Source organism: Malania oleifera, chromosome 8 (genome assembly GCF_029873635.1).
Source record: "Malania oleifera isolate guangnan ecotype guangnan chromosome 8, ASM2987363v1, whole genome shotgun sequence".
NCBI classification, from domain to species: Eukaryota; Viridiplantae; Streptophyta; class Magnoliopsida; order Santalales; family Ximeniaceae; genus Malania; species Malania oleifera.
The window spans coordinates 57,789,311-57,861,399 of record NC_080424.1 but is presented as its reverse complement, the minus strand read 5'-3'; the positions used below and the strand labels follow the sequence as shown (position 1 = coordinate 57,861,399).

The 72,089-nt window shown below is 37.0% G+C and overlaps 1 protein-coding gene across 2 annotated transcripts; it reads left to right on the top strand.

Annotated features, from left to right (window-relative positions):
• Window positions 1-29,625: 29,625 nt before the first annotated feature.
• LOC131162415 (purine permease 3-like) lies at window positions 29,626-61,175 on the top strand. 2 transcript variants are annotated; one of them, XM_058118864.1, is made up of 2 exons: window positions 29,626-30,561; window positions 60,715-61,175. In XM_058118864.1, the coding sequence occupies exons 1-2, from the start codon at window positions 29,839-29,841 to the stop codon at window positions 61,054-61,056; spliced, it is 1,065 nt and encodes a 354-aa protein (XP_057974847.1). In that variant the 5' UTR covers window positions 29,626-29,838; the 3' UTR covers window positions 61,057-61,175. The 2 variants fall into 2 exon arrangements, with proteins under 2 accessions (XP_057974847.1, XP_057974846.1); XM_058118863.1 differs by having other exon boundaries at window positions 29,656-30,606.
• Window positions 61,176-72,089: the final 10,914 nt, after the last annotated feature.

The following is a 72,089-nucleotide window of genomic DNA, read 5'->3' as shown; positions in this document are numbered from 1 at the left end:
TTCTCATCAATCAGTGCTTGACTTGCTAGTAGGTGAAGGTTGAGCATTAGAGACCAACTGGACCGTTGCAAGCACTTCACATCCCCGAATGGAAGTGGGAGCACATTTCTATGGATTTTGTCACAGGGTTACCACCGGCACTTCATAGACAGGACGCCATTTGGGTAGTCATTGACCGATTGAAAAAAACTACATATTTTCTTCCCATAAGAGTTAAGTACTTCATGAGTAGATTGACAGAGTTGTATATACAAGAGATAGTCGAGCTGCATGGCATGTTAGTGTCCATCGTTTCGAATCGGGAACCACAGTTCATTTCTCAATTTTGGAAGATTTTACGAGGAGCTTTGGGTTCTTAACGGAAATTTAGTACAACATTTCATCCTCAGACCGATGGACAGACAGAGAGGACCACATAGATACTAGAAGACATGTTGTGGGCCTATGTGTTAGACTTTGGTGGTAGTTGGATCCAGTATTTGCCACTGGTCGAATTTGCTTATAACAACAGCTATCAGGTTAGCATCGGAATGACACCATATGAAACATTGTATGGAAGGAGGTGCCCATCTCCGTTATACTGAGACGATATTGGTGAATTGCGGATTTTGGAGCCAAAGATTGTGCAGCAAACTTCTGAGAAAATCAAACTCATCAAAGAAAGGATCAAAATAGCCCAGAATCAACAAAAAAATTATGCTGACACTCACTGTCGGGAGTTGGAGTTTGGTGTGGGGGATTATGTATTCTTGAGAATTGTACCAATGAAAGGAGTAATGAGATTTGGGAAGAAAGGTAAGTTAAGCCCTAGGTATACTGGGTCATTTGAGATACTGGAAAGAATTAGTCTAGCTGCCTACAAGTTACCATTACCTCCGCCACTGTTTAGGATCCATTACGTGTTTCACGAGTCTATGTTAAGAAAGTACGTCCCAATTCCTTTGCATGTGTTTAGTCATGAGTCACTGAAGCTTAGAGATACCTTATCATATAAAGAAGTGTCGGTTCAGATACTAGACTAGAAGGAATAGAAACTACGCACAAAAAAGATCCCATTGGTAAAAGTACTCTAGCGTAACCATGCAGTTGAGGAAGTTTCATGGGAACTAGAGGAGAAGATACATCAGAGTTACCCGTACTTATTTAGTGGGGCTCAGTATTAGCCAGATAAAGGTGATAGTTCTAGTAAATAACTGTTTTAGTTATTGATTTGTATAGCGTATGATAGTTGGTTATAACTTAGTTGTTTCTAGTTTTAAATTATGATTGGTTTATGAGGGAGTTTTGTTTGGTTAATTTTAATCTCCCAGAAGCTGTTTATGTAACCATGGTATTCCTCCACCACAAGTGAGGGTTATTAATAAATTTGGGACGGGGCCGCTATATGGGTGGCCGCTAGCTCTTTTTAGAGTCGGGTAAACAATTTAGTGATTTCCAAAAGAGATTGCAATAAGTAACGGTTAACAAATTTCGAGGACGAAATTTTTATAAGGAGGGGAGAATAAAGTGATTCCAAAAAAAATTAATCAATTAAATAATAATAATAATAAAATTTAAATAATATAATATAATATAATAATATGTTAATATAATATAATATATATATATATATATATATATATAAAGTAAACTTTCCTGAAGATTCAAGAAAGTTAACTGATTCATAGACCCCCTGAATATCTCGCCACTCTCTCTCTCTCTCTTTCTCTCTCTCTCTCTCTCTCTCTCTCTATGCACTCTCCGTCTCTCTCTCCTCTGTCCAACTCTCTCTTTCTCTCCTAATTTTTTCATTGAAATGTGCGTTGATTGAAGAACGCAAAATATCCCTAGGTTCCAATTTCAGTCACCAACGTTTTAACCAGAGTGGATTCGTCATTGGGACATCCTAGGAACCATTCCTGGGATAAGGTAAGGGGAATAAATTATGTGAGACATTTTAGAAATTAATTGATTAATTTAAAGCATGAGAATATGAAAATATTGTATATGATTTTCTGACTTATCAAACATATGAAAATAGTGGTTTTGGATTATCATATATTTTTCTGGGAAATTATTCTATTATGAGATATTACTTAAAATTTGTGTGGCATGAGAAATGATTTTGTTACTGTACAATAAACATGTGGGAATACTTTATGATGAAATGTGATTTATACTTGTTTATGAGAAATATTAAAAATACAACAAATATTGTGAAATGATGGAATATGATTTTATATTAGAATATGTGATGACGGTTTTATACTGAAATACAAACATATGATATTTTTGATACTAAGATATGTGACGATGGTATTATACCGGGAAATGAAATGACAATTTATATACTGAAATGTGAAAATGAGAACTCTGATGGACATATGATGTACATGAGAGCACGGTACCATTGCTAGTGAATGAGTTAGTGCAACCACACTACTCGAGGAGAGTGTTGGTAGTGGAACTCGATTGGGCTTGCAGTAGGCAAATCGTACTACAGATGCGTACAGTTTGACTTAGCTTGGAAGGCCAGCCATGGTTAAGTCCCGCCTTTGGGCTGCATAACCCGATCATGTGAGGTTATTACATGATGGTAATATAAGAATGTCCACTTATATTGGTTCCTCATTACAGACATGATGATTCTACTTTAACAGACATGTTGTGTTTTGTACACAGAGAAACTTATTGAGCTCGAGCATTTTTTTTTAGAAAAATATATGATTTCAAGTGTGTGTATGTGTATATATATATATATATATATATATATATATGGTTATGAGTACATTTTTCATGATTTCTCAGTTAAATTAATTATTAAATGAATGTGTTATGATACATTAAAATTCATGTTGCCACACTTTGACAATAATTTATTCTATCTTGCTGAGAGGTGTTTCATCCCTATAATCTTAACATTTCAGGAAATACCATAAATCAAGCCTAGGGAGCTTCAGCGCGGGATCTAGGAGGTTTTATTTAAAGTAAGTAACGGTGAGATACTGTTATGTATATAGGCAAATATTTTTTGTCTAGGGGATATGTAAAAATATTTTTAGGGAGTTATTTATGTAAATATGATGGTATTAGAACTCTAGTATTGTGTTTGGGATTATATGTATATGTATGTTTTTTCTACTTAATTTATCATGAGAGATGGACAGCTCACCCCGGTACCCCATTTCAGGTCGGGTTGTGGTTAAGGTATGGTATTAGAGATATATAAATATTATAAAAAAAATCGGGGTGTTACAATGAAGGTCGGTCGGCTGAGGCCATTTTGAGTTGAAAGGTTGGTCGGCTGGGGAATGTAGAAAAGGCAAAGTTTTTAGTTCGGTCGATCCTAGAAGCTGAGTTCAATAAGTGGTCGGTTGACTGAGCCAAGTCAAATCTTGACTTTTGGCCTACTATGTGTTCGGTCGACTTAGGCTTTTTAAGCCTGAGAAGATCGGTCGACCGAGCTATTCATAAAACCTAAGTTGCCTCAATTTTTGACCCTAAATGATATTTTAAAAAAAAAATCGTTATTTGATTTTAGCTTTTATGAAAAGGATTTTTTATTGAAGTGTTGGTCCCTAAGGTCTGCCTATGGTCATTCTGAGCATTCAATCATGTCACGTAGATGTATGCATTATTACAGACCAAAATATAAAACTAAAATGCAATACAAATGAAATCAAACGTCTTCTTCTTCCCCTTTGCTCTTTTGTCTTCATGGAATATGTCAGATTTAGCTTTAGGTCCTGTCTTGGTTTCCATGTTCTCTTGCCCTTATGTTTGTGCTGAATAATATACCTGTTCACAAGCTAAGTACACACATAAGATACTTGTGCTTTGTTACATCAAAACAGGGATCAGACTCGAAAAGTCCACACTTTCAATTTGCATTTCCAATGCATTCACTAACCACATTACACGCATCCTCGAGGTAGCTTTGTCGTCCTCTTCATCCTCTAGTGCCCGCTCTACGATGGAAGCTTGTAAGGAATTAAGTGATGACTTGTGGGGGCACTCAACAACTTTGTGAAGGTCTGGACATATGAAGCATGTATTCTTACCTTTATCATTGGGTGTGTTGGATGCTTGACATGACAAAGCATTCTTTGAAGTTGATGCCTTACCGTTGGCTCCCCCAATTTTGGGTTTTCTTTTCTTGAAAGACATTCCATTGTTTCCACCCATGCCACTCTCTTTGGACTAAGTGGATTATCTTCAACATAGTCAGTCAAGTGTTCGGTGGGAGCCTGTGTAGTAGACAAGTCTTGAACTCTTTGTTTATGAAGTTTTGTTCTTGCCCATAGTCAAGAAAAATAGAACAACTTGTCCTTCTCTAGCATATCTCAAATGTCCAGCATCAAAGAAGAATTTTTTTTTTTTTACATATTCCTTGATTGACCCACTATTCTTTTGGTCTCTTAGTTTTCTTCTAGCATTATACTCAATGTTCTCAGGAAAGATTTGGGCCTTGAGTTCTCTCTTCTAGTGTGCCCAAAAATCAATGACACAACATCCATTCTTAATCTCATCATACTTAGTGTGCTACCACAATTTAGCATCACCAACCAAGTACACAGTTTGCAATATTCACTTTTACTTGTTCTAAGTGTGTCCTTATAATATGAAAGTACTGCACCGTATAAAAAAAAAGTTCTCAAACTCCTTACCATAACAAGCACCCCTGTATACATTATGGTTCTTGTACCTTGGTCCTGCTAAACTTCGGAGTGTTAAGAGCTTTCGATAACAAGAACCATCAAGTTCACCTTCACAATGCATGCAAGGACAGTGTGGTAAAGGTTCTCTGACATTTCCACCATGGAACTTTATTGATATTTTTGCGATCCCTCTAATTCATCAACACATTTAGTAAGTTGGACCATCTCTTTATCCATATTATGGGTTGTTTGTCTTAGACTGTGCTTTTAGCACCCTAATTCTCTCGACATTGGTCGGCATAGTCTCTTACCAAAGCTTCCTCAACTCCATAATTAAGGCAATTGAATTCACACAACTAACTGAGCTCTGATATCAAGTGTCACAAGTTGAGTATTTCACACTTTTGTGAAGGGTCATGCGATGCTAGCTAAAGCACTCTTGCTTAACTAACTAGCCAAAAAGTTTACCACAGTTTACCAAGAAAACTTTAATTCTTTAACATTGGAAGTAGTAAGCAATTCATGAAAGAAATGGAAAACAAGTGGTAAGCGTCAAAGTAATGCAATTTATTAAAGTAGCGCCTCAATTAACAATGTGTCTCTAGCAAGAGAGGCAAGTGGGTTAAACACATTTACAATGACTAATGAGTTCTACAAATTGATAAACACTCACCCTACCCTAAAGAGCTTTGTATGCAAATCTCACTCTACCACTATGAAACATCAACTTGTCCAAGGAGTCATTCTCTTATTTTTAGCATAGGCCAAAACTTTATTTTAGAAGTAAACCTACCCTAGTACAAACATGATGGTAACCCACCTCATACACATGAGACAAGCAGTCACAGACAAGCATAATTCCTTGAATAAGCTTGGCTGGTGACGACAACTCAACATTTGTTGAAGGATTTTGGTCCATGTATTTGATTCCCATAACTTTTTTGGATAAAAAATTCCAACATATTTGATTTGAGCCTAAAAATATTATTAATTTCGGGAAAATGTCTTACAACCCAATTGAGTTTATTCTATATAATGATCAACCCAAAAAGATTTGACACACAATATTACAGTCTCAATCTTACATTATTTGTGCGAAAAAGGAAAAAAAAAATTGGTTATATTCATAACTATGGACAAACCCACAATTCACTAATTAGATTTAAATACATTAAATTAATTAATCAAATCAAAAGATTTTATTGAGGTTAATAGCTCAACACACTGAGTCATCAAACTGGTTGAGCCTAAAATCTCATCAATTTCTTTTAAAAAAAATTTATTACCACTCAATTGAGTTTAATCTATTTTGATCATCTTAAAATGATTTAAGATGCATAGTATTACAAATGAACAATATTACAGTCTCAATTTTATATAGTTGTGCAAAAAGAAATATTTGCTTGATTAATGAACATGAAAATTCAATAATTTGATTTAATTATATTAAATTAATCAATAATCTATTCAAATCGTTATTCTTGTTGACCGGTAGGCACCTTCTTTCCCCCGTTTTACACGTGAAAAATAATTGGATCCATCACATAAGCGGCGCCGTTTTTATGGCAAGGAAAAGTAGTAATATGATTAGTGGTGGAAAGCATGTTTCTTAATTTTATATTAAAGGCCAAAGCTAAATGGGCGGTTTGGTTGATGAAAAGCTCGGGGGCTTGCGGCCGGTGCACGTGTTGACAACCCAACAAATCCGTTTCCATAAGCTTTTGTGGCGCTGGAGCCACTAGGCTTTTAGACATTTTTTATTTTGGCTATTAAAAAAAATTAAAGAAAAGCATGAATGAACTCAGATAGGAAATTAAGTATCTAATAATTTAATGAATAAAATTTTGTTTAGTACATTATTAAGGTTTGATTTTTTTATTTTTAATTATATTGGATTTAATTTTCAGTTAAAATCATATTTGATACAAAAAAAATTACAATGTGGAATGAATTTCCTTTTCATTTTTTTTTCTTTTCCTTTCATTCCTTTACCTTTCTTTAAATAAAAACCTTGATCAAAATAAAGGCTTATAGTTTTCTCTCCTATATAAGTTTGATTTGTCAAAAATTTAGGTGTAGGTGAAAATTAATTTTTTTCCAAATAAACTAAAAAAGAATTTAAATACCCAAGTTACCTTTTGCATAAAAAATACATAAATTTATATTATTATTATTATTATTATTATTATTATTATTATTATTATAAAGTAATACGCCATTTTTCTCTCGCCTCAACTAAACAAACTTCTTCCAATTTTGGTCATATTCAAATTTGGCATTTCTCAATTTCATGTTTATTGATTTTGATTCAGTACTACCAATCATGTTAATACTCATTTTGTTTTTAATGATCATGAAAATAAATTCATAATGAACCTCCAAATTAAGCCATAGCAAGATTAAGCGCATTACACGATGTTTTTGCATTTAATTCATCATATCCAAACAAGAAACAACATCAACAATCTAAAATTGATGTTCTAATAAAGGATGAGTCTGATAAATCTATTCCTTCTTTGAGGAGTTTGATTAATTCTTATTTGAAAGAACCAAAGATGCATGTATTTTGAACTATCAAGTCTAATGGAACAAATCATATTGTGCCCTCCAATTTAAAATTTCCAAATTAGCTTGAAGAAATGGAATGACTTCTTGATTGGTAAATTCCTTGAAAGTCATCCCAACTCTCCTAACGCAAAAAAAACAAAAAAAAAAAAAAAAAAAACAAAAAAAAAAAGCGTTTTTGTGGTTTATTCACTTTCCAATGGATTATTGATCTTCAAATATCAAAATCTAGTTAATTGATAAACAATGGCTATGGAGACTAAAACCTAATTCATTGGTAATAATCCAATGCTTTTGTTTAATTTGAATTCATTGATTGAAAGGTTAAAACTTGGGAGAATTCTTACTTGGTGAAGTTTTTAATATTCCACTTATTTTCTAGACCATAGAGGGATTAAGTTGTATAGCCAATTGTTAAGTGCCAAGCTTGTTTAGTGTCATTATGCTTGCACGTGACCATTTGTGTAATGACCTGAAAAATAATGGCATTTAAATAATAAAGAGGGAGGGAAATGGAAACAGAAACAGAAGGAGGCAGCAGGCTTTGTCAACGAACGCTTTACGTTCGTGGACGACGTTGCACTTTGAATATAATAACCCAAAAATTTTTTACACAGGGTCTCGTCGACGAGGCGTGAGGAGGTAGGGTTCGTCGACGAAATTACTTGAGGACTCGTCGACGAGATGACGTGTCGCATCGACGAATCCGAACCTATAAATAGTTGAAACCTAGATTTTTTGATGAAAATTTAGCGTAAACTCTCTCTATCTCTCTTTCTCTCTTTCTAAAACACCTCTTCCTCCTTCTCTCTTCGATCCTGACCCCATTTCTCGCCATATTGAAGATTTGAGGCTACCACGACGCTCCTGGCAAAGTTCTCTGCAAGTCTGCTGGGGCTAATCGTGGGAGAAGTTGATTTGGAACATCCCAAATCCAGGGTGAGGTATTTTATTCTGATTATGTCTTCCTCGTAGTTATAAAAAATATTGTAGGTAAGAAAATACTGATATTTTGTTCTAGAGGATGTTGTTTTCAGGATGTTAGGTGGAGAACCCTACAGGTGTAGGGCTAGAGTTCAGTGAGAAACTTTTCAGATTTAAGGTAAGGGAAATATGTTATGCTAGGAGATTTACTTACATTATCAGAAATTATATATATATACCAGATATTATACATAATATGAATTTTTATAATATGCGTGGTCTGAGTTTATATTACTTGATGAAGAGTTTTATGCAGTTTTTCCAGTATATCAAGTTATACAACATATACAGATATAATATGATATTACATAGACAAATACACGTTTATTTACAGCTTTATTTAGATATATATATATATATATATATATATATAGATGTATATATAAATGTATACAGATGTTTATTCAGATCAGTATGAATAGTATTTATAGAATGTCATGTTTTTTCCTAAATGCCATAACACATAGTTTATACAGACAGATTATATATACAGTTTATAAATACATATTATACAGTTATAGCATCAAGATGCTACAATTACTCAGATATTACAGTATTTATAGTACAGAATTATAGCGTTATGGTTATTTTGGAAACATGATGAAAACAATATATATATATATATATATATATATATATATATATATATGTACTTATATAGTATCAGATTCCTTGTGGAAATATTACAAACAGATACAGTTTACAAAGCACGGTACCATTGCTATATACAGATAGAATGCAACCACATATCTCAGATAGTATGTGGGTACCGTCTAACCATGCTCGGAGAGGATGCAGCTCCCCAGTACACTGGGTGGAGGGGGCTGATTATATGAGGTAGTAGCCATTCCTGAATTTATGAGTGGATGCAGTTTGGCCAAACTGAGGTAGTGTAGAGTATGATGACTTACCTGGAGGGTCGAACAGTTTAAGTCCCTCCTACGGGCCGCACAACCTTGTCATGAGGGGTTAAATCATGACATACAGAGTCTCAGGGAAAGAGTACAGTTATGTATATGTATACAGTTTTACAACTTTTATCGTATATAGTATGATATATCAGTATGAATAATCAGAAAAGTTCAGACGGTACAAATGTTTTAAGCTACTATACATGTGTTTTACAGATTTGTTATATATATTAATGTTATAATTTTACGACTCGGTCGCCACACCCTAGTAATAACATATTTCCACTTACTGAGAGTTGTCTCACCCTATTACTATACCATTTTTCAGGGGCCAGCTAGACGAGCAGATCAGGCTCACAGATAGAGAGTTGACTTGCCTACCGTGGTTGTAGGGTAAGTTTGTGATAGGGTTTTGTATTTTTTTTTTTTGGGTAGACGATACTGGAGGGAGTTATTATATATGGCTATGTTCTGTATGTACAAAATTTTGGTATTGTATAGTATATGTGGTTGTATGACTTATGTTTCTGTTGTTTAGGTATGGTTATATAGATATTAAAAACAAATGGAGAAATTTTTAGGATGTTACATTTTTGGTATCAGAGCTTAGGTTGCTAGGTTCTATAGACCTTAGAATACATCGGAAAACAATATCAAAATATAGGAAAAATAATTTGAGGTTTGTTCTGTAATCTGGATACAGGATTTCGTGGTGGTTTTTGTGTTTTTCCTAGGGTGAGGATTTTAGGAAAGCCATGATAAACTACTGACGAGTCGTGTATTTAAGTTGCAGGATTGGATTTTGGGGTTAGGATCAAGAGGGATGGTTAATAAAGAATTTGAAGTTTTTGTTAAATGGTGTATGAGAAATAGGATTCTGAAACTTGTTCTCTATATTTGCATGATGGACCCAAGAGGCAATAGCGCTCACGCTAGTGGGGACGATGGTGCCAGGCCTTCTGATGTAGGAGGCGCGGATTCAGATGTTGTGCTACACAGTGTGGCTCAGCAAGTTATGGCTGAGATAGCGTGGAGCTCTAGAGAGCAGGGAGGTCCAGCTCTAGTTTAGGGATGTACCATAGAGAAATTTATGAAAATGAATCTGCCAGCATTTTCTGGAGCGACTGACCCTGCAGTTGCTGAGAACTGGGTGTAGGAGGTAGAGAAAATTCTGACAGTACTTCACTGCACCGATAAGCAGAGAGTTCTGTACGCTACGTATAGATTGGCAGGGGAGGCTGAGAGATGGTGGACGACCACTAGACTATTGGAGGAGCAGAGGACGACTCCAGTGCCGATGACCTAGGCCCATTTCAGAGATATATTCTTCGATAGATACTATCCTACCTCAGTCAGAGAGGCTCGAGTACAGGAGTTTCTGAGTCTGTCCTAGGGGTTGATGACAGTCCAGCAGTACGCTATGAGATTTATCGAGCTCTCGCGTTTTTGCCTATATATCGTCCTTGATGAAGTAAAGAAGGCCAGAATGTTTGAGAGAAATTTGAGGCGAGATATTTACAGGCAGGTGGCAGTACTGAGGATCCAGGATTTTGTAGAGTTGGTTGACAGGGCCATTATAGCAGAGGAGAGTCTGCCGAAAGAGACTGAGACACAGAGTCAGAAGAAAAGGACCGCACCCTCGAGCTTTCAGGCGAGTCCCAGCCAAGGCCCTTGGAAAGGAGGTAGATCTGGCGGAGGTCGGAGACAGATGGTAGAGCAGAGTGGATTTCAGGGTGGACAGCCTCCTGCCATTTGTACCAGATGTGGACGGAGACACCCGGGTGAATGTTGGCTGAGGGAGAATGTTTGCTGCCGTTGCGGAAGACCCGATCATATGGCTCGATTTTGTCAGATGACACCAGGTTATGTACTGGCTCCTAGACCATTTCGGGGAGCATACCAGACGCCCCGTGGAGGTCAACAAAGAAATACGGTACCGGTAAGGGTTTATGCGTTGACACCGAGAGACGCCGAGATAGGTGAAGACGTGGTTACATGTATCCTTACTGCTTTACCATATACAATTATTGTTTTGTTTGATATAGGTGCCCCATTCCTTTATATCAATGGGATATGTGAAAATAACTGGAATAGAGATACAACCATTAGATATAGAACTGTCTGTGGGTACGCTGATAGGGTCTGTGGTGAGATGCAGAAGGATAGTTCGGAATTTTCCAATAAGTATTCAGGAGAGGGTATTATCAGCTGATCTAGTGGTTCTAGATATGCAGGGGTTTGATGTAATATTGGGTATGAACTGGCTAGCTACTCATCATGCCAGTATAAATTGTCATAAGAAAGAAGTTATTTTCAAACCCCTGGGTGAGCAGGAATACAAATTCGTGGGTTCACGTGTACGTGCCTCATCACAGCTAGTGTCGGCTATTCAAGTGAGGAGACTGCTACAGGGTGGTTGCCAAGGGTATGTCGCATACATAAAAGAATTTCTAAAAGAAGAATTGAGACAAGCTGACATACCAATAGTGAGGGAATTCCCAGATGTCTTTCCAGAAGAATTGCCTGGTTTGCCGCTTGACCGTGAGATTGAGTTTACCGTAGATCTGATGTGGGGATCTACACCAATATCTAAAGCACCATACCGTATGGCCCCAATAGAGTTAAAAGAATTGAAAAAACAGTTACATGAATTGTTGGATAAAGGTTTCATCAGGCCCAGTGTGTTGCCTTGGGGTGCGCTAGTTTTGTTTGTGAAAAAGAAAGATGGAACCATGAGATTGTGCATCGATTATAAGGAGATAAGCAAATTAATAGTCAAGAATAAATATCCTCTCCTTAGGATCGATGATTTATTTGATCAGCTTTAGGGGACCCAGGTTTACTCTGAAATTGACTTACAGTCGGGTTACCATCAGGTGAAAGTTAGAGTAGAGGATATTTCGAAGACCGCATTTCAAACCAAATATCGGCATTACTAATTCTTAGTGATGCCATTTGGGTTGACTAATGCACCAACAATATTTATGGGCTTAATGAATCGGGTGTTCCATCAATATTTAGATCAATTTGTTGTTGTGTTCATTGATGATATACTGGTCTATTTGAGGAGTTTTAAGGAGCATGAGTATCATTTGAGGCTGGTGTTGCAGATACCGAGGAAAAGGAAATTGTATGCCAAATTAAAGAAATGTGAGTTCTGGTTAAAGCAAGTTACTTTTCTCGGCCAAGTGGTCTCTAAAGCAGGTGTATCCGTTGATCCGAGTAAAATAGAGGCAGTGGTGAGTTTGGAAAAGCCAGGCAACGTTCAGGAGGTCAGGTGTTTTTTGGGATTAGCTAGCTATTACTGGCACTTTGTAGATGGCTTCTACAAACTATCAAGTCCATTAACACGACTTACGAGAAAAAATACAAAGTTTAATTGGACCAACGACTGTGAACAGAGTTTTTAGGAGTTAAAGCGACGGTTAGTTTCAGCTCTGGTATTAGCTATTCCATCAAGGGAGGACGGGTTTGTAATATATAGTGATGCCTCTTTGAAGGGTCTTGGAGACGTTTTGATGTAGCATGGCAGGGTTATTGCATATGCGTCTAGGCAGTTTATAGAATATGAGAAGAATTATCCTGTCCATGATTTAGAGCTTGCTGCGGTGGTGTATGCTCTCAAGATCTGGAGGCATTACCTATATGGTGGAAAGTACGATATTTTCATGGATCACAAGAGCCTGAAATATTTCTTCACCTAGAAATAGTTGAATATGAGGCAAAGAAGGTGGCTAGAGCTTATTAAAGATTATGACTGCACGATTAGTTATCATCCAAGAAAAGTGAATGTGGTGGCAGATGCTCTGAGTAGGAAATCAGGGGGATCAGCACTGGAAGCCATGGAGATTCCGCATTCAATTTTAATGGATTTGGAGAAGCTCAGTTTAGAGTTAATAGAGGAGTGTTCTCTGGCAGTCATTGCCAGTCTAGTGGTTCAGCCTACCCTTTATGAGAGGATTAAAGCAGCTCGGGGTGATGATGCAGAGTTGGCAGCGGTAATGGCTAAAGTACGAGATGGTTGGGGTGTGGAATTCAGTATAACCAATGATGGAGCCCTGCGATTCCATAATAGGCTCTGTGTTCCTGCAGATACCGAGATCAAAAGAACTATACTGGAGGAGACTCACAAATCCCTATACACCGTACATCTAGGTAGCACTAAAATGTATCGGGATCTACGGGAGTACTTTTGGTGGAGTGGAATGAAAAGGGAGATAGCCAAGTTTATACAGCAATGCTTGATGTGCCAACAGGTTAAAGCTGAGCACTAGAGACCGGCAGGACAGTTGCAGCCATTGTTCATTCCAGAACGGAAATGGGATTACGTTTCGATGGATTTCGTTACGGAATTACCATCAGTGCGTCAAGGGTTGAATACAATTTGGGTGGTTGTGGATTGTTTGACGAAGATCATACATTTTATCCCTATTAAAGTTGACTATTCCATGGACAGACTGGTAGAGATATATGTTCAGGAGATAGTTCGTGTTCATGGAGTACCAATATCTATAGTCTCAAACCGAGATCCTCGGTTTACTTCACAATTCTGGAAAAGTTTTCAGGAGGCTATGGGTACCCAATTAGAATTTAGCACTGCTTTCCATCCCCAGATAGATGGACAAACTGAGAGGATGATCCAGACATTAGAAGATATGCTTCGTGCGTGTGTGCTAGATTTTGGGGGTAGCTGGACTCAATTTCTACCACTAGTTGAATTTGCTTATAGTAACAGTTACCAGTCTAGTATCGACATGGCTCCTTACGAGGCATTGTATGGTAGGAGATCTCATTCTCCTCTCTTCTAGGACGAGGTAGGCGAAAAGTGAGTTTTGGGTCTAGAGATAGTACAGCAGGCTTGTGACAAGGTCCGACTAATTAAAGAAAGAATCAGTACAACAAAGAGTTAGCAGAAAAGCTACGCAGACCTTTGCCGCCAAAAGTTAGAGTTTGATATGGGAGATCGAGTATTTTTTAACATAGCTCCTTTGAAAGGAGTTATGAGATTTGGAAAGAAAAGCAAGATGAGCCCTAGGTATAATTGGCCATTTTGAGATACTAGAGAGAATAGGGTCAGTTGCCTATAGGCTAGCTTTGCCGCCAACTTTGGCTCAAATTCATGATGTGTTTCATGTTGCTATGTTAAGGAAATATATCCCAGACTTATCCCACATAATCAGCTATGCAAAGATAGAACTCCAGGAATCACTAGCTTATGAAGAAACATCAGTCCAAATTTTAGACAGAAAGACACAAGAAGTGTGTACTAAAGAAATTCAGCTAGTGAAGATTCTGTGGAGGAACCATGCTATGGAAGAAGCCTCATTAGAAATCGAGGATGAAATTAAAAGGAAAAACCCACATTTGTTCCAAGAGTAATCAGATAATGTAAATAGTGAGGTAATGTTTCTTTTGCAGGTACATGTACTATTTAGATAGTAAGTAGTTTTAATTTTATTTGTGTAATCTCCCAGAACATAGAATGTAACCATGGTATTCTTCTGCCATAAGTGAGGGTAAGTAATAAAATAAGTAGACCCTTTACCTTTAGCGATGATAGAGTGTATAATGGTGTTCAATCTAGATAATAAATTTTGAGGACAAAATTTTATGAGGAGAGAATGTAACGACCCGAAGAATAGAGATATTTAAATAATAAAGCAGAAGGGAAATGGAAATAGAAACAGAAGGAAGCCAGTAGTGTTCATCGATGACGTTGCACTTTGAATATAATAACTCAAAAAATTTTTACACAGGGTCTCGTCAACTAACACAAGGATTTCGTCGACAAGCGCAGAAGTAGGTCTCGTCGATGAAGCCATGCCTCATCGACGAGAAGATATCGAGAGGGGTTTTTGGACAATCTAAATTTCATCGATGAGGAGGTAGGGTTTGTCGACAAAATTACTTAAGGACTCGTTGACGAGAAGATACCGAGAGGGGTTTTTGGACAATCTGAATTTCATTGACAAGGAGGTAGGGTTCGTCGATGAAATTACTTAAGGACTCGTCGATGAGATGACGTGTCTCGTTGACGAATCCGGCCCTAAGTTATAGCATCAGGATGCTACAGTTACTCAAATATTACAATATTTACAGTATAAAATTATAGCGTTATGGTTATTTTGGAAACATGATGAAAACAACAAATATATATATATATATATGTATATATATACAGTGCAACCACATATCTCAGATAGTGTGTGGGTACCATCTAACCGTACTCGGAGAGAATGCAGCTCCCTAATACGCTAGGTGGAGGGGGCGGTTAGACGAGGTAGCAGCCAATCCCGATTTTAGGAGTGGATGATTTACTTGGAGGGCTGATGAGCTTAAGTCCCACCTACGGGCTGCACAACCCTGTCATGAGGGGTTAAATCATGACATACAGAGTCCCAGGAAAATAGCACAGTTATGTATATGTATACAGTGTTAGCTTTGGTGCAATCCCAAGAGGGGGGGTGAATTGGATATTTAAAATTTATTGCCTTAAGTCAAACCCCTAACAACAGTATTACACAAGCTTAAGGTCAATCTAGTGCATGTAAAATAAATCAATGTAAATATAAAATGGAATTTAAACTGCAATAAATGTTTAACCAGGCATGCACAATAAAGCAATAAAAGAGACGACACCCAGAAATGTTATCAAGGTTTGGCCAACAGTGCCTACGTCCCCGCCTCTAACTCGCAAGTCAGAGGATTCCACTAATAGCTCACTTAAGGGTGGAGCGACACCGTTTACAACCAGGTCAAATTAACACAGGGCTGACCTCAACCTTAACCAGGTCAATTAGCGGGGTTGACCTCAACCTACACGCCTTAATAGGACGACGCACCTAGCTTTCCTAACCGGGTCTAAGCTAATCTGGGACTATTCTAGGGCTAGTCTCCCTCTTCAGGCCCGTGCCTGGAAATACAACCAAAGTGTATAAAATTTGTACACGGAAATATGCTTCTAGAAAAGCAGATGTGTGCACCAATACAGCTCAATCAATAAAGCAAGCATGAATGATATGTAAATATGCTCAGTGCTATAATGTGTGCTGAGTATGATAATCAATCAAGATCTAGAGTGTGTATCTAAGCAAGATTTGAAAATCAATATTTGAATATCACAAAATCAGATCAGGGTTTCAAATATGCTAAGCAAGATAGATCAAACAAACTCAATACGATATTTCAATGTCTAAAGCACAATGGAGTTGTTTGAAGGATTAGCTTTTCACAAAAGGATTTTTGCACACAAAATCTAGGTCTAGGTATCTTGCAACAACAATGCAAGAACCACAACCCTCAAAGTCTTCCCACACAAGATTTATCAAGTGGAATCCGTGGAAGAACTTTAGGCTATACTCTCAAATAGAATCAATCAAACTTTATACCAAAAGAGAGTATTAGTTAGAGAGATTACACACTATAACCTTATAGAAATACTCACAATGCTTAGAGAAATAAATATTGGAGAGTATGTGAGTGTTTGCAAGAAGTTTTTGGCTAATATAGGATTTTGAGAGTTGAGAGAGTTTTGCCCTAATCAAGTTTGCTAATCCTTGCTAATAATGATAAATGAATGGGTATATATAGGCAAGGAGGTATTTTTGACCGTTGGGGACCTATTGGGCATTATTAAGAAAGTTTTAAATCATTTTAAAATAATTAACCCTATTTAAAATATGTTTATCCACGGTAAAAATCAGGGCAACCCGAGAGGTCCGATCGACCAAAAATGTTTCGGTCGACCAAGTCTCAAATGGTTCGGTCGACCAGGGGACTTTTGAACTGAGGTCTTGGTTGACCAGGAGAGGGCGATTTCCCAATTTTCTGAGTTTCGGTCGACCAGACCGTTGGGAATTCTCCCGAGAACCCTTTGGTCGACCAGGTAGTTGTAGTACAAAAGATCTCGATCGACCAGATGGTCACCTGTTGACCCAGGAGGGTTTCGATCGACCAGGGCCTTTTGACCTACAAGATTTGGTCGACCAAGTGGTCAATCTTTGACCCAGGGAGGTTTCGGTCGACCAGGGCTTCTTGAACTACATGTTTCGGTCGACCGGGTGGTCAAAAATGTTGACCAAAAGGAGTTTCAGTCGATCGTAGTGAAGGCTCAGTTAACCGGGGCTGAAATCAAAGAGTTTTGGTCAACCGTAGTGAAGGCTCGGTCGACCGAGGCTGAAATCAACGAGTTTCGGTCGACCGTAGTGAAGGCTCGGTCGACCGGCCTCTACTTTTCTGCACAGACACTGTTTAGTGTTTTAGCCATAACTTTTATTATACAACTCCAAATTGGATGTTCTTGATACCAATACAAAGTTAAGAGAAAATGCCACAACTTTTATGTTGCACACATTTTAAGAAAATGAACTTTGCCTTAAGAAAAATGTCCATCAATGAGACGGAAGAAACATGAAGGGAGTTTTTCTCTTACGGACACGTTTCAGTGTTTTGGCCATAACTTTTTCTGTGTAACTCCAATTTGGACGTTCTTGGTATCAAACTCAAGCTATGGTATAATGCCACAATTTTCATTTTGAACATGATTTGATATGACATCCAATTGAGTAAGAAAATTGTTCATTTCTAACATTTGGTCGACTGGCCGGTTGACCGACCCCTTTGAAAATTTTAGTTTTGCCTTCTTTTAACTTTAAAACCATTTAAAAACCTTTGTATAAGTTAGGCATTTTATGAAAAAAGTTTTTCATGTTATTTGGAGGTCCTATGGTCAATCTAAGGTCAATTCGAGCATACCTACCTATCATGCATGATGCAAATTATTACAAGCCATATAAGTGTACAGTGCATAATAAAATTACATCCCAGAATGAAGAAACTGAAAAATAAATACAAATGCAGCACAAGATTCTTCATTCATCGGCACGAATACCGCACGCCATCATAATAAGTCTTTTAGTCCCGAAGCGCTCACAAGGTGATCCTGCATGCAGTTCTTAGTACAACCATTAGTACCAAGAGTATTTGTCATTATCAAAACAGGGCGTGACCAATCAGGTCAACATACAGTTTTACAACTTTTGTCATATATAGTAAGATATAGCAGTATGAATGATGAAAAGTTCAGACGATACAAATGTTTTAAGCTACTATACATGTGTTTTACAGATTTTCCAGATCATGCAGTTATATATATATATATATATATATATATATATATTAATGTTATAGTTTTACAACTCGGTCGCCACACCCTAGTAATAGCATATTTCCACTTACTAAGCGTCATCTCACCCTATTACTTTACCATTTTTTAGGTGAGCCAGTTAGGCGAGCAGATTAGGCTCGCGGATAGAGAGTTAACTTGCCTACCCTGGTTGTAGGGTAAATTTGTGATAAAGTTTTGTATTTTTTTTTTTTGGGGTAGACGATACTGGAGGGAGTTATTGTATATGGCTATGGTTTGTATGTACAAAATTCTGGTATTGTATAGTATATGTGGTTGTATGACTTATGTTTCCACTGTTTTGGTATGGTTATATAGATATTAAAAAAAATGGAGAAATTTTGAGGATGTTACAATTTGTATTATGCATATGGGATAATCGTTATGTAAGTACTGGGGATGATGTGATTTAGACAGGGAGATAGTGAATTGGTGTTGTCAAAAGTGTGAGGATAGGTATAATGAGAGTTATGGAAGTCATGGAAATAGTAGAAAGGGGGAAGAAGTTTCAGGAAGTGAACAAAACTAGGTTATAAGGGATGAGGAAAGGGAGAGAAAAAGGCATAGAGTTAGGGAAATATAGACTATAAGAGAAAAAAATATAGGGATAAAGTGGCCAGTTGACATAGTGACAGCGTTGCTTTTTTACATTGCGTGAATTGCATTAAATGTGAAGGTCCATTATAACTAACACCACAAAAAATAAGCTTATTATTGACATTTTCAAATTTGTCGCTATATCTGCGGTTATTAACACTTATTAGTGATGAATTTTAAAACCATCACTAATAGTGGAGTATTAGTGACAATTTTATTCGGTCACTAAAATCCTAAGACTGTCACTATAATTTCTACATTTTCTCTACTTTAAACCGTTACTAATAACAAAGTATTAGTGACGGTTTTTTTGAAATGTCACTAATAACAGACTATTAGTGACAATTTTTAAACCATCACTAATACTCTATCATTTAAAATCAAACTAAAAATGTTGTACCAATGACCAGTCTTGCAAAAAAATACTACCGCAATGCAACCTTGACAATAACTACATCACGCAAGCCCCACCAGCTTAAGAGCCAAAAAATTAAGCAAAATTCCAAACAAATTAATGTCCAAGGAGCATGCAACAAATGGTAAAACACCATCAAACTTCTAAACAAATATCAACAATATGTCACAAGTAAATTTACCTATACAATATTATTCTACAAGGTTTGTGCCTAGTTGATCTCCTAAATCCTATGATCATATATTAAGAATTCCCTGGGTAAAAAATTGAAGTACAATTGAGGCAAATGGGGAATTTAAAGAACAATACTAAGCAATTGAATTGAGATAAATGTTTTATATTCTTCTTGAATCATACCACCAAGAATGGCACCCCTTTGGGGATCTTGAATCTACTTGTAAAGGTCAAGAGGATAATTTCTTCTCGGTGAGACTACGCAAAAATGAGTCCTCTGTACTTGGTAACCTCTTTACCTTTTTACCTGTCAATAAATGCATGATTAGTGACGGTTCTAAAAACCGTCACCAATATAAAGACTATTAGTGATGGTCTTTCTCTTCAAGCATTCTACTTAAGGACATGCTCTTCTCGTTATATTTTATCTTCAACTCATCTAGATTCTCATTTGTGGTGTCAAGCACATTGACTAGGTTAGCCACAACATTATTTCTATATATCTTGTTTTGCTTCCTGGACAATATCAGCAACTATTCTTATCTGTCCATTGCTACAAAGATAGTCTCCTACTGGCCCTTCTGAATTTGTAATCATCTTCACGAGCAACCCACCCATAGATATTTGAACGAAGCCATTTCTAAATTTCATGCACCACATCCCTTTTTACTGTGATGAACTGCTTCAAAAGATCTCTTAAACTATATTGCATTTCAAAAACCAGTTCAATCATTGCAGAACTTCACCACATCGTCCTTGGTTTGTAAACAGTCATTCCAAAAGGTATGAACTTCAAAAGGTTTAAATTTAGAGAATTTTTTCAATCAATATTCACTATTATATCAATGACAACTCTTCCATATTTTTCGTCCACTATTTTAAGAACAATTCGAGTTCCGAATTGGCCAGACATAGACCATTCTGCTCTAGAGTTTGAGAGGTCTGACTCATTAGCTAGGTCAGTTTCCAAGTATTTTGCCAAGATTCTCTTAATTTAAACATTTTGAAGTTGATGCCTTTGGAATGACCATGTACAGACTAGTGAAGTTGTGGTGAAGTTCTGCAATGATTGGACTGATTTTTTTAAATACAATTGAGTTTGAGAGATCTTTTGAAGTTGTTCATTATCACAGTACTTAAAAGGAATGGGATGCACAAAAGAAACATCTTGATTCAAATATCTATGCATGGGTGAGTTACTCGTGAAGATGATTACAATTCAGATGGGTCAGTAGGAGACTATCTTCGTAGTAGTGAACAGATAGGAATAGTTGCTAATATTGTCTAGGAAGCAAAACATGATAGAAATAATGTTGTGGCTAACCTAGCCAATGTGCGTACACCACAAAAGATAATCTTGATGAGTTGAAGATAAAATATAACAAGAAGAGCATGTCATTAAGTAGAATTCTTAAAGAGAAAGATTGTCACTAGTAGTCTTATATTAGTGATGGTTTTAGAGTACTCCTTGATGTGACTAGGTCATGACAACTGCTTTCACCCTTTTCTGGTGGAACCATTGGAACCACTTTTGATTTCATATTAGTTTCACTTGCATCACTAGGTTGAACCTCTATATCTTGAGGTAAATCTTCTTCCTTATTGCTCCATTCACTTACCGGCTCTACCTTGATCTTTGAATGTCCTTCACTAAGATTGCTAGGATTCCTCAATGCAGAGGCATTGCAATCCTCCCTGTGCATTCTTGCTTGATTAGATGGTGAAGTCTTAGGATTACTCATCTTCATAAACACATACTTCGTTACATTTTCTTGAGTCAACATATGACTCTTCCGCTAGTTGTAGTACCTAATGGAAACCCCATCTTGGAATGATCTTGGTGGGACAGACAAGAATTCAACCTTTTCCCAGCTAAATTCAAGCTAGAAAAATTGCCCGAAAGTTCTTAATCCATTCGAATTTCATAGCCACTCGATGTGGCAGATACTTTGCTTCACAACCTATTCCAACTAGCTCACAAGCATACAATTACCTAACGAAAGACCGTAGCACCTCCTCTAAACTTAACTAATCAAATATAGATTGTTCTTTCATTAATAGTGCATTATTAGTGATAGTTTTAAAAACCATCACTAATAATGCACCCCTTTGGGGGATCTTGAATCGAATTATAAAGGTCAAGCTAGAGGATAATTTCTTCTCAATGAGACTACACAGAGATGATTCCTCTATACTTGGTAACCTCTTGACCTTTTTCCCCGTCAACAAATGCATTATTAGTGACGGTTGTAAAAACTGTTACTAATATAAGACTACTAGTGACAATTTTTCTCTTTAAGCATTATACTTAAAAGGATATGCTCTTCTCGTTGTATTTTATCTTCAACTCATCCATATTCTCATTTTTGGTGTCAAGAACATTGGCTAGGTTAGCCACAACATTGTAGAACTTCACCACATATACAAGATTAATGATGTGTTCCTAAAATGTACTATTTTAGGCCCTCATTTACCTTTGTTTTGTCTTCTTTTATGATGTATATACCCTTTATTATCATCATTTGGAGTTATGCAAGGTTTGTTCGTGTTTCAATAAAATAGCTTAAAACCAAGAAGTTAAGGGATATGAAATGCCAAGGGAGAATTTGGGACAATTGAAGCTCAAATAAGATGTTCAACCCACTCTTGAGAGCGTCAAAGCATCAAAGGAAAAGAATACTATATGCTCGACCAAGTGGTGCGATCGTCAACACAAAGGGCAACCAAGTCATCCACTACAAACTCCAAGGTTTAGACTAAGATCAAAATGCTACAAGGTCTGACCAAGTGTTCGACCATGTGACCCTCAAGGGAAACTAAGGTGAGGTGCTGAAGCCTACTAAGCCAAGAAGTACCGAGAGCATCGACCAAGTGGTCAACCAAGAGACCTTGAGGGGCGACTATGTCGAGTTCCTAAGATTTCCTAAAGATCGAGATCCTGAAAGTCTTGACCATCAACTTGACTAACAAGACCCATCTCAGCATCTGAGTCGAAGAGGTTAAAGTTTAAATTCCTACTTTCCCAGGAGATTCGACCAAGGTGCGATCAAGGGAAACATAGGAGTGACTTGGTCAACAGTGACGATCTACCACACGCGATTTCCTGAAAACTTTCCTAATTTAAATTTCAAACTTTTTAAATCCTTGTGGGTATAAATAATAGCTTCGAAGATGAGCTCAAGGTTCCTTTTTGACAATTTTGGGTTAGTGACAGACCTAAAACACCATTGAGAACCAACCTTAGATTAGTTAATCACTCAGTTGTTGGGATAGTCATTAGTGACAGACGATTCAAATCCAAAGGAGTGATTTTTATGTGCTTTCATAGATTAGACAATCATTCACTTGTAGGGACATGTGTTTGTGAGAGACGACTTGAATACAAAGGATTGATTTTTATATACTTTCTCTTTACTACTTTCTTTCAATTGCTTTCATTTATAGGCTTTGATTTACTGCTTTCATTTATTTCTTTGATTGTGATCATGCCCTGAGAGATAGGATAACACTTCTATAGATTCAATCACATACACGTAGTAGGCTATGGTTTCCCATAGAGGTTCTCGTAATCTTTTTGATAGAGTATACTCTGGTTCCTGACCGTGCTTTGGATGGTTGGTGCATCCTTGCTACCCTATGCCATCGAATGGCTCCTTGAACCGTTTAGTCGATTTTTGGTTAGCTTAATATGGTAAACTAACCAAACTTAGATTATGCACATGACTTCCTATGTTAGATTCATGATTGAACACTACTTTGTAGGAGTAGAGTTAACTTAGATTTTACATGATTTCAGTAGGATTGTTAGAAAAACACAACCTTTACTCTTCTTTCTTTTTCACTTCTTTTTATACAAAACCGTAATAAACTAATTTAGAAAAGGTTGATAACTGCACTCTAATCTCTATCGATCGATACCCGACTTCCCCTACTTTTTACTAAACTTGGGATTAAGTTAGGTTTATAAATATTTTTTTGGTAGTTAAGGACCCAAGCCTTGGCGAGCCTACCAATTTTGGTGTCATTGCCAGGGATTAAGTCACGGTTATTAGCCAATTTCTATTTTAGTGTGTTATTGCTTTGTTTTTCTTCTTTGCTCTCCTTTTTCTTTTATCTTTATTAATTTTTATTTTCTTTGTTTGGTACTTTGAAGTTTTGAATCTGTGTGCTATAAAGTGTGTATGTTGGGTTTGCGATCTTTGGATCTAGAGTCGATTCCCATAGACCCCGATATTGAGAGATTTCATAGGTCCCTTAGGAAGCCAACCTCTAATCCTAAGTTTACTGAGTTGTTCGAACCCAAAGTAATGGTCGAATGTCCTCCAGTTCCAATTAATCAAATCCCAGAACCCCATGTTACTCGCTTACCTATGGTGGGAGAGCAAGCATTTAGGCCTCTTAGGGACTACTTTGTACCTAATGCATACACTTCGCCATCTTGCATCCAATTTTTGGATGTCAAGGTGGCGCATTTTGAGATCAAAACTTCCATCATCTCGATGCTACCCACTTTCTATGGGAATTCTTCTAAAAATCCTTATCAACATCTAGATGAATTCCTCAAGATATGTTCCACCATATGAATTCATAATTTCAAAGATGATGTTTTTTGCCTTAGGCTTTTTTCGTTCTCTCTGAAGGATAAGGCCAAATATTGGCTGACGTCCTTAGAGCCGAACTTGGTGACCATTTGGGCCACCATGCAACACGAGTTCTTAAAGAAATACTTCCTAATTTGGAAGACTAACTAGCTACGAAGGGCAATCACTTGTTTCACCCTTGGGAGTGCTTTAGGGACCTTTTACGTAAATGCCCACATTATTAGGTTCCGAAGTGGCAATTGGTCCAAACTTTCTATGAAAGGTTGGCCGAGAGAGATAGGTCGATGATAAATGCATTGTGTGGAGGTACTTTCCTCACTAAACATGAGAATGAGGCAGAACCTCCTTGAAAATTCTCAGCAACATATTGTTGCTACTCATAGACCCTCCGAACCTTCTACTTTCAAATCTAAGGGAGTTTACGAGTTGGCCACTGGTCATGACCTAGTACCCACTTTGTATATTATAGTTCAAAAGCTAGATCAGTTCTTGTCCTCAGAATAGCACCCGTAGCCAGTAGCATGTGCAGAAGTGTGTGCAATCTTCTTTGACCCTTCCCATTCATTCTATAATTGTCCACATGCACCTTCCCAAACTGAGCGTGTGCAGGAAGAAGTAAAGGCCACCCACAATTGGTGTGATAAGCCGTCAAACAACCCCTATTCCAATACATACAATCTTGGGTGGAAACAACACCCTAAATTCTCTTGGAGCCACAAGCTCTAGGTTTTCAATCCCAAAGGCCTCAACAAAACTCTGATGCTCCACCTCCTCGCCTATATCATAACTCTTAAAATCATCCTACTTCTGCCTCTAGAGCTTCACCTTTTCAACAACCATCTCCTTCTCAGCCTAATTATGATACGTTTCAGGAGACGGTGTTGAAAGCACTCAAGGGAATTAAGGCCGATTGTCAAGTAGATTAACAACTCTTTCAATCCTAATTTCAATCCATTGCAAAGCTGGAAGCCACCATGGGGCAACTAGCTACATCTTTGAGTCAGAGAGATGAAGGAAAGTTGTCGAGTCAGCCGCTAATGAACCCCAAAGGTTAGTATGGGGTGGAATGTTAATCGAATGCTGGTCCCTCATCATGTCAAGAGCAGACCCAGGCAGTAACCTCTATTCAGAGTGGTAGGATGGTAGACAAAAGAGTAGATGAGCAGTTGAGCAAGGGAGAGAATGAGGAGGAGAAGGAAGTAGAACCCAATGCTGAAACTTGTGCCACCTCCTCTAGTTTAGTGAAGAACTCTAATACTCCCTCATCCACGGCTAGACGAACCAAGCCACATTACGCCCCTCATAGGGCATTTCATGTCTCTTTAGCACAATACCCTGTAGCTCTTCCTATGCCCTCTTCATCTAAAAAGGAGACCCAAACGGAGTCCATCTTGGACACATTTAGACGAATCGAGGTCAATAAACCCCCTCTTAGATGACATTCAGAAAAAACCTATGTATGCCAAAATCCTCAGGACTTATACAAGCTACAACAAGAGTCAAGGGCATCTATGAATGAACAAGTGTGGCCAGCCGAGCACATGAGCTCAATGGTAATTGGTCGCCTCCCTCCTAAATTAAAAGACCCTAGAACACCAACCATTTCGTGTGTAATTGGCAATTACACTGTTGATGGGGATTTTTTAGATTTAGGTTCGAGTGTGAACATTCTCCCGTACTTGGTGTACTAGCAATTTCACTTATGATAGCCGAAGCCCACCCCCAGTCACTTTGTGCTTCGCTGACCGATCAATAAAATGACCCCAAGGTGTGATAGAAGATGTACCAGTTAAAGTAGCGAAGTTCTATTATCCTATTGATTTCATTATCTTGGATATGGAACCGTCCAAGAATCCCATTCCAGTCCTATTAGGATGACCATTCTTAGCCATGGCAAACGCCTGCATGCACTAACGCCTGCATACAATGTAGAACAAGAATTTTGGAGATATCATTTGGCCATATACAACTCGAGTTGAATGTATTTCATGCATCGCAATATTTACCTCAAGTTGTTCACGTTGTGGGTGGTGACATGAATGATAAATATATTAAGGAAGTTTATCCTTCAATTTTATGGAGGGATTCGTTGGAAGAAACACTTCAACCTAAGAGGCCTTCTACATTTGACCTGGAGTATCCCTACGAGCAAATTCTTGCAATTCATGATTCGGCCTCCAGTTTAGAGTTCAAGTTGGGGGTCTGCAAAATGGGGGATGAGAAGGAAATGGGGGAGGACAATTTTAGCTTCGAACTTGGCCGAGTTCGATAATGAGCCTTAAGTGCATCTGGATGAAGACCGTAAACTTAGCACTTCCAAGAGGCAACCTGAATGTTTTTATTTTCTTTTCTTTTAAGTCTTTAGATTGTACATAGTAGAGTACATAGAGTTTAGAATCTTGCGAGTGATGCATAGGATAACTGAGGGTATGCAGATTTTATGATTTCCTGAAGAGCTTAGAAATTCGACTTAGGTACGACCGCCACTCCATTGGCGCAACTTGGTTTGGCCCTTGAACTCTTCTGATCTTATAAAATACCGAGAGAATCAACGATGTTTGTGATCAGCACTACGATGGCATGCGATGTGGTCGGGGAGTCAATGTTCCTATTAAAGTCGAGGGGTACGACCTAGTGCGACCAACACATGAGATTTGGTCTTGTTTGTCAAATGGTCATTTAAACACTTGTTCATCCACGACTCTTCAACTCCTGCCATTGTCATTTCTTGGTCGATCCTCATCACCCCTCCCTTCCACTTCGTCGTCCAAACACCAGGCACCATCCTTGAGCCTTTGCTCACTCTCCGACCACTAGACTCAGTTATAGTAATCTCCTAATTATTCAGAGCTCCGTTCGGCAATCTAGGGTTTCCCCTTTGGCTTACTTAGCACCTTGGTCTTTCGTCGTCCTTTTTATCTACTATAGATGGAGCTATGATCAGGAACCAAGACAAATGCAAAGCAAGGCCAGTCCTCATATACTCCTGCTCAGCGTCGATGGCACCAAGTACGTCAGGGGGGAGAATCGTCTTCACGGGTGCCCCCTATAGTCCCACCAATGCCTGCTAGTGTGCCTTCCTCCACCTTGGGCCTAATTATAGCAACTGTGGCGAACTATGATGGTCCTGGTTGTTCTCCTAATAACCCATTTCACATTTCTGATATAGATTCAAAGGCAAAGGAGGATTGAGATGACTTAATGGATTGCTCTACTATGTACCGTGCTTCAGCGGCACATTTATGTTGTTTTTCTTTTATTTTATTTTCCTTGTATTTCTTTTCTTCCATTTCACCATGCTTTTGGTAAGGCTATACTTGTGCTCTAATATTCTTACTACTTTGTACTGCCTTTGTCATGCAATGAATATACATGGTGTTTTGATCTACATTTCTTTTGTGCTACAGTGTATTATTGCATGCTTGCCATTTCTAGATTTTCTGTTCTTATATGTAGGTACACTGAATGATCTTCATTGCACCATGTCGTGTTTCCCTCACTATTTCTCCAGGTTCTTTCTTTCCACACTTCAGTGATGACTATGAAGTTTTAAGTTGGGGGTAGGGGGTAGGAAAACACTGCATGTCACACTTCAAGCACAAAATGGATACAATTTTTGAAAAATTTCAGTGATATCATGTGTTTTAGACCATGTTAACACAGGTAAGGGTAACAGGTCAGGTAGGTGGTTAATTTTGAATATAATTGTGTTTTGGGCAGGTTGTATGCTTATACTTGATTGTGTAAGTTTACGGGTTGTGATATTGTGTTATGCATGGTTTTAGGGGAAGGTTTATTTCGTTATTTGTAATCCCCCAAATACCGATATTGTAACCACGGTACTCCGCCATCACAAGTGAGGCTCGGTAATAATTAGGTTATTAGTTAAGAAGCATGTCAAAGGATGTGATTGGTTTTGTTAGCAAATTTCGAGGACGAAATTTTTATAAGGGGGGAGGACGTAGGAAACCGAACCAAGAAAAGAAAAGAAATAAATAAAATAAAAGAGAAAGAAAAGAAAAAGAGAGAAAATAGGTTTGGTAGGACCAAAATCGTCGACGGTTTTTAGGAATCTCAGAAAACCATCGACGGTAAAAACTACCGAGAGCAGTTATTAGCCAAACCATCAACGGTTTTGTAAAGCGCAGAAAAACCATCGATGGTTTTCTGCAGGGCAGAAGCTTACAAGTTAGAATCATATGTTTTTCTTTCATTTCATCTCATATCTCTCTCTCCCTCTCTCAAAAATTAGGGCTCGTGTCTCTCTCTTTTTCTTTCTCCTATGGCTTCCCGAGGCTTCAGCAAGTCCCTCTAATCACTCTCCTAGTTCTTGCTCGGCTTGCTTGATTGTTTTCCCTCTGTAGGATCTTGAAAGTTAGGGTTCGTTTCTGATCATTTTAGGCGGTTTTTCAGGAACATATAAGGGGAATAAATTGTGTCAACTTTTTCTTAAATTTGAACCGATTAAATTCAAGTATATGAACTCGTATATGTTATATATGATTTTCTGGTTGATTCAAGCAAATGATATGGATGTTTTGGATTATTATACGTATTTGGGAAAAAAAACCTAAAATGTGTTGGTTGATCATTTTTGTTTCCTAAAAATATAGTTTTGGTTAAACAAAATCGTGGAGGTGATCAAACCTTGTTTTCATTGAAAATATATTTTCCCAGGAAGTTTGGTATATTATGGATTATTAGTTTAAAAATTGTGTGACATGAGGTTATTCATATTTTACTGCATAATTGAATTTGAGTATTTTGTGGTATTATATCGTGAAAATGGAATTTGGACTATTTGATGGAAATCCTAGAAATGTTGTGGAATTTGTGAAATGGGATATGACAGTTGAATGTTGGGTTTGAAATGACGGCTGAGTGTCGAGTTTGATATGATAGCTAAATGTCGGGTTTGATATGACAGCTACGTGCCGAGTTTGATATGATGGCTGAATGCCAAGTTAGATATGGCGGCTAAATGCCGGGTTCCGATATGAAAGGTTTTATATGAAAATGTGTATATGGCAAGTTTTATACAGAATCATGAAAATGAGAATTTTATTACAATTTTATTACTTAAATTGCATTATATGATTTAAGAACCCTAAGGACCAGATGTGATGAGAGCACGGTACTGTAGCTAGTATTTGAGATAGTGCAACCACACTGTTCTGGATAAAAGTGTTGGTAAAGTCAATTTAGTCACGAAAGGGTTGTGTACCCCACTTGGAGTCTATACGAGGCTGGGTATGCAAATCGGGCTTGCAGATATGAGGTTTGATTTAGCCTGGTGGTGGGCCAGCCAGATCTAGCTCATAATTAAAATAATATAAGTAACTTAAATACATGAACAAGGATGGGAGTCTAAAAAAAATTAAAATAAACAGATCTAGCTCATAATTGGAATTTAAAAATATTTTGACGTTAAATTTAAATTTATATAAACTTAAATAAAATAAAATATAAAATTATACTAAGATTAACTTCATGATGTAAAATATATCCTCCAATGGTCCATATTGTTAGACAAAAACGAGATGGGTTGAAAACCATTGGGAACCGCACTTAAAAGTGTATGGCGTCAATTATGAAAATGCCTAAATAAGTTCACTAGTCAACCTCTCCTTTCACCCATAGTACTTCTGTCGCGCTTGCTTATGTATTTAAACTCAGAAGCTTCGCTTTGTGTTGTTCTACCCAGCCGCTGTGACACAAATTAAGAACAAGCTAGAAGATCGCCCGCAGCCCAAGTCGGTTCCCTAAGATCATGGAGATCATGGAGACCCCAAATGGGCGCACCGCTGCAAAGAAACCTCTCCTGCTGCTAAGCTGCGCCATGCTGGGGCTCGGCAACTGCGGCGGTCCCCTAATAATGCGGCTCTACTTCCTCCGCGGCGGCAAGCGCATATGGCTCTCCAGCTGGCTCGAAACTGCCGGCTGGCCCATCATCCTTCCCGCCCTCGCCGTCGTCTTCTTGCAGCGCCGCCGTGCAGCTGACGGCTCCTCCGCCGGGTTCTTTCTCATGAAACCTCGCTTATTCGTTGCCTCCGCCGTCCTCGGCGTCCTCACCGGCCTCGATGACTACCTGTATGCGTATGGCATGGCGCGTCTTCCGGTGTCCACCTCATCGCTGATCATAGCCACCCAGCTGGCCTTCACGGCCGGGTTCGCCTTCCTTCTGGTGAGGCAACGGTTCACCTCGTATTCGATAAACGCCGTCGTTTTGCTGACGATCGGAGCTGCTGTTTTGGGGATCCATGCGAGCGGCGACCGTCCTAAGAACGAGTCGAACAAGGAGTATTATTTGGGGTTCTTTATGACGCTGGCGGCGGCAGCGCTCTATGGATTGGTTTTGCCCGCGATGGAATTAACGTACAAGAAGGCACGGCAGGCCATTACCTATTCACTGGTGCTGGAGATGCAGATGGTGATCGCTTTCTTTGCTACTCTCTTCTGCACCATAGGCATGCTGGTCAACCATGATTTTCAGGTCTCTCTCTCTCTCTCTCTCCATGGAAACACATGGCAATCAAAGGTACTATAAAATAAGCTGATAGGTTTTAGTATTATAAGTTGACTGATTAATCAAGCATAGATCAAGCTGCAAATTAGTCAAATCAGACAAAAACATTCCTTTCTGTTCTTCTGATTATTATTTTTTCTTCCACTCATCTTTGGCTGTGAAAATATTTTCCTAATAGTGTGAAATGACATAACTAGATTCATAACAAAAAATTTCTAAAGAAATTATCCTCATAAGATTTGAAAAGTCTGTAAATCTTAATATACTTAACAATGGGTCTCATATTAATTTGTTGGCCAACATATTAAGTGATTTGTGTGTTCCAAATCTTGCATAAAAATATTCTTTAGACAACATTTGGTTCATTGAATATGCACATATTTCTAAAAATATATTAACTTTAATAAATTAATTAAATAAAAAATATATTAATTTAAAAAAAATAATGTAAGAAACTTTTTATGAATATATAATAAAGAATAGAGAAATAATAACTTTTTTTTTTTTTTAAATTTTAGCAATTAATATTTGTTCATTTCTTATTATATATTGAAGAAAACAAGTAATAGTTAATCTTATTTCAAGGAATAGTTATTCTGCCAAACCAAATGAGTCCTACTTTCTCTGAATTTATACATGATCATTTCCCCCTAAACTTGCTAGTTTTTTTATTACTATAGTTTTGTACTTTATTTTATTTTATTTTATTATTTTAATGAATATTATTAACAATTAATATCACTGTATAAGAAGGTAAAATTAAGTTATTTATGCCTTGACTAACAATAGAAAAATAGTTTGGTTTAGTTTTAAGTTCTTAAAAATAAATTAATTAGAGCCAACCAAAACTAATTCAATTCGACTCTGCAAATTGTTCAAACAATCTTTCGCACTAAACTAGATCTAATCAAAATTTTTATGGTCTAATTCAATTTAATTGCCAAAAAGAATCAATTATTTTTATTTTGCATAATTATAAGTCTACTATAATTGACGAGTCTTATGCTCTATTGAGTAATTAATTTGCTGTACAAAATTGAAAAAATATTAAAATTGTTTTGAGTTTAATTTTTCAATTAAAAGATTTAAAGTTTGCAACATTTGTAATATTTTTTTCATTTCTTTTCTATTCAAAGTGATCGCCGAAAAAATTCAAGTAAATTATTTAAAGTTGGAGGTTTAAACTAAAATTAGTTTACATAGGATGAATTCAATTTATAAAAAGAAAAATGTAGAGTGAAACATTCAGCTTCAAGTCTTAATTTAAGATTGCTTAGCTTATTATATATATAATTCTAGTATTTTAATTAACTTACTTAATATACATTTTATACATTATTAATATTTTAGCTTAGTAGTAAATTTTCATGTATGAAATCGTAGATATAATAAGGGTTAAAGTCAGCATCTCTTACCCAGGGTAAAATTTCAATTAACCAAAAGAAAAATATTATTTTCACATATATTGTGAGCACATGCTTAATTATTGTTGCACTATTAATAATTAATTAGCTATAGTCCTTTCTTTGAAGAAAAGTTATTAATATTTTATTGCATGTTCAATTTTTAAAAATCAGTGTTTTAATTTACTTTTGTATAAAAGGTATCATAATTAATTAAATAATTAATAAAATTCCACCCACAATTACTTTAAGCATGCCATGTACAATTGACGTAGTTAGCATAACTCTGTGCGATTATCACCGGCAGACACTCAACTGGCCGGCAAAAAATTCGTGATGAGTTTGATAGGTAGATGGTTGACTAGTAGATGGAAACCATTTGTGCTCTTACAAAACACTGGAGACAAGCCCAGTTCCCTAATGATTTTGTCTACTCTCTCGCTGTTATTTTCCCCTCTCCCCAAAGTCTTTGGGCATCACTCTCTTTCCTATCTACCTATGTCCCTCTAGGGGTGTGTTTTTTTTTTTTTTTTTAATGAAAATATCAAGAAAAAAAAAACACAAATATATGGTAGGTGAGCCTATATTTATGATTTTGAAGTCAATCGAATTTTAGAAAGTCTGTTATATTGGGAGAGATATCAACAAACAACCACGGCGGAATAATTTATCTCCTTATATGCAAGCAATATAGTGTATCTTTACTTTTATACGTACTAAAAATAATAGGAAAAATGATTGATCACACCAAGCCACAAGAACACAAAAAATTTTTTACGTGGAAAACTTCCCCAGTGTGAGGAAGAAAAATCGCAGGACCTAATCCAGTTGAAATCTTCACTATCAACCACATAATGGGCACACAAAGTCTTCTCTGATCGCAATTAGAGGCTAAAAATAGATCTCATCAAGATATCATCAATCTTGACAAATATAAAGAGAATTGGAGAGAATATATCAAAATCGCGGTTACTGTTCATTGGCACAAATCCCAACTCCTGAGCTCAAAATCTGATCTCCACCATTCAAATTGTAGCTCTTTGAGTCATGAATCTCTCCTCCAAATTTCAGCTCGATCGAACCACATATAAAGCGGTATCGGAGTCTTGATGAAATCTAGGCAACATGAGAAAAATCATGTTTTTCTCTTTTTCTTTTGAGAAGTCACGGCTCCTCCCCTCTCCTTTTTTTTTTTTTTTTTTTATAACTTCCTTTAAGTTATCACACTAAAGGATTGAGCTTTGGGCTTTTAATAAAACCCACTTGGGCTTTTAATAAAGCCCACCTGGGCTTTCCTCCACATGGAAGGAAATAACCCAACAAATCTCCCCCTTTCCGACCGTATGGAGGGAATTGCCATCCTGGCGATCGAACAACAAACTTCAAACTTGTCCATTGGTAGTGTCTTTTTCAACATATCAAAACCATTATCTTTAGTGTGACCCTTCTCAAGTTCCAGTAACTTATTGTATAATGCACCTCTGACCCAACAGTATCGTACATTAATGTGTTTCGATCTTGTATGGAAACTAGAATTCTTAGTAAGATTAATAGCACTCTGGCTATCAAAAAACAACACATACCTCTGCTGCTTCAAACCAAGTTCTCTCAAGAACTTCTTTGCCCATAGCAACTCTTTAGTCGCTTTCGTTGCTGCAATGAACTCTACCTCTGTCGCAAAAAGGGCAATACACTTTTGAAGTCTCGATTGTCAAGCTACAGCTCCACCTACAAAAGTGATCGAATAACCCGAAGTGGACTTACAAGTATCCACATCCCCTGCCATATCTGCATCTATGTAGCCAACTAATAATGGTTGTCCGTTTCTTAAACCAAGTCTTAAAATGGAAGTGTCTTGAAGATACCTCATGATCCACTTCACTGCATTCCAGTGCTCTCTTCCCAGATTTGACGAGAATCAACTAACTACACCAACTACATAGGCTATATCTGGTATTGTGCAAACCATTGCATACATTAAATTTCCTATTGCTGAGGCGTAAGGAACTCTTTCCATGTCTTCCTTTTCCTTATCTATAGAAGGATATTCCTTTGCACTCAATCTGAAGTGGGTAGCAAGAGGAGAGCTAACCACTTTAGTGTTGTTCATATTGAACCTCTAAAGCACTTTCTCAATGTACTCCTCTTGTGACAAAAATAACTTCTTGGCACTCCTATCATGACTGATTTTTATACCAAGAATTTTCTTTGCTGGCCGCAAATCCTTCATAGAAAATGACTTTCTTAATTACTTCTTCAATTGGTCAATCCTTGAAGCATTCCTACCAATAATCAACATGTCATCCACATAAAGCAGTAAGAAAAAAAAAAATCACCATCGAAAAATTTCTAAACAAATACACAGTGATATGAAGTTATCTTCTTGTAGCCTTGCTCCCTTATAACCGACTCAAACTTCTTGTACCACTGTCTTGGTGCTTGTTTCAAACCATATAGGCTTTTCTTCTGCTTGCACACATAATCCTTTTTCCCTTTCACTCTGAAACACTTTGGCTGCTTCATATAAATCTCTTCCTCCAAATCACGATGAAGGAAGGTAGTTTTCACATCCATCTGCTCAAGTTCCAAGTCAAGACTAGCTGCTAAGCCGAGTACTATACGGATTAATGACATCTTTACAATTGGAGAGAAAATCTCATCAAATTCAATACATTTTCTCTGACCGAACCCTTTTACAACCAATCTAGATTTGTACTGTGGCAGTGAAGAGAGCTCATTTGGCTTCTTCTTGTAAATCCAATTGTTCTCCAAAGCTCTTTTTCCTTTGGGTAGCTTCACTAACTCAAAGGTGTGGTTATCATGCAATGATTGCATCTCATCTTGCATGGCCTCAACCCACTCTATCTTGTGTTCATCTTCCATGGCTTTTGCAAAACACTGAGGCTCTCCCCCATCAGTTAATAACACATATTGTTCTACTATCGAGTGGAAGGATGTTGGTCCCTAGGAAAACTCCTGGATGGAATCTTTGGTGGAATCTTTGACACTGTCAATTGCTCATTAGTCTCAAGATCTCCCTGAACCAGTAAGGGAACATCCACATCACCTCTACCCTAGTGGTCATCCTGAACATCATTCTCAACCTAAGAAGGAAAATTTTTCAAAGGAACTAGATCCACATCAATCAAACTGTCACCCAGCTGAGACATAGATTTCTCTACCTTCTCAATATCCTAAATCGTCTGATCTTCTACAAACACGATATCTTCGCTTCTCACAATTTTCTTCTCAATTGGATTATAAAGCTTGTATCTAAACTCATCTTGATCGTAGCCAAGGAATATACACTATCGCATTTTCTTATAGAGTTTGGACCTTTCATCTTTTGGAATATGCACAAATACTTTGCACCCAAAAAAACGCAGGTGATTATAGGAAACATCCTTACCTATCCAAACTCCGTCTGACACATCAAACTGTAAAGGAACACAGGGTGTAGGATTCAACACATGAGCAACAGTGCTCAATGCCTCCCCTCAAAAGGATTTTGGAAACTGGGCTTGTGAAAGCAAACATCCCACTCTCTCAACCAGTGTTCTATTCATCCTTTCTGCTATGCCATTCAACTGAGGATTTTTCAGAGGTGTCTTTCAAATTCAAGGTATATACCCACAGCTTCCTTGAATGATCATCTATAAAGGTCACAAAGTATCTGAAGCTACCAAGTGTTCTTGTCTTCATAGGGTCACACACATCTGAATGTACCAAATCCATTATCTCTGACTTTCTCAAATGAGGGGAATTATTAAAGGAAACTCCGCTCTACTTCCTTGACAAACAATGAGTACACCTTTTCAGAAGTGTAATTTTCAGTCCACATAGTAGACTTTTCTTCCCCTATAGAGCTAATCATTTCTCACTCATGTGAGCCAGTCTCTTGTGCCATAACTCTGTTGTACCATTATCCTCCATCATATTAACAATGTCGATGGAGATCTTTGCTTGTAGAACGTACAATGTAGATTGCTTCATGCCTCGAGCCACAACCATAGCACCCCTGGTGAGCTTCCATTGGCCATCACTGAAAGTGCCGCAGTACTCTTCGTCATCAAGTTCACCTACAGAAACTAAATTCAAACAAATGTCAGGAATATGCTTCACATCTCTAAGAACTAAACTTATGCCATTATTTGTCTTTAGATACACATCCCCAATTCCAATGACTTTAACCAAGCCATCATTGCCCATCTTTACAGTTCCAAAGTCACAGGATCTATAGGATGTAAAAGGATCCTTATGAGATGTAGCAAGAATGGAGGCACCACTGTCAATCACCCAACTGGTCTTATGGTATGCAACATTTATCATCTCATCATCATAAACAATGAGGAATTCTACAGGAGTATTGGTGGTAGCAACTCTATCATCACCATATTTGTCATCTCTATTCTTCTTTCCCTCTCCTTTCCCATTCTTGTTTTCTTCCTTCAATTTCCTACAACATTTCTTGCTGTGTCCCTTTTTCCCGTAATGATGACACTCAACATTTGAAAACTTGTTGGACTTACTTTTGCTGTTATCTCTGTTCTTCGAACCTCTGCTCTTACTTCTCCCCCTTTTTTTCTATAGCCAAGATCTCTAACTGTGAAAAGGATCCCTATGTTTTTCCACGAGTTCGGTAATGAACCAAGTAACCATAACCCTTGTATCTCATCATCAAACTTAATACTCATTCCAGCCAGCTGATTAATAATTCCTTGGAATGTGTTCAAATGATCAGATGAAGGAGTCCCGTACTGGTACCTCAAAGGCATCATTTGATTAATTAGAAACAACTTATTATTTCCAGTATTTCTAGCATATAGTTGTTCAAGCTTACTCCATAGAGAACGTGCATTTGTCTCTCCACTAATATGGTTCAAAACATTATCATCTATCCACTGCCTGATATACCCACAAACATGTTGATGTAACAAAGTCCATTCCACATCAGACCATTTTTCTAGTTTTTCGGCACTGAACATTGGTAGTTAATAATCTTTCATATAAAGAAGATACTCCATTTTTCCTTTCCATATGTGATAATTTGAACCATTGAGATTAATAATTTTACTCATATTTGCTTCTATAACTTAAACTAACAACTTGGCAATCTGTCAACGTTGCTCTGATACCACTTTGTTGGGAGAGATATCAACAAAAAACCACAATGGAATAATTTATCTCTCTATATGCAAGCAAATATAGTGTATATTTACTTTTATATGTGTTGAAAATAATAGGAAAAATGATCAATCACACTAAGCCACAAGAACACAAGCAATTTTTTACGTGGAAAACTTCCCCAGTGTGAGGAAGAAAAATCGCAAGACCTAGTCCAGTTGAAATTTCTACTATCAACCAAATAATAGGTACACAAAGTCTTCTTTAATCATAATTAGAGGCTAAAAATATATCTCATCAAGATATCATCAATCTTGACAAATACAAAGAGAATTGGAGAGAATATACCAAAATTGCGATTACTGTTCATTGGCACAAATCCGAACTCCCGAGCTCAAAATCTGATCTCCACCATTCAAATTATAGCTCCTTGAGTCATGAATCTCTCCTTCAAATTTTATCTTGATTGGACCATGAACGAAGTAGGATCGGAGTCTTGATGAAATCTGGGCAGCATGAGAAAAATCACGTTTTTCTCTCTTTCTTTTGAGAAGTGACGACTCCTCCCTTCTTCCCTCTCTTTTTATAACTTCCTTTAGGTTATCACACTAAAGGGCTGGGCTTTGGGCATTTAATAAAGCCCACTTGGGCTTTCCGTCACATGGAAGGAAATAACCCAATAGGTTGAGTATTAAAAATAAAAAGCAATAGAACCGACTTTCCAAAAGTCGATTTTGAACAAGCTTGCCATGCCGCTCCTTCCTGAGGTCCCAAAAATAAATTACAAAAAAACAACAGAATCAACTTTCCAAAACTCAATTCTAAACAAGTGCCATGGTGCTCCTTCCCAAGATCACTCCACAATAAATAAATAAATAAATAAAAAATCCAAAATCGACTTTCTAAATGTTGGTTTTGAGATGCACATATTGACTAGTTGGTTTTGCCATGCACATTCCTTAGTCGCCCTCCCCCTAGGTTCCCCTCGTGCCCCCTCTCCACCTACCCTGTGTTCTATTTATTCTCTTTCACCCTCCCACTTCCCATTCATCTGTTGGGGATCTGGCTTAAGATGGCAGAGGGTTTGGATCTTTCTTAACACATCAACACTTTTGATTAGATCGTTAGCTATCCGAAGCATGTCGATGTGAAGTTCAAGGAGGAAAATAAGGCATTGATGCTACTAAATCCCCTACCAAAGTCTTCGACATTCGAAAACCCGGTTACCACTCTAACTTGGGGAAAAGAAACTTTGGAGTTGGAGGATATCACGAGTGCTTTGTTGGGGTTCCACCAACAGAAGAATGCCAACAATGAGGGTTCACGCACTGAAGGGATCATGGAAAAGGGAAATAAGGATTGTAAGAGGAGCGATTTCTGTGGTGGATTGAGCGGCTATAGGGCTCGGTCCAAGTCCAAGAAGAAGAATGATGTGTGATGTTTTAAGTGTGAAAAGAGAGGGCATATAAAACTCGAGTGCCCAAAAAGAAGGAAAAGTGGTGCTGAAAACAAAGAAGGTTCATCAACAATGACGATTGTAGCTAAAGAAGGAGATTTTGGGAGCAGTGATGCTAATATGCTCGCAGTTTTATCGCGGTCGGATGAGTTCGTGGATTCTTGGATTTTGAACTTTGCATGTCCATATCATATAACACCAAATAAGGACTGGTTCACTACATATAGACTAGTTAGTTCTAGTTCCGTTCTAATGGGGAACGATGCTACGTGTAAAGTGATCGAGATAGGGAATATTTGAAGCAGGATGTATAATGGTGTAATGCGGATGTCGTGTTATGTGAGTCACATACTAGAGTTGAGGAAGAATCTAATTTCATTAGGCACCTTGGCTTTTAACGGGTTTAGTTGCAAGTTCGAAGGTGGGGTAATGATGGTGAGAATGGGAGTTACGACCGTGATGAAAGGGAAGAGAGTGTCGAGTAAAATTTACACACTACTAAATACCATGATTGTAGGTGGAGCTGCATTCGTAGAGTTTGAGTCTGATAGTACTCTTCTGTGGCATTGTGTCTAGGGGATATAGGAGAGTGTGGGATGTAGGAACATCACAAAAGATATCCTTTGAAGGGGGTAAAATGATGCAAGCTGGAGTTTTGCAAGTGCTGCATACTTGGGAAGTAGAATTGGGTTCAGTTCATAATGCCCACACACAACATGGAGGGGGTACTAGATTACATTCATTCAAATGTTTGGGGACCAGTGAGAGTGGCATCACGAGGGGGATATGTGCATTTCATGAGTTTTATCGATGACTACTCACGAAATTTCTTTGTTTACTTCATGAATCACAAGTCCAAAACATTTTTCAAGTTCAAAGTGTGGAAAGCTGAAGTGGAGAACTAGACCGGGAGAAAGATCAAATTCCTTAGGATAGACAGTAGGACTAAGTACACAAATTAGGAATTCAGAGAGTTCTGCGAGCGGCAAGGCATAAGGAGGCATTTTATATGCGTCGGACACCATAATAAAATAGTGTGAAGAAGAGGATGAATCGGACCCTGGATAAAAGAGCTTGGTGCCTCAGGCTATAGGCTAGGTTCGCTATGAATTTCTGGGCCAAGGTGATTAATATGGTATGTTTCTTGGTAAACAGATCACCTAGGGCATCAAAGAATGGGAAAGTTGCTGAGGAGGTGTGGACCAGTGAAAAGGTAGACTACTCTAAACTTAGAGAATTTGGGTGTCCGGCCTATACGCTCATTTTGGGTGAGGAGAGATCTAAGCTTGATGCAAAGTCTAGACGGTGCATCTTTTTGGGATATCACAAAGGTGTGAAAGGGTTCAAGGTGTGGGATATAGTGGCAAATAAGGTGGTGATCAGTAGGGACATGATTTTTGTTGAGAAAGTCATGTTACGACGTACTCAGGGAGAAACAGAGAAATACATACGAGAAAATCGCAGCAACAATGAATGTGTGATCCAGATGGATTAGAGACTTAAAGCAGACTAGTAGGGAGTCCTAGCCTAAAAGATTAGCCAGTGGTACAGGTGGATTCAGAACCTCAAGGTGGATATGACACAAGGAGTTCTAGCTTAGATAACTAGAAGCCGTGTCGAAGCATAGTTGGAGACAGACCTAGACGTGTCGTCAGGACATCCCCAAGGTACGAATTTGATGATCTAGTGTCTTATGCATAGGAGGCGATGCATAGCTAGGAGAAAGGTAGCTGGATAGGCGTCATGGTGGAGGAGATAGAGTCATTGCATAAGAAAAAAAATGTGGAACTTGGTGGAGCTTCTAGCTGGGAAGCAGGCAATAGGATGCAAGTGGGTATATAGGAAAAAGGAAACAGTTTCAAAAAAGGAAAAAGAGAAGTACAAGTCTCACTTGGTAGCGAAGGGTTACTCGTAGAGGAAAGGAGTAGATTAAGATGGAATCTTCTCTCTTGTGGTCAGGCACACTTCTACCAGGATAGTGTTAGGGCTGGTGGCGTAACATGATTTGCATCTTGAGTAGATGGACGTAGAAATGATGTTCCTCCATGGTGACCTAAAGGGGCTGACTTACATGACACAACCGAAAGGGTTCAGCCAACTTGGACATGAGCATTTAATCTGCAGGCTGAACAAGTCACTGTACAGGTTAAAGCAGTCTCTAAGGTAGTGATACAAGAGGTTCAACGCCTATATAACTCAAATTGGCTACAAGAGGTGTGGTACGATTGCTACATCTTTGAGAAGGAACTTGTGGACGGGTCTCTTATTTTTCTGCTTCTGTACGTAGATGATATGCTGATTGCTGCTAAAGACATGATTGAGGTAAATCGGTTGAAGACTTTGTTGGGAAAAGAGTTCAACATGAAAGACTTGGGTGCAACCAAAAGAATACTTGCCATGGAAATTTTCAAGGACAGAGGTGTAGGGAGACTATGGTCATCTCAAGGTAACTATGTGGAGAAGGTGTTGGAGAGGTTTAGTAAGGCCAATGCTAAACCAGTGAGCACACCTTTAGCGAGTCATTTCAGGCTATCTACTACCTAATGACCAAGTATGAATGATGAGGTTCGGGATATGTCAAGGGTTGCTTATGCTAGCGTAGTGGGGTGTATGATGTATGCCATGTTGTGTACGAGACTAGACCTGACACATGCTGTCAGCATGGTGAGCAAGTTTTTTTAGAATCTAGGTCAACAATAGTGGGGTGCTGTGAAGTGGACAATTAGGTACTTGAGGGGTATGACCGGGTATGACATAGAGTTCATAGCCCAACATAGTGATCCGACAGTGGTGGGGTATGTGGATACTAACTATGCAGGAGACCTAGATGATAGGAAATCTACCACAAGGTACGTATTTAATTTTGTGGGGGGACCCATTTGTTGGGGTTTTATGGTACAGTTGCTCGTGGCGCTATCTACTACCAAGTCGGAGTACATTGCACTGGCTAAGGTTGCCAAGGAAGTGTTGTGGCTTACAGGGTTGGTCAGAAAGCTGGGTGTCCAGTAAGGTGGAGTTTTGGTGCAGTGTGATAGTCAGAGTACCTTTTACTTGGTGAAGAATCAAGTGTACCATGTGAGGATAAAGCATGTTGATGTACGATATCACAGGGTTAGCGAACTAATTTCTTCATGGGAACTTCTCCTTGAGAAGGTCCATACGTCTGATAGCGGTGGATATGCTCATGAAACTGGTCACAATGAACAATTTCAAGCATTGCTTGGACTTGATCAACGTCTCCAAGTGCTAGAGGTGAGACAGACCCAAATTTATAGGCCCCAAAGGAGCAGTAGTTGTGCTTTCAGATTTCCAAGGTGGTGAATATTTGCCAAGGTGGAGATTGTTAGACACGTGGCTCATATTATGAGTAGATCACATGTACTAGAGAAAGCTACATGAAGCGAGGAACAATTGCATGAGAGGGTTCTGCAACATTGAAGGCAAACCATCGATTACTTGGGCAAAGTTGTCAACGGTTTCAGGCAGTATGCTGGAGGTTATTTATTCAGCACCAAATTGTCAACTGTTAGACCTGAGCATTCAATAGTTACTGTCGACACAGATTATGTGATTTCAAATCAGGGGCTTGTAGATTGGGCTTGAGAAGTAAGGTGCACTGCCAAGAGGGGGGTGAATTGGACTTTTAAAATATCTTTTGGAAACTTTAATCTAGTATAACCTTTTTCATTTTGAATTAATTACAATTACACTCTCCAATTAACAACACTATTAAACTTATTAGCAAATTCACAAGTACAGTTGATTTACAATGACCGACACTCAATCCAATCAATAAGGTAAGCTTGATTTCTCAATATGAAATAAAATAGAAATTTCAACAAGCTTCCAAAATTCAAATTTTGATATCAAACAAGTTACTTGAGTTTTATTAATGAACTTTGATATTTATCAATGTACTCCCGTTAATCAAGGTTTCCAAAATCAACGTACTTCCTTTAATCAAGGTGTTTGCAATTCTCAATAACTATTTAATTTCCAGCAATTAAGTAAACATCCACGCAGTTTATATATGCAGAAAATTAAAGAGAGTAGGGAAGAGAGAGACACTGAGATTTTACGAGGTTCGGCTATACCCGCCTACGTCCTTGCCTTAGGCAAACCACCTAAGGATTTCACAATACCACTCTCTTAACCGGGCGGTACACACTCCTTCAAGTAGAATGGAACCCTTCTCTTCAAGTGATACCCCACGCTCGGTAGTCTAACGATTCAACAATCCTGAACTGTAAAAGACAACAAGAGAAACAAGAACAATTCTTTTGTACAAAAAGCATTCTTAGCAAGAGCAGATTAGTACAAGTCAATATCATGATATACTTCAATCAAAATCAATATAGAAAGAATTGAAGCTCATAAATTTATCACCAGGGTTCTTTTTGTAGATTGAGAAACTCAGTAGAAATGCAAAGAACCATAGGCTTTAGTCAGCAAATTCTCAGTAGAAACTTCAGCAAAAGTTTTTGTTAGAAAGCTTTTGAAGAGTAGAAAATATTATGCTTGAATGCTGATTGTATGTATTGGTGTCTTTAATCCTTTGATTTAGCATGTATTTATAGAGGAAAAAAGTTTAATTTTCATATTCCACAAGTTACTTGGAGTGTTTCCCAAGTTTTCATAAAGTTTGGGGGTCAAGTAATCTCTTTTGGAAATATTCCCTCACTGTTTTATTTTGAATTTTATGAAGATTAGTTGCCTGATCTATTGGGGTCAGTCGTCTGATCTTATTCTATTTCAGCAAAAATTCAAACTCAGAATGGGGTCAGTCACCTGATCTTAGAGGGTCAGTTGACTGGGCCTGTTTTGTATACTCAATTAATTCAGCATAAAAATGTCTGTTGACTGATCTACTTTGGTGAGTCAACTAAACTAGCAAATTTCCACAAAGTTTAATTTTCAAGACTTTGATCCTTCAATTTTTGAAAAACTTCAATATAACTTAAAAAAGCATTTTTTGGGGTTTTCAAAAATTGGTCTCTAAGTCAATGAAAGATTCTTAAGAGCTTCATTCATTCATATTGAAATGTTTGAAGTACTTACACGAGACTTCTTAAAAATTATGACTCTTCTAATCACTAAGTCTTCATGTATAGCTTCCATTCTTCACATTGAGCTTGGCTCTAGGCTTCATCTTTAACTTCATAAGATCTTGTGTCATTAAGTTCAAGTTTTTTAGACTTTGTTAAGCACTTTGATATTAGTCACTTGGGTCACTTGAGCTTGATACTTGAGTTACCTGAAACTTCATCACTTAACCAAACATGTTAAGTTTTCTTGATTTTTTCTCATCAAAATAAGATTCGTAAGCCTTGTCAGGCCAACAAACTCCCCCTTTTTGAAGATGACAAATAAGTAGCAAAAGTAAGTGAACCTTAATAAAACTCCCATTACAATAAGCATACTCTTAACAATATTTGAAAAATGAAATATCAGATGTTATTAGAATCAATTTAAGTTCATATATCAAGATCAATATATCAACTATGTATAAGTGTTTATGAAGGTCAACAATATATATGTGTTAATTAGAATCATGTATCATATCTTAGTTTTTCAATTCTTCTAGCATATCTTATATCTTATATCTTATATCTTATCTCATATCATATCTCATTTCTCAGTTTTGTTCAAAAATCTTTCTCCCCCTTCTGACATCAATAAAAAAGAGATAGATGTTAAGAAATTTAGACAAAAATTAAAGCAATAAGAAACCATAAGCATATGATATAAGCATGCATAAGCAATAATTCCAAAAGGCAAAAACACACATAAATATGTGTTTATACAACCATAAAGTAAAAAAAAAAAAAAATTATACAGTTCCAGGATTTGCATCATCATCATCATCTTCATCTTATTCTTCTTTGTCATCTCCTTCTTCATCATCATCTTCTTCATCTTCTTCATCATCATCACCAGCATCAACTGAGCTTATATCCATTGGAGCTTTTCCATGAGAAGAGGATGAACCAGCCATGTGATGTTCAATCCCACTAAGCCATTGATCTAGTGAAGAATAATTGACTTGAAGAGATGTGAAATTATCTTGAAGTGAGCTAAGCCCCGAACTCATTTCTCAACTAGAAGCAGTAAACTATTGGTGATAAGCCAAGAACAATGATAGTGCAACATCAATCAGAAGAGCAGGTTGTTGGTCTTGAGGTTGTGGCTCAGAAGCTTGTCTTTGGCGTTGTCCGCCTTTAGGAAACCAGCCTTGCTCATGTTTCTCATACCCTATTTGTTTAATTGTAGTAGAAGAGAAAATATCATAATGGGTATGTTTAATAAGCAAGTCATTTGGAGATGAAACATGAAGATGAGAAAAGAGGAGGTTCAGAATTCCTCCATAAGGTAGAGTTACTCGGCGAGCTTTAGTACGAGAAATCATCCATTTAAGGAATAAGCTCAATAAGTCCAGCTTCTTTCCTTTCAGCAAACACCACATAAAAAAATAGTCCACGTATGTCATATAGTCATGAGAACCAACCTAAGGGAGGAAGTTGTATATGATGATCTTTTGGAAGATCTGGGGTTGGAGATTCAGTTGCTTGTGTAATGGAGGATGTCCAAAGTAAATAGGTGCGTCAACCATAATTAGAGGTAGAAATTCTTTGAGAGTAAATCCTTGCTCCATGATCCATGTTTGTCCAAAAGGAGGACATTTGAATTTGCCTTGGCGAATATTGAAGATATTAGTCAAAGTTTGTGGTGTGAGTGTGATGGACTTGCCCAAAACTTCTGTAGTAGTTACCGACTCCCCTTTAACCAAATTGGTGTAGAAAATTTTTACAAGTTTACGATAATAGCCTTTGGCCTGGTAGGTAATGAAAATTTTCCAACCAAGGTTCCTAAACATGGGTAGGATTTCGGGAAAATCTTCTTCGAAAAATGAAGTATCAAGAATTTTACCAAGAATCAGATCCATTGAATAGATATGATCTTTATATAGACGCTTATCATGAGGAGTGACGAGTCATTGATTGATAGAGGAGTCATCATCAGCTTGCGTTGAAGTCTTATGCCAAACCATGTTTGTTCTAGGCATCGTGAGTTTAAACTGAACGGTAAAACCCTAGACTTTTATGAGGGAATGATGTAGGGTGATGAGTTTTTAAGTAAGGTGCACTAAGGATCAAAGGAGAATGAAGAGAAGAGAGGAGCAAACTAGCGTCAGTTGATTGGAGGCTTCAAATTTTAGGGTTTGCGCACTGTTCGTATTTAAATTCCGTCAGTCGCTCGACTGAACTTGAGGTTAGTCACTTGACCTTCAGGTGCATTTAAAATTTTTTTAGACAGTAGCATGTCAATCGACTGAGGATTAAGGGTCAGTCTCCTGACATTGCTTATCCTAAAAAATTGATAATATTAGAAAGGGATCAGTTGATTGAGGCTGAAAGTTCAATCGCCTAACCTCTTCTACTTTTGATTTCCTATTTGCTAACATTTTTAAACAAATTCTCTGCTATGTAACAATCCTAGTTCTCTTCTTATAGATATAAATCTATCTTCGGTAAGAGATTTGGTAAAAATATCTGCCCATTGGTAATTTGTATTCACAAATTCAAGTAAGATGTCCTCTTTTTGCACATGATCTTTTAAAAAGTGATGTCTTATGTCTATATGCTTGGTTCTTGAGTGTGATATAGGATTTTTAGAGATATTTATCGTAGTGGTATTATCACACTTTATAGGTATCCCTGAATACTCTAAATTAAATATTTTAATTGTTGTTTCATAGAGAGTGTCTGTGCACAACAGCTCCCTGCTATCACATACTTAGTTTCAGTAGTAGACAAGACTACAAAATTTTATTTCTTGGAGAACCAAGACACAAGAGACCTTCTTGGAAAGTGGCAAGTACTACTTGTGCTTTTTCTATCAATCTTACATCCAGCATAATCAGTATCCGAATAGTGTATCATCTCAAAACTGGTGTCCTTAGGATACCATAGACCTAAGTCAATAGTACCTATCAAGTATCTTAAAATTCGTTTTACAACTATTTGGTGAGATTCCTTAGGGGCTGACTAAAATTGAGCACACATGCGTACACTAAACATTATATTTGGTCTACTAGCTATCAAATATAGTAGACTTCCTATCATGCCTCGGTAATATTTCATATCAACCGATTTTCCTTTTTCATCCTTATCAAGACTATAGAAGTACTCATTGGAGTACCTATAGGTTTACTACCTTTGGTATCAAACTTCTTCAGCATATCTTTTATATATTTTAATTGATTTATGAAGGTTCCATTTTTAGCTTGCTTTATTTGAAATCCTACGAAGGAATTTAATTCTCCCATCATACTCAGTTCAAATTCTTCTTGCATATATTTAGCAAAGTCTTTACATAAATCTTCATTTGTAGCACCAAATATAATATCATCTACATAGATTTGAATGATGAGCATATCTTTAGTTTTAGATTTAATAAATAATGTGATGTTTACCTTTCCTCTATAAAATCCCTTTTCTAGCAAAAATCTACTCAACCTCTCATACCAAGCCCTAGGGGCTTGTTTCAACCCATATAAAGCTTTTGTTAACCTAAACAGATGATTAGGGTTATGAATATCCTCAAATCCTAGAGGGTGTGCCACATGAACTTCTTTATTTATAAATCCGTTTAAGAATGCACTCTTTACATCCATTTGATAGAGTTTGAATTCCTTGTGGGATGCATAGGCTAATAAAATTCTTATAGCTTTCATTCTTGCTATGGGAGCAAAGGTCTCATCGTAGTCTATTACCTTTTCTTGGTTATACCCTTGAGCCACAAGTCTATCTTTGTTACGTGCTACTATTCCATTTTTATCCTTTTTATTCCTAAATACCCATTTTGTTCCAATTATAGAATGATCATCGGGTCTATGAACTAACTTCCATACTTTATTTCTTTGAAACTGATTTAGCACTCCTTGCATAGGAACTATCCAAGAATCATCACTTAAGGCTTCTTCAATGTTCTTAGGTTCTTCTTGAGATAGGAATGCATAATAATTGCATATATTTTTTCAATGAAGATATAGTGGATACACAACGTGAATGTTCTCCTATAATTTGATCTTTTGGATGATTCCTTACAAATTTCTATTCTCTAGGTAGTTCAGAATTTTCTAAAGATTCATCATTTGAAGTTGGTTCATTTGTCTCATCCTTGACTTCTTTTATTTCTAAGTCTTTTAACTTTTGTGTTGTTTCAGCTTCCTCAATATTTATTGTTTTAGTAAATGAATTTTCCTCATCAAAAGTTACATGTATTGATTCTGTAATTGTGAGAGTTCTTTTATTGTTGATTCTGAATGCTTTGCTTTTTAATGCATATCCTAAAATATTCCTTCATTTGATTTTGCATCGAATTTTCCTAAGTCGTCTTTATCATTCAATACAAAACACTTGCACCCAAATATATCAAAATAATATATGTTAGGCTTTCCATAGTTCATAGGCGGTCTTATATAAACTTGATCTTATGGAAACTCTATTCATAACATAGCATGCGGTATTTATTGCTTCAGCCCAAAAATATTTAGGTAGCTTATGTTCATTGAGCATGGTCCTAGCCATTTCTTGAAGAGATCTATTCTTTCTTTCAACAACTCCATTTTGTTGAGGAGTTTGAGGTGCTGAAAAATTGTGATTTATTCCATGTTCATTACAAAATTTTTCAACTTCTTTATTGTTAAATTATCTTCCTTGATCACTCCTTATATTTAAAACACCACAACCTTTTTCATTTTGAAGTCTTTTGCACAAGTTAATTAGCATCATGTAAGCTTCATCTTTGGAGGCTTAGAAGAGTACCCAGGTAAACCTGGAGTAGTCATCTACTATGACAAAAGCATATTGCTTTCCTCCTAGACTCTGAGTTCTAGTAGGGCCAAATAAATTTATGTGAATAAGTTCTAAGGGCCTACTAGTGCAAATATGTTTTTTCTTTTAAATCTAATCTTACTTTGCTTTCCAAGTTGGCATGCATTGCAGATTTTGTCTTTTACAAACCTAGTACTAGGTAGACCTTTGACTAAGTTTTTTTAGTTAGTTTAGAAAGTAAATACATGCTTGCATGTCCAAGTTTCCTATGTCATAGCTAGCTTGCTTCATTCATAGCTGTCAAGCAAGTGACTTCTTAAGGGATCAAGTTTGCAAAGTTTATGTAGCACACATTATCAACTCTTTTTGCAATGAACAAGATTTTATTCTTATCTTTGTTTTCAACTATGCATTTGTCTTGTTTAAAGATTATTTCAAATCCTTTATCACTTAGTTGACTAATGTTGAGTAGATTATGTTTTAATCCATCTACTAGTAATACTTCATCAATAGTCAAGTATGGATCTTTACCTACTTTTCCGATATCAATTGTATTACCTTCGGCAATGTCTTCGAAAGTGATAGATCCACCATCCTTAAGCATTAATGTGGTGAACTTGGACTTGTCTTCGGTCATGTGTCTTGAACACCCACTATCCAAGTACCATTTGTCTTTTGACGGAGTGGTCCTAAAGCATATCTGCAAGAGGGTTTCAAGGTGTTACTCTTTGTTCATAAGCATTAGTGGAGGATGTGCTTGCATAGTATTTTGACTTCTTTACAAAGTACCCCATGTAAAGATTCTTTTTCCTTTTGTTTTCAACTCCATTGAATCCAATTCCTTCTTTGTCTAGTGACATTCTTTGAGTACCAATCAACTTTTCAAAGTTTTCCTTTCCTTTTGTAAAATTGTAGATGATTTTGTCTTTATCCTCAATTTTACTTTTAAGGTCACTTTTTTCTAAATCCTTCTTGCTTTTAACATTTACTTGTAACTTTACTAGGTCTTGAGACATCTTATTTATTTTATTCATGAGATCATTAATGTGAGAGTTCTTTTCTTTTTCAGCTGATTTCGATGTTTCTAGTTGATTTTTAAGTATTTCATTTTGTTCTTTCAAGGCTAGATTTCTTTTAGAAACTCTTATGAACCTATTATGCAAAGAAAATAACTCAGCTTGCATTTCCTTATATGAGGGCATACTATCACATGAATCACTACATTACTCATCACTAGTTTCTTTTGATGAGCTAGTATAGGAGTTTACCTCATCGTCTTTTGCCATGAAGCAGATGTTCGCTATTTCTTGATCGCTTGAGTCATCCTTTGATTCACTTGAGCTTGAGTCATCCCATGTAGCTTTCATAGCCTTCTTTTTCTTCTTCTTCTTCTTAGTGTCCTTAAGCTGTGGACAATAAGGTTTAATATGCCCAACCTTTTTGCAATTATAACAAGTAGGGGGTTCATTTTTTGTTTCCTTTTTACTTATTTCTCCTTTGTCAGATTTTGAGCTTTTAAACTTTTGAGTGAACTTAATATTCTTTTTCAAAAACTTTCCAAGTCTTTTAGTGATAAAGGTTATATCATCATCGTCTAATTCATTTTCTTCTTCTTCTTCTTCTTCTTCTTCTTCTTCTTCTTCACTAGAGCTATCTTTAGCAGCCTTGAGAGCTATTGATTTCTTGTTTTTATTATTCTCAAAATGTCTTTCATTTATTGCCATCTCATAAGTGAGGAGCGATCCTATCAGTTCATCTAGGGTAGTATTTTTCAAATTTCTTCCTTCTATTATTGCAGTTGCCTTAGGTTCCTAAATTGGTGGAAGTACTCTTAAGGATTTTCCGTATCATTTCATAAGTTGAGTAATTCTTTCCTAAGACATTGAGGGTGTTTATTATATGGGTGAATCTAGTGTAAATAATAGTAATGGTCTTATCAGGATTCCTCCTAAAAGCTTCATACTCGCTAGTGAGCTTATCGATTCTATTATCTCTTACATCAATAGTACCTTCATAGGTTACTTCAAGTTTGTCCTAGATTTCTTTAGCTTATTTACATGACATAATCCTATTGAATTCATTTACATTAAGGGCACAATATAATGCACTCATAGCACTTGAAATTACTTGTAACATCTTATGGTCATTGTCGGTCATCTCTTTTTCCTCTTTAGGTATCTCTTTACCATCCACGATTTTAGTAGGGATAAAGTCACCATGTATAACACTTTCCATACTTTCTAATCCATAGTTTGTAAATAAATTCTCATTCTTTATTTCCAAAAGGTGTAGTTTACACCTCAGAAAATAGATGGTCTAGATGAGGATTGACCCTTAGCAAAGGGAGATACACCTAGGTGTGCAATAGGGATCTTTACGTAGCTTCTTGTTTAAGATTTAGTACAATCTAATGCTCTAATACCAGTTGAGAAGTAAGGTGTACTCCCAAGAAGGGGGGTGAATTGGGTTTATAAAATATCTTTTGGAAACTTTAATCTAGTATGACCCTTTTTCAGATTGAATTAATTACAATCACACTCTCCAATTAACAGCACAATTAAACTTATCAATTACTTCACAAGTACCGTTGATTTGCAATGACCAACACTCAATCCAATCAATAAGGTAAGCTTGATTTCTCAATATGAAATAAAATAAAAATTTTAGTAAGCTTCCAAAATTCATATTTTGATATCAAACAAGTTACTTTAGTTTTATTAATGAACTTTGATATTTATCAATGTATTCCCGTTAATCATGGTTTCCGCAATCAATATACTTCCTTTAATCAAGGTTTCCGCAATTCCCAATAACTATTTAATTTCCAATAATTAAGTAAACATCCACAAAATTTATATATGCATAAAATTAAAGAGAGTAGGGAAGAGAGAGACACCAAGATTTTACAAGGTTCGGCTATACCCGTCTACGTCCTCGCCTTAGGCAAACCACCTAAGGATTTCACTATACCGCTCCTTTAATTAGGCAGAGCAAACCGTTTACACACTCCTTTAAGTCGGATGGAGCCCTTCTCTCCAAGTGATACCCTACGCTTGATGGTCCAACGATTCAACAATCCAGAAACGTCAAAAACAACAAGAGAAACAAGAATAATTCTTGAGTACAGAAAGCACTCTTAGCAAGAGCAAATTAGTACAAGTGAATATGACAATATACTTCAATCAAAATAAATATAGAAAGAATTGAAGTTCAAAAATTTATCACCAGAGTTATTTTTTAGATTGAGAAGCTCAGTAGAAAAGCAAAGAACCGTATGCTTTAGTCAGCAAATTCTTAATAGAAACTTCAGCAAGAGTTTTAGCAAGAAAGCTTTTGAAGAGTAGAAAATATTATGTTTGAATGTTGATTGTTTGTATTGGTGTCTTTAATCCTTTGATTTAGAATGTATTTATAGATTGAAAAAGTTTAATTTTTTGTATTCCCCAAGTTACTTGGAGTGTTTGCCAAGTTTTCATAAAGTTTGGGGGTCAAGCAATCTATTTTGGAAATATTCCATCACTGTTTTATTTTAAATTTTATGAAGGTTAGTCGCCTAATCTATCAGGGTCAGTCGCCTGATCTTATTTTGTTTCAACAAAAATTCACACTCAGAATGGGGTCAGTCGCCTGATCTTAGAGGGTTAGTCGTTTGGGTCTGTTCTGTGTGCTTAATTAATTTTGCCTAAAAATGTTAGTCGACTGATTTATTTTGGTCAGTCGACTGAACTAGAAAATTTCCACAATGTTTAATTTTCAAGACTTTGATCCTTCAATTTTTGGAAAAAAATTCAATATAACTTAAAAAATCATTTTCCTAGGTTTTCAAAAATTGGCCTTTAAGTCAATAAAAGATTCCTAAGTGCTTCATTCATTCATATTGAACTGTTTGAAGTACTTACATGAGACTTCTTAAAAACTATGACTCTTCTAATCACTAAGTCTTCATGTATAACTTCCATTCTTCACATTGAGCTTGGCTCTAAGCTTCATCTTTAACTTCATACGATCTTATGTCATTAAGTTCAATTTTTTTAGACTTTATTAAGCACTTTGATATTAGTCACTTGGGTCACTTGAGCTTGATACTTGAGTTTCCTAAAACATCACCACTTAACCAAACATGTTAAGTTTCATTGATTTGTTATCCTCAAAATAAGATTTGTAAGCCTTGTTAGGCCAACAGGGCATATCTAGAGGATTTTCCTTCGGGGATCACTGTATATGTATTTTAGGCTTACTAGAACTCTTCTATAGGCATTGGGTTCATAGTTAAACACTATTGTAACCCAAAGATGTAAGCTTTTACATTGTTCATAGTGAAAACGAAAGTACTGCTCCTATGGACGTATGCTATTGCTGAACCACATATATCTTGTGCGTTCTAGTTGTGTTTTGCTTGTTCTTTTTATTGTTTGATTTGTTCTTTAGCATATTTCATCATTGAGTGTTTCCATTAGTGATTTTTGAGTGATTCGTGATTGATTGTGTGCTTCCGCTGTGCGTGTTCAAGTCGGACCAAACACCAAAATCATCATTTCTCCTGAATTCTTTGTTTCCCTTCTTCCTCCTTTGTCGTCCAGCCTCCTTCACCACATTCAAGTGTTGAGTGAATGTTTTACTGATTTACTCTTATAACTTCCCTATTTCAAGGGTTAGTGACGATGTTGCCAGTGATGTTTTTAGTAATTTTTAATTTTTACTTTGATTTTGTACATTCATTTCATTTTTACTTTAGTTGAAAATTCAGATTGGCGTTAAGTTCATTTGCTAACAAAGTTATGGTCTTATTATACATTGAGGGTGAGATTATACATGGTTCGATTGGTATTGAGTATAACACAGGGCCAACGAAGGTGATTCGAGTTAAAAGTAGGATGGAGTTAGAAAGTTTGAAATGGAAAATATATGAAGGATTAGATATTGATCCAAATGAATACATAATAGAATTGAGTTTGAGATATATGTAATGAGGGGGTGGTGGAAATTTAGTGTATATCGATGTCTCAATAAAAAATGATGCAAATGTCCTAATTACATTAGGCCCACAGAGTTCTTGTCCTACTGTGTATGTAGTTGAATTTTTTGTTTAAACGCATCCCTTGAAGAAGGAGTATGGGTGGAGCTTCAAATGTGAAGAGGGAAGCATTCTCCATCCTTAATCATATAATGAATATGATACTGCTGAGACGGGTAGGCTATTTGATCACCTTTCATAGGTGACACAATCTTTAGATTTGAATGACATCCTGAGTTCATCATTTAAGCCAGAATTCTTGTTAACAAAGTTTGGATGTGAAGAGGCTAATTTCTAAGGATTCAATGTGGGATGTTGTTTCCATCACCACAATAATCAATTGAGTATAGGCATGACCAAAGTTCAGCTAGAGTTGTGCTTTTACTTGACTTCCAAATAGTTCCATCAATTGTTATGAACGAGAGAGGAGCATATATTGAGCCAATACAACCTAATATGGAGTGTTACCATGATTTAAAGGAAGAAGATGATTTAGAAGAGGATTTTGAAGAGGCATAAGTAGAAGTAAATAAGGTCAACGGAGCGAATGATTATGGGGTGCATAAAGAAGTTGTCATGCCTCTAGAGAACAAAGTTGTGGGTCAGAGACGGGTACGCAATGTGCCACCATTAGTGTACATGATTGATGTTGAAGCAAGTCATATTAGAAGTCAATTTGAAAGTTCCCTTAAGGGCACTCGATGGGATGGTGTCTCAAAATTTTTTAAGGATATAATTTTTGACACATAGGATAATCTGATACACTTTATGCGCATGCCCCATGCACAAACACACCACGAATCCAAGATGGAGCAATCCAACCCAACAACATGGGTGGTTAGATGCAATGTAGACGAGAGTTGTGCTTAGAGGTTGTATGTCTATTAACGTAGAAATCATGGGCTCTTTGAAATTACATAGTATAGAGGTCCCCATACATGCATCAGTAAGACTCTCTTGCAAGACCACCCACAATTAAAGTTGACCTTCATTGCAAATGAAATTATAGAAATTATCAAAAGTGACGATGGTGCTTTGATTGCAGCTTTGCAAGCACACATGAGGTCAAATTATCAATACCATGTATCCTATAAAAAGGTATGACTTGGGAAGCAAATGATAGTTGCAAATGTTTTTGGAGACTGGGATCTTTCATATCAAATTCTGCCAAAGTGGATTTATGCTATGTGTGAAACAAATCATAGTACAAAGGTGAAGTGGGTATGGGGAGAAATTCCTGATGCTAATAACTCTGCAATTTTGACATGTGTTTTTTGGTCATTTATAATATCAATTAAGGGATTTCTTCATTGTTCTCCAGTTATTTGTGTGGAAGGAACACACTTATACAAGAAAAATAAAGGTAAATTATTAATTGCAATGGCCTCTGATACAAACCAAAAAATATTTCTTGTAGCGTTCACAATTATTGAGGAGGAGAGTCTACAAACATGGTCTTGGTTTCTTCTTCAGTGCATTCAAGATGAAGTGACTAATCGTGATAATTTGTGTCTTATATGAGACAGACACCACGGTATTATTGGTGTCATTCATCATAATGTTGATTGGCAACCTCTGCATGCACACCATCGGTTTTGGTTGCATCACGTCATTAGTAACTTCAATAAAAGGTTGCATAATACCATGTTGAAGAAAATGGTTGAAATAGCTAGTAGGGAACGCCATATTATGAAATTTAATAGTCTGATGGAAAGAATCTTAACAGAAGGTGGGCCAACTGCAAAATCTTTTTTGAAGAGATCCCTTTTTCATGTGTATGCAATGTCATGATGGTGGGCAAAGGTGCAGAAAGATGATCACAAATCTGATTGAATGTTTTAATGTCGTCCTTAAAGGAACTCGGAGTTTTCCAATAACTGCCATTGTATAGATGACATTTTATCGCGTTGCATAGTACTTCAGTGCCTAGCAGGAGGCATTTCACCAAGCGATAGAGTCGGGGAATGGTTACACCCCACATTTTTTGTTGCAAATGAAAATGAGGGAAAGGTATGTTGGACATGAGGTTATCAACTTTAATACTAAAAGGGAATTATTTAGTATTCAAACTACACCACGCCAGCCAAAGAAGGGTCAAAATGTTTAAGTCGTGGACATAAAGGAATGTTAGTGTACATGTGGGATGTGGCAAAATCTACACTACCCTTATTCATACTTGTTAGCTATCTGTGGCTTGAGGAGATTGTGATATAGTTGCTATGTTCACGGTGATTGGGTATTATGCTACCTATGCGATCGACTTCATCTCTATCCTCAATGAAGAATATTGGACAGATCCAGTTGCACCAACATTATATAGAAATCGATAATTGTTTAGGCAAAAAGGACGATCGAAGAGTTCCACACTACGTAATGAAATGGACGTACAAGAGGGTAGTAGGAGGATACAGTGCAATTTTTGCCACAAAGAAAGTCACTACTGCATTTGATGTCCGAGGAGGACTGGAGGTCATGATGGAACTAGATCATCACATTGATGTGTATTTAATGTGCATAGTATGTTTGATTTTGCCTATTTTTATCTTTGTACATATTAGTAGCATATTGTTTGTCTATGATTTGTTATTATTGTAAATGTGATGTATTGATCTTCTTGATGTACTATTTTCTTCATATTGGAAGAATAACCCCTCCCGTCGACATAGGGTTTATAGTTGAACCACGTAAATTTTTGTGTATTCTGTAATATTTCTTTGCTTTATTTTTATTTTTGAATTCACTACCCTTAAATAAATGATACATTTGCAAAATAAAGTGACAGTTTTGTAATTATTAAATAGGTACATAGACTTGACAAAAAACCTAAGATAAATGGACAATACATTTGTTTTCTAAACAATAATTTGCTAAATAAACTTAGTACATTTGCATCTTCCTTCTCAAATATATTGCAATAATAATAATAATAATAATAATAATAATAATAATAACAACGACAGCAACAACAACAACAACAACAATAATAATAATAATAATAATATAATAATAATAATAATAATATAATAATAATAATAATAATAATAATAATAATAATAATAATAATTTACTTGCATGAGTTCTCGATATAAATAAGGTAATTTATTGTCTCTTTATTGAATAATTGAAAATAATAATTAAATCAATATACAAACAGATTGTAAAAAAAAATGAACATATAGATATAATACAATATCCCAAAAAATATAAAATAATGAACCAAAAAAAATACAATAAAGTCCCACATTATCCCAGTCTTCTCTATCTTTGCGGCCGTTTATGTCGTTCCTACTGCCCTCCTTACACACGTTGTCGTCTCCCACATCCATCTGCACCCTTGTTAACATGTGATGTTTATGGGATCTGCAGCATCATGCGACGTCTGATCACCAAATAGAACAAATGAGATCAATGATGAAATCAAGAATTGTTGGTATTGCTGTTGTCCCTGGTAGATTGGGGGTGGGTAGGATGGATTGGACTATGGTGGCTCCGGCACAAACAATGTACTACTAGATGCCCCATATGGATCCTGATATACCCTATATGGAATATGGGAAGAAGAAGTCGAAGCATGCTAGGGGGAGGTATATGTAGGTATATACTGTTGTGCCAATGCTCCTCCATCACCCTTTGTGCACTGTGTGAATAGGGCAAGTACTCCCCCCTCACCTTGACCCCCATAGCTCCGGCAAGGTCCAACATGAAGTCTCCTATGCGATGCTTGCTTAGCAACTATAGCATCATCATCCCATTTGCCATTATGTGCATCCTCATCATTGGCATGGGTAGACCTGTGAACTGACCAACGAGCGTCATATGCCACAAACTACATACAAGCTATTGCAATCAGTCTAACCGGACATGTCGAGACATAGTCAGATAGCTAAATCTTCCCCATCATATGCTCTTCCAATAGAATACTATAAAACTATTAATAAGTTATTTAAAATAATTGTATGTTCACTACATGCATTGAATAATTTATTCACGCACCACTATCATATGCAGACTGGCAGTCCTACTAATGCAGCGAATAGTGATAAACTGGTACCACTGATTATATCCATCCTCGGCTTATAGAGGTGTAGGCCTATGGAATGAAAGTTTAGTCAATATGTGGACGACATAGTCCAGTCACCGCTGCCACATTTGGAGGTTATGATTGTAATATGCACGCTAGTCTGTGTGATAATTCCCATGCTGCTCACATTCATGCAGATCCCTAAAATGACCGTTATGGTTGTACCCTATTTGAGGTGGAAGGGGTATATGTTGCCTTAGCCCGAAGTGCCGCAGTACTTGGTCTGGTAGGTGCCACTCTATGAGCTAAAAGCATATCAAGGGAGTGCAAACAAGCCCAAATTTTACTTCATTGAAGAACACACACGATAGATTAGCGTAGATATCCGTTGTGTACAACTACCATATAAACTACTAACAAATGATACATGTAATAACAATATTGAATATTAAGTAATCACTTTTTATGATTCCAATGAAAATATGTATTATATCGTCCTCACGCATCATATTAATGTCATATTGGTATGATCATAGAATATGCATGGGGACATGCAAAGTAAGAAATGAAGCTTGAAATCTACAATATAACAAGACACTAAAATTTTAAAAATTTATGGAAAGTAAAACACATACTAACTTGACCGCAAGTGGGTACGACCTATCACTGGCATTAGCAAAAAGATATGGTAGGCTAAATCTAATGGAAGCAAGAAAGGGCATGTTTCCCCATGCCCAAACTTGCAGAAAGAACATTAAACCTCCAACTGAATGTGTCCCCCCCCCCCCCCTCCTCACGAGCAACATGGATGTCATGTCCAAGTGGCTGAGTATAGGTAGGAAAATTAACAATGCATAGTATTGTGACTTGTTCATGAACAAAAAACTACATATGAGTTGTAAGATGCATGCTCAAGCATACTGCATTACTTCTCCTCCGATGCATTATTAGCAAGCTTTAGTAGGTCATTGTCCATCCATGCCATTGATAGGGAGGAGCTAGATCATCCGCTCTAGCCAGTGGCCGTGGGGGGGGGGGGGGTCGCATCTAAGTAGTCTAAAATACAAGCAAGGTCATCTTTGTAACAGCGTTGCCGTCTACAGGTAACTTTGTAATAATGGTGACATCCTACAACATTGTTGTCGCCTCGCCACAAGGAAAGTGAAATGTGTGCATTTAAAGCCTTCAGTGCCCTAGCAATGCACTAATTAAATGGTGGTGAAGCCGAATGTATCAAATCTGGTATAGAGGATAGAACCCCATTTGTTGAATCTACGGAATGATTCTAGCATCAGCATGTGACTGCATCTCTAATGTGTGTGCACCTACACGAATGCCCTTTAAAGGCGTCGGAATAATCCTTCTCCCATGTGATCACTATTGGCAGAATGCCACTCCACAAGTTGGAGAGAGCTATTGCTCCGACATCTATATGTTTTGGGTTTCAGACAACAGGTGTCCAATTATCGTAGGTTTCAACTGGTGTGAAGTTTTGTGCATGCAACCCACTCGCCCTGCTAGATGCAATGTAGGCAAGTCACATTAAACATTGCTTACCCTTGGTGTTAGTCGAACTGGATGCAAAAAAGATCATGTCAATCCGCTATATATAAAGTTAGCATGTCTAATTAATAAACAAGAAGAATCAACCAAGCAAGCATCGACTTTAAAACTATAAATATTAAGCTTAAAAGTCTTATCTTTCTAAAATATTTTTAGTTTGTTTTTCGCAAAAAATGCACACTTTAGAACTACAATTGTTTTTGATTTGACAAAAACAACCTAAATTTATGCATACTAGGCAAGCTACACGACATTAATTCCCTTAGAATTTAAAACCCACCAAGATATGCTAACTTCATAAGCATTAGTCTCAAATCCTATTGTATCAAAATTTTCCTTTAGAGCATCTTTCTCTCTCTTCTTCAAGGTTGACACATTTTCTTGTAGTGATATGAGTTGTTGTAATAGAACTAAGCATTTTTCCTTTTCAAATTTTTTCTTTTACAAATAGTTGGATTATTGGAACTTCTTCCATTTGCTTTTTAGCTATTAGTTTTATTTTCCTCTTCTACATTATGACCTTACTTATAGTTATCATTATGTCAACCATTTTTATCTTGGGGACAATATTTCATCTCAATTTGTTTGTGATTAGCCAACTTTTTAAGAGTAATATTTTTGTTCTTGTATTTAAAACCTCATTTGCAATTTTTTCATTAAAAATAGAAATAATTGCAATGGGCTCATCCATACTCTGACTCTCCCTCTTCTATAATGAACTTTCCTTTCAATGAATCTACAAGCTCCTTTGCAAGTCATGTTATTCCATGGAGTTGACATTATGTTCTTGTTACATAAGGTTACAATTTTCCCATTTAATCCTTGTACAAACAAACTCTGAAGTCCGTTGTTTTGATTGAGCTCACTTGGATTAGTGAGAACATAAACCACTATTCAAGTAGAAGGTGCATTCTCATTTTCCAATGCTTGAATCGTACTCCATCAAACTACTCCAATTTGACAAGATGCATTATATATCTCTTTGAGTGTATGTTGCATGTAGTAAGGAGATTCTTTGTAACGGTACTAAACCTTTCATATTAAGGGAATAATGGAGTAAACAAGATGAAGTTGAAGTAGCAAACAACAACTATGCTATTTATGCACTCATTTTCCAATGCTTGAATTGAATCTTGCTCCAATTTGGCAAGATGTATTATTTCTTTAAGCGTACAAAGTAAGGAGATCCTTTTGTTATGACAGTAAACCTTTAATATTGAGATATTAATAATGGTGTGAACAAGATGAAGTTGGAGAAACAAATAGCAACCACTCAATATTTACAAACTTTATTGTGCATTTTTAAGGATTATAGTTGTTGAACAAATTTTAAAATGCCTTATGCAATTTTTGGTTTCTTTTGATTGATTCAAAATGGATCCTTTCATGACTTCATGAAAGTGTCAAATTATCCCACATACCCACACAAACAATGCAAACATGTGAACTCCAATTTTGTATAATGACAAATATGTGTAGAATGTTCATATATAAGGCAATAAAGATTTTCTTTCTTTTTTCGGTAAGGGTCAAAACACACTATCCCATTCTTTGATTATTTCTACCCAAACTTTATTTTGAAAAGAAACTTCTCAACAATTCTGCCAAAGCATCTCTAAAAATTGTTTAAGGTGTGTATACCTGGGATCTCATCTTTAAAGAGCACCCAAAAAATGCTCAATATAATTTGCATGTCTTTGCAGGCAATTTCAAGGGAGGCAAAAGAATTTGAACTTGGAGAGGCAAGGTATTATGTGGTGCTAGTGTGGAGTGCAATCGTTTGGCAGGTTTTCTTCATTGGAGCAATTGGGGTGATCTTTTATGCCTCTTCATTGTCATCTGGAATTTTAATTTCTGTTCTACTCCCCATAACTGAGCTTTTTGCTGTTATTTTCTACAAAGAAAAGTTTGAGGCTGAGAAAGGAATTGCTCTTGCCCTTTCTATTTGGGGCTTCATTTCCTACTTCTATGGAGAGATAAAACATTCCAAGAAAACTAATGAACAAATCCCAAAAACAGAGATGCCCCAAACTCTTACAGCATAATGACACTAGCTTATGTTATGAGAAGCCATGAATGTCTGTGACAAGGAAGAAGGGATGACAAAGGATAAACCGCTTTTGTAATATTTTTTTTTTATCATATTTAAATTATGTTAGCTTCATGATTTCTTTGTGGATGCTCTGCTTTTTTTTTTTTTTTTTTTCACTTCTTAAGTAACTAATTTTTTGTTGTTATGCCAAAACCATTTCCAACAATCATTCTTCTAGGATACAAAAACATGCGAAGGCCAATGTTATCTTTGTTCATTGTAATTTCATGATTGAGATCATCCAATAACACTTGATGCCATAAATGTTGACACTGGAATCAAGTGGTCTGTTTATTCCCAACATGTTTGGTATCTTTTTTGAAAAACAAGTGAATGGTAGAAAACAAATCAATGCAACCAGGAGCACTATGTGTGAGAACAAGTCCTTGATTAAGTAAATGTAACTAGGAGTCATTACGTATAAGAACACCACTTGGATTAAAAGAACATAAACCAGAAACCACATATATGAAAATGATGCGGATTAAATGAATGCAACTAGGAGCCATTAAGTGTAAGAACACGACCTGGATTTAATGAGTACAACTAGCAAGCATTATGTATAAGAACAAGACTTGGATTAAATGAATGCATGACGTGGAAGAGTGTGAGCTAGATTAAATGCATACAAGGAAGAGTCACTATGTGTGAAAACACAACCTAGATTAAATGAATGCAACAATGAGTCATTACGTGTAAGAACAAGGCCTGGATTAAATGGCTATACCAAGAGCAAAGATGTGTAAAAACACAACCTAGATAAACGAATGCAACGAGGAGCTATTATGATTATAAAGCACGATGTAGATTAAATGAATGCAACATGGATCCATTGTGTAAGAACACCATCTAGATTAAATGAATGCAACTAGGAACCGTTATGTCTAAGAACACTACTTGGATTTAATGAATGTAACTAGGAGCCATTATGCATAAGAACATAACCCAAATGAAATGAATGCAACTGTAAGCCACTAAACATGACCTGGATTATATGAATATAACTGGGGGCCATTATGTGCAAGAACATGACCTGGAATAAATGAATGCAAATTAGAAACTATTTTCATGTACAAACATGACATGGATTCAATAAATTTGTACAAGGAACCATTATGTGTGAGAACATGACCTGGATTAAAAGAATGCAACTAGGAGTCATTACGTATAAGAACATGACCTAAATTAAATAAATGCAACTGTAAGCCACTAAACATGACCTATATTATTTGAATGTAACCGGGATCCATTTTGTGCAAGAACATAACCTGAATTAAATGATTTCAAATTAGAAGTCATTTTTGTGTATGAACACAACCTCGATTAAATCAATGCAACTAGGAGCCATTGCGTGTAAGAACACGACTAGGATTTAATGAATGTAAACAGGAGTTACATATATGAAACAAGAGCTAGATTAAATGAATGCAACCAAGAGTCATCAAGTGTAAGAATATGTCTTGAATTCAATGAATCCAACTAAGAACCATTATGTAAGAACAAGACCTGGAATAAATGAATGTAGCTAGGAGCTATTACATAAAAAGAACATGGCCCAATTAAATTAAATGAATGCAATTGTATGCCACTAAACACAACCTTCATTATATGAATGTAATCAAGAGCCATTATGTGCAAGAACGAGACCTGGATTAAATGAAAGCAAATTAGAAGCGACCTGGATTAATCCAATGCAACTAGGAGCCATTATATGTACGAACGCGACTAGGATTTAATGAATTCAACCAAAAGTTACGTGTATGAAGCAAGACCTGAATTAAAATGAATGCAACCAAGAGTCATCACGTGTAAGAACATGTCTTGGATTCAATGAACGCAACTAGGAACCATTACATGTAAGAAAACGACCTGAATTTAATGAATGCAATTAGAAGTCGTTATGTATAAGAACGTGTGTAACATCCTCAAAATTCTTACCATTTTTTTATACATATATATCTGTGTATCTACATCCATACCTAGGTAGCAAGAACACAAGTCATACAACCATTTACATATATAATATACAATACCAGAATCCAGTGTATACAGACCATACAAAAATACCCTTCCAGCATCATCTACTCAAAATAGAAGCAACTCTATCAAAACTCACCCTATAACTAGGGTGATCAAAACACTCTCTATCCACGAGCCTGATCTGCTCGCCTAACTGGCTCACCTGAAAAATATTAGAGTAATGGGGTGAGTTGACGCTCAGTAAGTGGAAATATGCTATTTCTAGTGTGTGTGCAACTAAGTTAAGGATACTTTTAAATAGTAACTGAACTGTAATGCAATAAATAATCTGTAAAGCATATCTTCCTTTCACAATTTAAAACATACTACATCGTCTGTATTTTCTACTTTTCATACTGATAATATCATACTATACTCATCATATATTGTAAATCTATATACATATACATAACTGTACTTTATCCCTGGGACTCTGTACATCATGATTTGACCCCTTATGACAGGGTTGTGTAGCCTATAGGCGGGACTTCATCTGGTCGGCCCTTCAGACAAGTCAATACTCTCTACACTACCTTAGCCTAGCCAAACTACATCCACTCTTAGGCTCGGGACTAGCTACTACCTCGTCAAACTGGCCCCCTCCACCCAGTGAACTGGGGAGCTGCATACTCTCCAAGCACGGCTGACGGTACCCACACACTATCTGAGATATGTGGTTGCACTCTATCTGTATATAGCAACGGTACCGTGCTTTGTATTCTACATCTGTACTGTATCTATCTATAATCTTTCCATAGGGATCTGATACTATATATATATATATATATATATATATATATATATATATATACATATATGTTCTTTTACTGTTTTCATCATGTTTCCAAAATTACCATAATACTATCTTTTTGTACTGTAAATACTATAATCTCTGTATACTGTATTTGCGACATCTTGATGCTACCTCTGTATCTCTATCTATATACTCTGTATGTTATGGTAATAAGAAACATGACATACATAACTCTATATATACTGTTCTGTATAAAACTATAATATATATATCGATCTGAGTAAACTGTATACATGTGTATGTATATATATATATATATATATATATATATATATATATATATCTGTTTCATGAAACTATTCGTACAAAAGCTGTATATGCATGTAAATTTCTCTGTATAATCTCTACGAATATATATTTATATCTGTATATTCTGTATAACTCCATATACTAGAAAAACTATATAAACTGTATATACTGTCTATATCTGTGTATTCAGTATAGTATGATACATTATAAAAACTATATAAATTCTTCATCACATGAAAATCTACTCAGGCCACACAAGCATTTAAACTCATATTCTGTAAAAACTGTATAATAAATTGGTATAAATATATGTCTATAAAATCTCTAATATCATTCTTAAAACTTCTAGCATAGCATATTTCCCTTACCTTAACTCTGAAAAGCTCTTATAAAATTCTGGCTCTATACCCATAGGGTTCTTAGCTCAACATCCTGAGAACACAATTTTCTAGAACAAAATATCAGTATTTTCTTACCTAATACAATTCTTATAACTGAGGGAAAGGCCTAATCTGAATAAAAGGCCTTACCCCGAGATTGGAATGAAATCCAACCCAACTTTTCCAACAAACAGCTCCGACAGACTTGCAAAGAACTTCACCAGGAGCATCGTGGTAGTCTCAGATCTTCGATCCGATGAGAAATAGGCCCAGAAACGAAGAGAGAAGTGAGAGAGGGAAGTAAAGAGAGAGAGAGGAATTCGGAAATGAGATAAAAATTTGAGTTTTCACTATTTATAGGGCCATATTCGATGACAAGACACATCACCTCGTCGACGAGGTCTTCAATAATTTTTTTGATAAACTTCCACCCTCGTCGATGAATTTCAGGTTGCCCCAAAACCTTTCTCAGTATTTTCTCATTGACGAGACATGGCTTCATTGACGAGGTCCCTTATACACTCGTCGACGAATCCCTGTATTCGTCGACGAAATCCTGCACAAAATTCTGGGTTGTTACATTCTCCCCTCCTTATAAAATTTCGTCCTCGAAATTTACTATCTGTATCCCATCTATACATTCCATCATTCCGTAAAGGAAAAAGGGTCAACTTATTTTATTACCTACCCTCATTTGTGACGGAGGAATATCATGGTTACATTCACGTCCTGGGAGATTACATATATAAAACTAAAAACTATCTACTAACTAAAATCAATACATGTACCTGCAAGAAGACTGATCTAACTATTATACTTTACCTTAGTACCTCTATACCTCTAGCAACAACAGCGGGTATCCCTGTCTGATCTGCTCCTCGAGCCCCCAAGAAGCTTCCTCTATAGCGTGATTCCTCTACAAAACTTTAACTAACTGTATTTCTTTAGTACGTAAAGTTTGTATCTTTCTATCCAAAATCTGTACTGGTACTTCTTCATAAGCCAATGAATCCTTAAGCTCTATTTCTGCATAACTAATGATGTTGGATGGATCTAGGACATATTTCCTTAACATGGCAACATGAAACACGTCATGAAGATGAGCCAAAGCTGGCGGCAAAGTTAGTCTGTAGGCAACTGACCCTATTCTCTCAAGTATTTCAAAAGGACCAATGTACCTAGGGCTCAACTTGCCCTTCTTTCCAAACCTCATAACTCCTTTTAGAGGAGCTATCTTAAAAAATACTCGATCTCCCACATCAAATTCTAACTTTTGGTGGTGAGCATCTGCGTAGCTTTTCTGCCGACTCTGTGTTGTACTAGTTCTTTCTCTAATTAATCGAACTTTTTCGAACGCTTGTTGTACTATATCTAGACCGAAAACTCGCCTTTCACCTACTTCATCCCAGAAAAGAGGAGAATGACATCTCCTGCCATATAATGCTTCATATGGAGTCATGCCGATACTAGTTTGATAGCTATTATTGTAAGCGAACTCAACTAACGGCATAAACTGAATCCAACTGCCTCCAAAATCAAACACACAAGCACGAAGCATATCCTTTAGTGTCTGAATTGTTCTCTCAGTCTGACCATTTGTCTGGGGATGGAAAGCAGTGCTAAAAGCTAAATGTGTACCCATAGCCTCTTGAAAACTTTTCCAGAATTGTGAAGTAAACCGAGGATCTCGGTCTGAGACTATAGATATTGGTATTCCATGAATGCGAACTATCTCCTGAACATATATCTCTGCTAATATGTCTATGGAATAACCGATTTTAGTAGGGATGAAATGAGCGGTCTTCGTCAGATGATCCGCAACTACCCAAATTGCATTCAATCCCTGTCGTACTGGTGGTAACCCTATAACGAAGTCCATCGAAACGTGGTCCCATTTTGGAATGAACAATGACTGCAACTGTCCTGCTGGTCTTTGGTGCTCACCTTTAACCTACTGACAGGTCAAACATTGCTGAACAAATTCGGCAATCTCCCTCTTCATTCCACTCCACTAGAAATACTCTCGCAGGTCCCTGTACATTTTAGTACTGCCGGGATAGACCGTGTATAGGGATCTGTAAGCCTCCTCCAATATAGTTCTCTTGATCTCAGTATCTACAGGAACACATAGTCTAGTATGGAATCCCAGAGCTCCATCATCTAATATGCTGAACTCCTCACCCTGACCATCACGTACTCTAGCCATCACCGCTGCCAACTCTGTGTCATCACCCTAAGCTATCTTAATCCTCTCGTAAAGTGTAGGCTGAACCACTAGGTTGGCAATAACTGCATGAGGACTCTCCTCCACCAATTCTATACTGAGTCTTTCCAAATCCATTAGAATCGAGTGCTGAATCTCCATAGTTGCCAGCACGGATCCCCCTGATTTCCTACTCAGACAGAGCATATGCTACTACATTCGCTTTTCCTAGGTGGGAACTAATCATGCAATCATAATCTTTAATAAGCTCTAGCCACCTTTTTTGCTTCATATTCAACTCTTTCTGAGTAAGGAAATATTTCAAACTCTTATGATCTGTGAAAATCTCGTACTTTCCACTATATAAATAATGCCTCCAAATCTTAAGAGCATACACTACTACAACAAGCTCTAAATTATGGACATGATAATTCTTCTCATATTCTTTAAGCTTCCTAGACGTATATGCAATAACCCTGCCGTGCTGCATCAACACACATCCAAGACTCTTCAAAGAGACATCACTATATATTACAAACTGTCCTCCCTTGATGGAATAGCCAGTACTGGAGCTGAAACTAACTGCTGCTTTGACTATTGAAAACTCTGCTCATAGTCATCAGTCCATTCAAATTTTACATTTTTCCTCGTAAGTCGTGTTAATGGACCTAATAGCCTGGAGAAACCATCCACAAACCGCTTGTAATAACCTTCTGACCCCAAAAAACTCCTAACTTCCTGAACATTTCCTGGCCTTTCCCAACTCACCACTGCCTTTATTTTACTTGGATCAACTGATACACCTACTTCAGAAATCACATGGCCGAGAAAAGTAACCTGCCTTAACCAGAACTCACATTTTTTGAATTTTGCATATAATTTCCTTTCCCTTAATACCTGCAACACCAGTCTCAAATGATGCTCGTGGTCCCCAAAACTCCTCGAGTAGACCAGTATATCATTAATTAACACAACCACAAACTGGTCCAAATACCGGTGGAACACCTGATTCATCAAATCCATGAAAAACACTGGTGCATTAGTCAACCCGAATGGCATCACTAAAAACTCATAATGCCCATATCTGGTACGAAATGCGGTCTTCGAAATATCTTCTTCTTTAACTTTCACCTGGTGGTAAGCTGACCGCAAATCAATTTTAGAAACCACAAACAATTGAAAACCAACAAGAGAAATAGAAAACTAACAATAGAAACAAATGAGTTTATATAATCAATTTTTTTACTATGGAGAAATAGAAACAAGAAATAGGAAACTGTAACTATATATACCTAACGCAATGGCTTTTCATTTTAAACCATTCCATAACTTGTATTTGGTTTCTTTCTCTTTCAAGCTTCATGCAAGATTATAATTTCTCTTGGTAATAAAAATTACCAATTTTCATATTTTATTTTATTTTTATTTGGGCTTTATCCTAAGGTCTATGTTAAGGCTTGAACTACCTAGAAAGCATAAAATTTACCAATTTCCATATTTTATTTTATTTTTCTATATATTCAATTCAACTCAAATTTCAATAAAATCTTATTCCTGTTTATGTTTTTATTTTTTTTTTCTTGGCTACTTAATTTTATTATCGTCTAAAGCTTCTAACCTTAAACTTAAAGCAGGAAACAATTGCACAGTTTGTTTAATTGTCATGCCATGCTAATTTTCTACTTTAGTTTTGTAATTCTAAATTTATTCGTGACTTCAACTTTTTATATATAAAGTGAGCATGTCTAATTAATAAACAAGAAGAATCAAGCAAGCAAGCATCGACTTTAAAACTATAAATATTAAGCTTTAAAGTCTATCTTTCTAAAATATTTTTAGTGTGTATGTTGCATGTAGTAAGGAGATTCTTTGTAACGGTACTAAACCTTTCATATTAAGGGAATAATGGTGTAAATAAGATGAAGTTGAAGTAGCAAACAACAACTATGCTATGTATGCACTCATTTTCCAATGCTTGAATTGAATCTTGCTCCAATTTGGCAAGATGTATTATTTCTTTGAGCGTACGTAGTAAGGAGATCCTTTTTTTATGACAATAAACTTTTAATATTGAGAGATTAATAATGGTGTGAACAAGATGAAGTTGGGGAAACAAATAGCAACCACTCAACATTTACAAACTTTATTGTGCATTTTTAAGGATTATAGTTGTTGAACAAATTTTAAAATGCCTTAATGCAATTTTTGGTTTCCTTTGATTGATTCAAAATGGATCCTTTCATGACTTCATGAAAGTGTCAAATTATGCCACATACCCACACAAACAATGCAAACATGTGAACTCCACTTTTGTATAATGATAAATATGTGTAGAATGTTCATATATAAGGCAATAAAGATTTTCTTTCTTTTTCGGTAAGGGTCAAAACACACTATCCCATTCTTTGATTATTTCTACCCAAACTTTATTTTGAAAAGAAACTTCTCAACAATTCTGCCATAGCATCTTTAAAAATTGTTTAAGGTGTATATACCTGGGATCTATCTTTAAAGAGCACCCAAAAAATGCTTAATATAATTTGCATGTCTTTGCAGGCAATTTCAAGGGAGGCAAAAGAATTTGAACTTGGAGAGGCAAGGTATTATGTGGTGCTAGTGTGGAGTGCAATCATTTGGCAGGTTTTCTTCATTGGAGCAATTGGGGTGATCTTTTATGCCTCTTCATTGTCATCTGGAATTTTAATTTCTATTCTACTCCCCATAACTGAGATTTTTGCTGTTATTTTCTATAAAGAAAAGTTTGAGGTTGAGAATGGAATTGCTCTTGCCTTTTCTATTTGGGGCTTCATTTCCTACTTCTATGGAGAGATAAAACATTCCAAGAAAACTAATGAACAAATCCCAAAAACAGAGATGCCCCAAACTCTTATAGCATAATGACACTAGCTTGTGTCATGAGAAGCCATGAATGTCTGTGACAAGGAAAAAGGGATGACAAAGGATGAACCGCTTTTGTAATATTTTTTTTTTTATCATATTTAAATTATGTTAGCTTCATGATTTCTTTGTGGATGCTTTGCTTCTTTTTTTTTTTTTTCACTTCTTAAGTAACTAATTTTTTGTTGTTATGTCAAAACCATTTCCAGCAATCATTTTTCTAGGATACAAAAACATGCAAAAGTCAATATTATCTTTGTTTATCGCTTGCCACGTAGGCAAGAGTGTTCGGCTTTATATCCGAGGGCATGAGCCTTTCTCCGCAGATTAGGCCGAAGGGTGTGGATCCACTAGCTAGCACCGGTACGATGCCATGGGAGTCAAGGACTAGCCATGTGCCGGTGGCGCCATGCTTCGCGGGTTGGCAACGGGCCGACGTCGGAATGTCGAACCAGCTTCAGGCCGAATGGTGTGATGACACCAGGATTGATGATCATGTGTTGTGTGTGCATGTATGCACTGTTTAAATTAGTTCTTGATTGCATTCAACTGCATGTATGCTGTGTCATGATAACACTCAAATGCCACACACTGATATAACTTGTGTTCTTCCTTACTGAGAGGTGTCTCACCCCTGCTGTACGTACATTTTTACAAGTCCTTCAAGTAACCGGAACTAGCGTCCTGGCATAGGGAGCGTAGTGGCTGGTGTACTGTGTTTAGTGCTAGGTAAGTGCTAAGATTGTAATTTTGTTGGGTTGCCATTTTGAGATGTTTTGGGCACCCTTTTGTACGTTTTGATAGAGCCATGTACTACTCTTGTATAGACTCTAGTATGGTACTGCATATGTTGGTATAGAATGACTTTTTTCGCTATGTATATGATTGTGGTTGGATGTGTTTAGGGTGCTTGGGAACCCCACGGGATCGGACCCTTATCCATTGTACTGTATCTCTGATGATTTTTATGATACAGGGACAAGTTAGGTTACATTTTCACCCCGGGGTCCCATTACGGGGTTCGGGGCGTGACAGCTTGGTATCAGAGCTAACCAGGTTACTAGATCTTGTAGACTTGGTTAGGCTTAGTTGTGAGTACATACCAGAGTATAGGATATGGATATGGGCAGAGTTGGTTAAGGGTTGTTCGGTTTCTAGACCGGGAATTGTCAATGGTATTCCGTGTTTTTTCTAGGATGACAAATCTAGTAAAAGCAGGGCATATCATTGATAACTTTCGTGTCGGTGTGATAGGACAGACCTAGACCTGGCAGAGAGTAGTTAACACGATTAGTGCAGATCATGGTGTTAATTGTATGTGTTGTAGGGATACTGATAGATTCCTATTGTGTTGCAGCATGGAGCCCAAGGATAATAACCTGGGAAGTGGCTCCGAGAAGACTGCGAGTGATGAGTCTCTTTCCGTGCCTCGAGACTTGACGAGGCGGGTATTACGAGTGATCGGGCGGAGTGTGAGATGACGTGAGGGCTCTCTTACTGCTGCGTGGTGCACCATTGAGAGGTTCACACGCATGCATCCTCCGACGTTCTTTGGAGGACCGAACCTAATGACAGGAGAGGATTAGGTGGAGAAGACTGAGAGGATCTTAGAAGTCCTGCACTGCACAGATAGGCAGCGAGTTCTTTATGTCACCTTCCAGCTGTTCGGGGAGGCGGGTCGATGGTGGACTGCAGTGGATTTGCTAGAGAAGAAGAGAGGTGGTTCTGAGGAGATGACATGGAACCGTTTTAAGGAGGTGTTTTTTGACAGATACTTCCCGGTTCAGTACGTGATGCGAAGGCAGATGAGTTTTCTGCTCTGACACAGGGGAGTTTGAAGGTGCAGGGGTATGTAGCTCGATACATAGAGTTGTCCCGCTTTGCACCATGTGTGATCTCGAGCGAGTATGAGAAGACTCGGAGGTTCGAGAAGGGTTTGAGGAAGGATATCCGCAGACTGGTGGGTATGCTTCAGATCCGCGAGTTCTCGATATTGGTGGATAAGGCCACGGTGATTGAGACTGGTATCCGAGAGGATGAGGTGGACCAGGAATCAAAGAAGAGGACAGTACCTTCTAGTTCTCAGACAGGATCTCTTCAGGGATCGTGGAAGAAAAGGAGCAAGGGCTTGAGCTATCACCAAAATATTGAGCGCTAGGATTTTTAGGGGAGCCAGACTAGTGGTCGTTGTACCAGGTGCCATAGGCGGCATGAGGGTGAGTGCCGGTCTTTTGAGGGTAACTATTACAATTGTGGCCAGCCAGGTCACATGGTTCGTGATTGTCATGCACCGAGGTGAGATGTGCCTGCATTCAGTGGGGATCGAGGGAGCAATCAAATACCTCGGGGAACCATTCAGATGAATATAGCTCTGGTCAGAGTATACTCTCTTACTCCAGCAGATGCTGAGCATGTAGGTAACG

What these genes read in the sequence shown, in the direction of transcription:
- LOC131162415 (XM_058118863.1), top strand. Translation starts at nt 29,839, where the DNA reads ATGGAGATCATGGAGACCCCAAATGGGCGCACCGCTGCAAAGAAACCT. An exon ending in GAAACACATGGCAATCAAAG is followed by an intron (nt 30,607 to 60,714) that starts GTACTATAAAAT and finishes ATGTCTTTGCAG; the next exon opens with GCAATTTCAAGGGAGGCAAA.